This window comes from Carassius auratus, chromosome 31 (assembly GCF_003368295.1).
Source record: "Carassius auratus strain Wakin chromosome 31, ASM336829v1, whole genome shotgun sequence".
NCBI lineage: Eukaryota > Metazoa > Chordata > Actinopteri > Cypriniformes > Cyprinidae > Carassius > Carassius auratus.
In genome coordinates this window covers 22052769-22120106 of record NC_039273.1, presented here as the reverse complement: position 1 = coordinate 22120106, position 67338 = coordinate 22052769, and the positions used below count along the sequence as shown (strand labels likewise).

Sequence of the window (67338 nt, the reverse complement as noted above, 5' to 3'; positions counted from 1 at the left end):
TGAAAAATGGGGACATGGGTTATGTTCTCATAAGTCACCCTCTCCTTGTAATACCTGTGTCATACCCATGTCATTATACAGAGTTGTGTCCTGATATGTCACAAAAACAAGAACACACAGACACACATACACACACACACACACACACTGTGTTCTTTCAAAAGTTGCTTTGGATCATAGCATCTGCTAAATGCATAAATGTTATGACAATTACCATAATTGTTGTGTGTGTGTGTATGTGTATGTGTGTGCATATGTGATTCCCTTGTGAGGCTTACCTACATAACATGTACTATAAAACATCTTCCTTAGTTGTGCAAGCCGTTAATATAATTCAGACAGATTTTAATGTGATTGAGGGCTTGTATCTGAATACACATGGGTTGTGCTAATTGGTTGCCATGAAGTATTTATCAGCTAAATGAAAGCCAACAGTCTCCCCAGCTGGTGCAGGCCTTGTCGACTGTGGGATCGCCTGAGAAATGTGTGTTTGTTAAATCACACTGTTTTTGTGGGAAGTAACGGAGTCAGCAGAGACTCATGAGTAATAGCAATGTTTGCAATTAGAATGTGCTTAATATTGTTACACGTGTAGAATGTGCATATGTGTATGTAAAGCCACAGTCTTCATTGCTGTAAAATAATATTGTGATCATACCTCAAAAAAAGAGAACATTCTAGTTTTCCCCCCATGTTTTTGTTTTTATTTAATGAACTTTTACTTTTTTAATGACCAATAAGTAAAAAAAAAAAAGAGGAAAACCCAGCTGTTCATTATGCATTGTTGTTATAATCTTATTTCATATGCAAATTTCTAAGCCCTCCTTCTAAGAATCCTACTTTTTCACCATATAAATATCAGCAACTACAACAAAATGGCATATTTTTTGCTCAGTTTGGGCCTATGAATACAACTGAGGTGTGTACGAGGCATTGAGCTCCATGTTCTCCATATTCAAAACATATATGTCAAAAAAGCCTCATGTATCATGTTACATAAAGATGATACATTAATATGATACATAAAAAACATGTAGTGTTAATACACCTTTTCGAAAAGTGTTACCAGATAATCTCTGATCATTTTAAACTCACTCCTGTGTCTGCTGTTTTGTCCTTTGTCCTTTATTTGCCACAAGCACTAGCTGTGCACATCTAGGAATCTGCATCAAATGGATCACCTTCAGCATGAAATCCTTTGTGTGTGTGTGTGTGTGTGTGTGTGTGATTTTTTTACTTTTCATTTGGGCACTAAACAGTACAGTACAGCTTTGGTTTAGTGCTGTTAAACGTATCATGTTCTCCAGGCCTGGTGAGTTTTGGAACGTTGATGAGGTTCATAATCACAGCATTGTGTGCAGAACAGAGTCTGACACCTGAACTGCATCTCACTCTCCTTGTCTCCTACTGCTCCCAGGTGAGCAATTACAGGACAGCCAGGGGCCTCTCGACGCACACACACACACACACACACACACACATTCTTGATCCAGCTTCGTCTTATGCTCACACACACTCCTTCCTTCCATTACCGAGGAGTGAGTGAAAGAGAATGGTCTATCAGTCTGTCTGCCGTTTGAGCGATCCATCATTTATATGGATGGAGACAGACAAGGTGGAGTTTTTCCCCTGTTCTGTCCTCTGCAGTTTGATCACTTCACTTCTGCTACTGTACATCTGTTTGCCCTCTCTGGCCTGTCCTTCACTTTGCCTTTTTTCATCGCAAACCTTGGAGAATTAGCAGGACCGAAGTTGTATGGATTTTCTGCCTTGTCTTACCTTGTAATTTTTTTTTTCTCACTCAGTGTTTGCCCAGCTTTTACTTTTTCTCTGCCCTGCATTATTTTTTATTCTTCTTCCCTTTCTGTATCTATTTCTACCCCCTCTCCAATTTTTACCTCTATCCATCTCTCCCAATTTTGCCTCGAGGAAGAGGTATCATTTCCCCCCCATTTTTAATAAAAGTGAGGATGTATTCTTGGAAAATATTAAATATTAATTCATGATGTGTATTAATAATGCATTATTAATATCCTGTGATGGCAGAGGTCTTCTGTGGAAATTTATCAATTTACCAGGATTATTTCAGGTTGTATCCTGCAGGAGGAATGGGGATCAGTGGAACACCTTTCGCAGGATGACATACATCATGTTCTTTTGATAAATATTTGCTTAATTAATGATTTTGTAATAAGTCTCCTGTTTTCATTGTAAATGCATGGTCCCAAATCTGTGTGATGTGAAAGGCAGCAAATAAAACTATAAAAGTCATGCTTTTAAGAACCTACTAAAAGACACTGGCCATTATTTTATAACATCTAAAATATAACAGATTTTTTGAAGAATGCTGGGATTCAAACAACATTGGCCCCGATGACTTTCAAAAATCAGAGACTCTTTTTTTTTTTTTTTTTTTTTTACATAAATGCACACAGATTTAGAACAACATGAGGGTACATTATATATACACATATAAATGATAACTGATGGTCTAAATGCCATCCACAGTAAAAAAAAATCTGTTGCATCTCTTGTTTAACTAGCAACTTGTGGAGAACACCACCTGGTTAACACCACCGTAATAACCTGATTTATTCTAAATGAGGCTTTATATTTGTAGTGTTTGCTGTTTTTCCTGGATATACAATACAAGTTTACTAGGTAAAATGGGACATTCCTTCAGATCCCCCTTCAGTTTCCAGCCTTGAGGTACTTATTTGAATATCTGTATAAATGTGTGTTCATATGTCTTTGTTGCAGCTGAAAAACACCAAAGGTGCCACTCAAAGGCAAGACTTTCTGATGGGAGCTCAAGCAGTCAAGCAGCTACAGTTACAGCTGGAGAGAACTATCTGCAAAGAGAGAGAGAGAGAGAGAGAGAGGGAGGGAGCGAGGGAGGGAGGGAGGGAGGGAGGGAGATAAGAGACCAAAGTACTGAAAGGAGAAGAGAAAGGATGAATGGAACAGGACCACATGTTGGGTTGATGAGAGAGGCATGCATCATCACTGGCTCATTCTCCAGCTCTGGTGTTCGAGGTGGCTGGAAACAGGAAAACTCTTCCAGATTAAGCGGTAATGTATATAAACACAACATAAACAGAGTTTGATGTCTTACGTTGGTGAATGAGTCTAGCTGCTGGAGCCACCAGTATGAACATTTTGGCTGCATGCAATTTGCGTTCATAGGGGAATGATGCAATGCATAAGATTGCTTGTTTTGTGTGTTTATGTCATGTTTTGTTTAAACCAGGACAGCTGTAAGCATGCAAGGATGAAACATCAGTGCGTTCCAGTCTCTCATGTGCCCTCATTCTTTCTTTCTCTCACACTGTAAATGCGGCTGTAAAGTTGCCTCCTCTATTCTGAATCACAATCCATCTGGATTGTGGAGCTCTAAACATCCGTGTACAACAACCATCAACCGGGCTGTGGAAAACAGGAGGCTCTTGAAGGTGACTGTGAACATGTTGTCACTCTCAACCTGGAACATTTTTGGTTGCGCAGACTTGGAGTGCAATGCTTCATATGGACTATGGGTTCCACAAATTAATCGATGTCACGCTTGAAAAAATTGTCCGTTGATGGCACTGAATGGGACGACTGCTTAACTCAGGTCCTCCGGGATACCAGCTAAGATTTCAAAAGACAAAGGCACCGAACACTGGCTCATGGAGCAGAAGGTGTCTCTGGGTAATGCAGTTCTCAATAACTCAATGGATTGCAATGGTAGTGAAGACAGGAACAGGTCAGACCATTTGTCCTCTGAGTATGTCCAGAAGAACTGGGTGGCACTTTTGATTTCTCTGGTCATAATCATCACGGTGACAGGTAACATCCTGGTCATCATGGCGGTGAGCTTGGAGAAGAAGTTACAGAACGCCACTAATTACTTCTTGAGGTCTTTAGCCATTACAGACATGCTTCTGGGTATCCTTGTAATGCCAGTAGCCATGGTGACGATCCTCTATGGTGAGTTTCTCTCCATTTTTACATGTGTATTCATCATACATGTATTAAATTTACAGTAATACACAATGGAAGTCTATCGGGCAAATCATTTCACCAAAATAGTTGTTAAAATAAGTTATGGCCTCAAGACATGAACATTGAAGATGCTAATGTGATAAAACTGATTATTAGCCTTGCTATGCAAAGTCATACAGTCTTTAATTTCTCATCTTGCCATTTTAAGCCAGTACAAATCATGTAAAGTACACATGAAATGCACAAGGATACCAGGAGGGTTTATAATGAGAATCATCAATAGGAAACTGGGGTCCTTTGACCCCCAGGGGGCCACAAGGTGGTGCTGAGGGGGTTACTGTTTTTAGGGATGTCAAAGTTCTTTGTAACCTTTGTTTTTTTTTGTTTTTTAATTAACATTTATGTTTATAAAAGTAATTAAATAATAAAAAAATAATAATAATAAATTCTATAATATTTAAGCAATTAAATATTTAACACAATATAATTTTTTATATTTATAATATTTACAGTGGCATGCAAAAGTTTGAGAACCCCTTGCAGAATCTGTGAAAATGTGAATTATTTGAACAAAATAACAGTGATTATACTAAATGCATGTTTTGTTTTTATTTGCAGTACTGTCCTGAGTAAGATATTTTACATAAAATATAGTATTTGAACCCTTTCCAGCAGTGACTGTATGATTTTGAGATCCATCTTTTCACAATGAGGACAATTGAGGGGAACCATACACAGTATTAAGAACCAACGGTTCCCAAACTTTTCAATGGGGTTATTTTAATAATTAATAATAATTAATAATTAATTAATTTAATTTCAGCAATTTTTGTCTTTTGGATTAAATAAAAACATATTTCATGTATTATATATTATTCAGGACAGTATTATACAAAAAATAACATGCATTTTGTATGATATCTCTTATTTTGTTAAAATTATTCATATTTTCACAGATTCTTCAAGGGGTTCCCAAACCTTTGCATGCCACTGTATATATAATAATATTTTTCATATTTTATATTTTTACATTTTGCTTTGAGATAAATCATAACTATTCTAAAGAAATAAAAGCCATATAACCATATGAATAAATCATAATAGTAAGTAGGAAAAATATGCACTGTCAAATTAGTATTGTTATATATTGAAATATATACAACTGTCTTTACATTTTTAGATTTTATACAAAATGTATTTGGGGTCCTTGGTATCAAAAAGTAAAAAAATAAAATAAAATAAAAAACTGATTTCAACAACTTTAATTCAAATACACATTGATTGATCATCTGCCTTAAACTTTTGACTTCCATTTAAGTATCTGAAATCCACATTTTCTTTGTTTTTACAAGACAAGTCATGATCTGCCATAATCAGAGTCTGTGACATGCTGTTTACTACTACAGATAATTCTTATGTTATTGTCTGTGGTTGTTGTCAATGTGCCACAGATGCTGTTTATAGACTTGAAATTGTTTATAAGAGCATTCCCTTAAAAGTTATGTCTGGGGTTGTGCACAGGATTTTTTTATTTCAGCTATTTTACTGAATCAGCACTCATCAGATGCCTCCGGTGAATTTCTTTCAAAGGTGTAAACTGCAAACTTTCTTGTGTTGTAACATTTGTATCTCTGGAAAACGATGCATTTCTTTAAATAATTAGGCCTCCATATATTTTGCTGAAAGGTGATTTATCTCAGCGTGTAATGAGTGTGTTTTGGGCCGTCTGGTATGTCCTAAATTAGCCTGCTTGTATTCACGCATGGGGAGAGAAATCCCTCTTCCTACTCCTTCCAGCGCTTTGATGAGGAATTAATTATGCAGTAACCATGCAGCACTTTGGTGTGTTTGTGCAGAAAAAACGGTTATGCTTCCTATTTGACGTCCTGAATAGTTTGACCAAGGAGAATAAAACATGCCACTTCCTGGTTCTATCAGATGTATGTGGCTTTGGTGTTATGACAGCTGGCTTTCAATAAATGAAGTACGGACAGATTCATGATAATAGAGCTGAATTATTTAGTCTCCTTCTTTCTTCATCTTCTTTTGTTGGTGAAGTTTGTCATTTAGAGATCTGAACTGTCAATGAAAACCTAGACAAAACAAAGTCTGCCTAAAGCATAACACATTGTTTTTAGATCAAACATGCAAAGCAGAGCTCATTTGAGTGACCACAACTAATCCACAGCTGGTATCATATTTTGCTATCTGAAATATGTTATTTTCACATCTGTAATGTTATTTGTAATTTTATTTTATAACTATTACAGTTTTTACTTTTGGTTTTGACAGTGTGAAAACCTTGTACAAAAAGTAAAAATAAAAATTCACTTAGCTCCAAGAATTCTTTCATGTTACGACCCTGGAAATATTTGATATTATTGAACTGTATTTTAAATGTATACATATATTTATATAAATATTTAATACAGTCTATTTCTTTAACTGAAGACACACAAGTACATGCTTTTTGTGTCTCTGATTTGTTAGGTTACACCTGGCCTCTTCATTGGGCCTTATGTCCGATCTGGATCTTCCTGGACGTTCTTTTCTCCACTGCCTCCATCATGCACCTATGCGCCATTTCTTTGGACCGATACATTGCCATCCGTAACCCCATCCACCACAGCCGCTCGAACTCTCTAACAAGAGCTCGTGTCAAAATTATAGCAGCCTGGACAATCTCTATGGGTAAGTTCTAGATCGCAGGAAAGGCAGGCAGAATTTGCTTTCCAGCTCAATTCTGTAACGCTTAACAACTGAGATTGCATCTATTAGCACTGGTATGCCAAACCATAGCTCCAAGCTGTCTTCTCACTCTCATTTTTTCTCCATCTGTCTCAAGTTATCTCCATGCCTGTCCCAGTCCTCGGCCTGCACGATCACACCAAAGTCTTCCATAATGAAAGCTGCCAACTGATGGACAACAATTTCATTCTGATTGGCTCCTTTGTGGCGTTCTTCATCCCGCTCATCATCATGATCGTCACCTACATTCTCACCATCAGTGCTCTGCAAAGTGAAGCGACTTTGTGTCTGGACCGACTCATAGTGCGGCCAAATTTGTCGTCCAATATTGGATTCGTCCCAGGAGGCTCATTCTCTTCTGAGCCTCTCTTCTCACGTTCATCTCTCTGCCGCAATGGTGCTTCCAGAGGATCTAGCCGTCGCTCCATGCAGTCCATCAGTAACGAGCAGAAGGCATCTAAAGTGCTTGGCGTGGTCTTCCTTCTCTTTGTGATCATGTGGTGTCCATTTTTTGTGACAAACGTAATGGCGGTGGTGTGCGGTTCAGCATGTGATGAAGATTTGGTGGGGGGACTGATGAATGTGTTTGTTTGGGTGGGTTATCTGTCATCGGCGGTCAACCCTTTCATCTACACGCTCTTCAATAAGACTTACCGTGCCGCTTTCGCCCGGTACATGCGTTGCCACTACCGTGAGGTGAGGAGGCCTCTGCAGATGATACTGGTCAACACCATCCCTCCTCTGGTGTGTAGCTCCTCTGGGATTCACTTAAAGGTGGAGAACTCATTAAAGAGGAGGGCAGAGGGGAGCCGGTCTGGGAGCTTCTCCAACACAGACAGGTTAAACTCTGGAAAAACATCAAACCAGCAGGAAAGGGAAGAGGATGTGAGTCATTTGTGAGACTCCAGAGGGTTTTTAATTATGGTTCACATCAACAGACCTTAGAGATCGTCTCTTTGTAGGTGTAAAAACTTGAATATTTTATTTTAATATGTGATCAACTGTGCAGTAAAGCACAGTCTGCAGATGATACTACCTATGGCTCACAGCCAAAAGAGGTGACAGATGCTTAAATTAATTTAAATTGAAAAATAATTTGTCTTTCTGAGTCCTCTGAGACCATATAGTGCAGGTAGATAGGTCCTTCAATGTTGGCCCCCTAAAGATCATGCAAAAAACTAACATGATGCTTAGTTCAAACAAACTCAGTTGATGAATCAGTAATTAAAACTTTCCATTAGACTTGCTGTGGTAGGGTTAGGGTTAGGTTTTTCAGTGCGAGCAACAAAAATCACTAAGAAATGGATAAAATATTTGGTTTTCAAGCAAAGTGTAAAAACAGAACAAAAGACCGCTTCTTAAAGGGGTCATATGACGTTGCTAAAAATAATATTATTTTTTATATTTGGTGTAACGAAATGGGTTTATGTAGTTTAAGGTTAAAAAACACATTATTTTCCGCATAATGTACAATATTGTTTCTTCTCTATGTCCTGCCTTTCTGAAATCTCATCATTCTGAAAAAATCTAAGTTTGTTTCTGATCGGCCAGCTATCCAGTGCATTGTGATTGGCTGAATGCCTCAAATGTGTGACAGAAATGTTACACCCCTTAACACTGCTGTCTCCCAGCAGGAAGAGACTCAGTCCAGGTGCTCTACTCGTGAACATCCCATCATCGGTTCTCTTTACACAGTTGAATAAATGTACTATTATTGGTTTATTTCGCATCAGAAAGAGTGTCAGGCATGTCTATAAGCCTAATAACTTGAGTAATTTGGGCATTCATGTGCACTAAGAAGATCCGTTTGAACGATAAAACGATTTGTTCACGATCTGGACATTACTAAACGAGACAAAACCAATAAAACCCATTACAAACGAGGCATGTGTTGCATCCAGGGGGGACATAATTACTGAATATAATGACTTATACTGTGTTTTTACACGTTGTGTAAACCTAAAACAATGTCTGCATTTGGTGATTTGGAGAAACGACAAACAACAAGCACTACTCTACACTGCTCAAAACTTGCGTTTTAATCATCAGTGAAAATTGGTTGATTGGAATGTTGTTATAGGATCAACAGGGATGTTGATCCAGGAACATGTTGTACTTGGTGAAATCACGCTTGCCTACCGGGGATACTGGTTTTGTCACAACTTTGTACTGGTGTGAATGTTTCCTCACCACCATATCCCTATTTTCTTTTTGCATTATATGGACTCACAGCAATTGATTATTTTTCAAAAAATATTTGTGTTCATCTGATAAAGTATAATCATACATCTGGGACGGTATGATGGTGAGTAAATTTTTTGAAAGTATCCCTTTGAAGATGCCATCATTTATTATTATTATTATTTATTTATTTGTATTCTTCTATAGTTTAATGTCCATTAGCCTAATTTATTAATATTATAGATTGTATTGTGAAGACGTGTATGATGTGGGTAGATTAAAATAACTGTACAAGGAAGATTTTGTCGCTTTCTTTAAAGACAGATTTATTAGGGGTGTTCGATTCCATTTAACCTATTTACTTTAGGCCTACATCAAAACAGGGTCAGGAATAACAAATGATTGGAATCGTTAATACACAGTTTATTTTTCCCTGACACAATGCCTTCAGTTTCCCTTATTAAAACAACACACATAGTGTGACTGTGATTAAACGAGCTATCAGCTACGGAGCCCGGCACATGACATGCAAGAAAAAAATAAATAAACTGGGCGTACGATTTACTAATTTGTTCCCTCAATTCACTAAAACGTGCACACGATTGATATTGCGTCACCTTGATTTACTATTGCGTTCGCTCGATTTGCTAAATTGTGCACACAATTTAGCAAATCGAGGAAACGAATTAGTAAATTGTGCGCACAATTTATAAATCGAGTGTCCTGGTCTCAGATGTCTAGAAGATACTAGAAGCAACACCTCCTCCTTTACCCTCAGACATGGCTCATATTCATAACAGTAATCTTGGGGGGTAGACTCATTTAAAATAATGTAATCATCAGGTTTTAGCCAGGTTTCTGTCAAAGAGAGCACATATAGATTATGATCAGTGATCATATTTTTTACAAAAAGAGCTTTTTGTAGAAAGGGACCTGATATTCAATAAACCAAGCTTTGTCATTTGTTTATCCATATTGCATCTGTTTTTTATTTGTTTAACTACAATTAAATTGTTACTCTTAAATTGGTTTGCATGTTTTTTGTATTTTCTAGTTTGGGGGAACATATATAGTGTGATATCTAGGTGAAAGAGTCTCTATGTGCTGACAATTAACTGACTTCTATGAATGAGGCGGCTAGCAGATGGTTGGTGTCTGACAATGTGCTTGCAAGTTCACACACCTCTTTAATGTTATTTTAATGATCTCCGACTGGTGAAGTTGAACATCATTAGCGCCAGTGTGAATAACAATCTTACTGTATTTACGTTTAGCATTAGCCAGCACTTTTAAATTTGCCAAGATGTCAGGCGCTCTGGCTCCCGGTAAACATTTGACTATGGTGGCTGGTGTCTCTATATTCATGTTGCATACAATAGAATAGCCAATAACTAGAGAACTTTCATCAAGTTTCTCAGTGTGTGCATCACTGAGTGGGGAGAACCTGTTTAATGTTTTGATCATAACATAAGAGTGGTGTTTTGACCCGCGACTATGCTGCCTCACTGTCACCCAGTTACCCTGCTGCAGAACTGAACAATCTACAGGACTCCCTGCGCTAGACATATCCAAAGCCGTATCTAGAGCCCTAACATTCTTACTGCCCTCAATTAAAGTTTGGATGCGTGCCTCTAATTCTGAAACCTTCTCTGTCATCCTAACTATTTCTCTGCATTTATCACATGAGAATCCCTCATCACTGACAGAGATAGATAAACTATACATGTGGCAAGCACTGCACATAACAATAGCAGGAGAAGCCATTACTCCCCGTGCTTGATGAAACATTCTTACCACAGTTGTTTGATGAACTTGTGAAAAAGTTGTGAAAAATCGCTGCTACAGCCAGCAGCGAACGGACTCAGCACTGCCGCATTATGTGTAGGAATATGGTTAATTTGATCCTACAATAATTTACTGGCAATGTCAGAACCCATTAACTGTGAATGCGCGTTAACAGGCACAAATTGTCGGTATGATAGCGTGGTAAAGTTAGATTTAGGTTCGATTTTCACTGGACATTTCCACTGTTCAAAGATATCCCTAACACAATTGATTTTAACAATATGCAACCACTTTATATAGACACAGCTCTCAAACTCAATTTCCGAAGGGCCACAGCTCTGTACAGTTTAGCTCAAACACTAATCAAACACACCTGATCCAGCTAATAAAGGTCTTCAGGATCACTAGAAACTTCCAAGCAGGTGTGATTTTGGAGCTGGTTGGAGCTAAACTGTGCAGAGCTGTGGCCCTCCAGGAATACAAATATTTTCATGAAAGAATTACTGTAATTCACCAGAAGGTTTTTTTTTTATGTTCTAAAGGTTGTAGTGAATTTCTAATCACAAGACTTACTACAGGTTACATTTTGCCATTAGCTCCTTTATTGTGTGTACAGTACACAACATTTTTTAGAAGAAGAAAATGCCATAATTTACATTTAGGGTTTTATCATGTTCCAAAGATAGTATGTTTCTATTTACATGACTGACCTACTACAGATGAGATTTTGCTGATCTCTCTCTTACTTTACAATCATTTTTATTTTTAATTTTCCAGAGCTTGTATGTTTATAGATATAAGATAGATATAAGACTTACTACAGGTGTGATTTCACCAATACCTCCTTTACTGTACATACAGCACACAATATTCTTAGAGAAAAAAAACTGCAATTTACCGAAAGAGTTTGTTCATGTTCCAAAGCTTGTAGTACATTTACAACAGACTTACTACGGTGCGATTATGCCAATACAGTCTGGTCACTAGGAATGTGCTAAAGCCCTCTTTTTTTCTAAAAATACTTTGCGTGAAAATCTCAGTAACTGAGCAGATTGTGAAATACTCAAACCAGCCCGTCTGGCACCAACTACCATGCCACACTCAAAATTTATTAAATCACCTTTCTTTCCCATTCTGACACTCAGTTTGGAGTTCAGGAGATTGTCTTGACCAGGACCACACCCCTAAATGCATTGAAGCAACTGCCATGTGATTGGTTGATTAGATAATTGCATTAATGAGAAATTGAACAGGAGTTCCTAATAATTCTTTAGGTGAGTGTAGGCTGAGGCCCCGTCCGCACGGAGACGGAGCTTACCCCAATCCGGTCTTTTTTTTCCTCGTCTCAAGAAATATCCGCGTCCACACGAAACCGCATGATGATGTAGTATGCATGCCAGACCAGTATGTGGCGCTGTAATTCTGCCACAGAGATACACTAAAAACAGAGAAGAAGACTTGGACTATGCTCAGAAACCTTGCGCGTGGTACACAAACGAACATGGAACAATACATTTATTAATCAGTGTTATTATTAGTTAATAAAAAGACAATCGTTCAATGTTTGTTCATGTTTTTGTTGCTGTTACGTGACGTAGAGGTGTCTGACTAGGGGGAGACGTGGGCTGATGACGTCATCGTTTCAGAAAATATACGGATTAGCCGTCCAGACGAAAACGCAAAGCCTATCCGATAAAAACGCAACGCCTATCCGATAAAAAATTTGTGCGTATTCACAGAAACGCGTCTCAGTGTGGACGGGGCCTAAATAAAGGTGATACACAGGGCGCATGCCATTACATGTTCTACTTTTATACAGACCATTTAATGTTACATACAAATGATATTTAATTTACACAGAACACAACCTAAAATTAGATTTTCCGTAAGTCTAAAAGTGTGCAACTGACATTGTGCATTAACTTCAATTCCAATAAATATAAAAATAAATTCCAACAAATGTCTTTCATGCAGTGTGTTTCTTCATTTACTATGTGTGTTCTGTTGTATCCTTTGTTGTTATTGTCTTGTGTAATGTGTTGACCCGTGTTCTCAGGAAAATCTGTTTTGAAGTATGAATAATTGTTTACGTTCCTCATTCCTCTCCAACGCTGCAAGAAGACAGTAACGCTGTTCACAGAGACCCAGAGCATCTTACAAAAGTATTACAAAATTATTCAATATTTACATTATTTCTGAAAGTAATAGTAAAATGCAACTTTCCAGAAAATACCACCTAAATTGTGCTCTATTATTAAACAGTACATATAAAATGGGTAACATCTGCACTGTCAAAAAGAACTTTGATACTTAATAAAATTAAGTTCACCCACATTACTTTTACACATTACTTATCCGTGTACTTGGGTTATAGAGGAATAATGAATGTAAACATTGATTCATACTTCAAAACAGACTTTCCAGAGAACACTGGTGTAGAACAACACACAACACAGACAATAACCGCAGGAACTAAACTGAAACAGCTGGACAGGGATTAAATAATTAGAACCATTAAATACATTAGACTATATAAATCACCTTATATAAACAATAGCACGTTCCAAAAGATGAAAAAACGTGACCTAAATATGGAATAGCAAATTATCAAAATTATTTCCGGACCCCTGGCTTTGGGTCATGGACCCCAGTTTGAAAACCCCTGCTTTATACAAAACTGTTTGTGTCAAAGCAGCATTACGGTGTCAAACAGGAAAATAATTGGTCAATAATGCAAGAGGACAATAACAGAGAGTCATTTTTCCAGCCAGAGTCAGTCCATTGATGATTCAGGTCATCATCCAGTTCAGCCCTTTTCTAGTAGTGTCTGTGCAGTCAAGTGTCCCCGACTAAGTAAGCCAAATGCAACAGTGGCAAGAAACCAGAATTCCATTGTTGACAGTAATGGAGAAAAAACCTAAGAGAAATCAGGATCACTTGGGGGACAAGTTCTCCTCTGGACATACGAAACCAGCATGGCATGGTTTAATTCCAGACTGCAAAACAGTGCATTATATAGTCTGCAGAAGACTTGTCTGGTTCCTGTGGTCTTGTGCCGATGGTCTTCACAGGAAATCTGTCTCTGAGGCTCATCTAGTTTACATTGTATGGGAATGTACAGTTAAAACCCAAGGAACAGGTGTTGAAATGAAGACCAGGAGTCAGACATACGATCAATTAATAATAACATTTACTGAAGAAAATTTTTGCAGTTTCATCAGCAGAAGTCAGCTTTAACACTCTTGATGGAGTTGGCTGCACTGTGTACAACTCAAAATCCCCAACAATTATACTCTTGACAGAAGATACTAATTGTGTCAATGCGTAGATCAGCAAAATTCTGATTAGTTCCAAAACCTTGTATAAACTTAGACAGTTTCAACATATGGATGCAAGCTTGAAGCATATATTCCGATGACTATTTTGATGACAAGCGATCAGAGTTCAGATGCAATATGTCTCTACAAAAGCTGGACATCGCCAGTTGAATGTTTGGACTGTCTGAGTTTCTCCCTGAAAACTTATCAGAACCCCAAGGCCATCTAACCCCAGCTAGAATTTTATCAGTATGGTTCGTTACACACACACACACACACACACACACACACACACACACACACACACACACACACACACACACACTATGAAGTCATCATCTTAGAGAGTAGAAGTACAGCATAAAACAGGATTCTTTAATCTCACAAGAGCACATAGGTTACACATTTCACTCTTGCCATAACTTCACTCTTGCCATCCACTCCTTCAACATTGTTTCCGCTGAGTGTCAACTGACACATTTAGTGTCCTAACTGACTCACTCTTTTTCATTTACTCCTTTAAGTGAACTGTATTAATGACCTAATGAAGGGAATAGTGAATGGAGGGTGTAGGGGGCATTTTTGGATTCAGCCTTAGGATTTATGATCTGTTCAGATGGATGGGATTTTCAAATGAACTTGCAAAAAATTCACTCTGAATCATTACATGCCGTCTAAATGAAAAAAAAAATGTAGTCAAAGTAAAGTGGGTGGCCAATAACAGACCCACTGGGGACACTGAGGAGTGTTACATTTATGTGTCTTATCACCATTCGACTTTTAGTCCTGCCAGAAATGCAAAATATTTTGTTCTCAACAGATTTGCTAGGACATAGCAAGTAGCTTTTGCGGGGTGAGTGCTTTGTGTCACCAAACTTGCCTGCTTAAATTCAGAGCTGTATATCACCAAATCATTTAATTAAGTCAGGCCAGACTAATTTTAAATGACTGCATAATTATATTCCTTTCCATTATGCTAAAAACCAATGTGTGCACACTGGTTGCATTTGCTTTTTTGTAAGAGGTTTTCTGTGGATGCTGATGTCATTGGTAATTAAAGACAATTGAAAGTTCATGACAGTCATGTGACTGTGATCTCTGAGAAGTCCGATTATTTGCTGTTCATCTAAACAAAGCAACAACGTGAACGTGTGCTTCTCTGAAGGCAATGTGTATGAAGATCCTCCTGGTTTACAATATGGCTAAGGTAAGAATAGTCAAAATACCGAATCTCTTTAAATACTGATTTTAAAATACCAACATCTATCATAAGACTGAAGATACTGTTGGTTTATATGTTGGTTTCTTTGTGTCCGTTGGTATTAAATTCTTGTTTAAACATAACAGACACTGTTGGAACATTTTCAAAAAGTACAGTGGTGGTATTATCACCATGGTATCAACTTATAATGTGATATTCATGGTATTAAGATTATAATACCATGATTATATGATATACAATAGTTTACAATATTGTAGAATACCATATTCATATAGTCTACCATGTGGTATGTCTACTTTACATAGTACTACGCAGAATTACTTGATGAATTACATACAGACTTTTATTGACCTTATGCTGTGCAACTCTTAATTCAGTGTAAAGCTTTGCACGCATGCGCCCTAGTGGGAAACACAAATACTACATCTGTATCCGCTCGCCACTGGTAGGCGCTTTGTTATTCTCAGTATTTCAGTAGCCTAAGTTGTTGCACTCGTTGCTATTAATTCAACATTATAGGCCTACAACATGATCTTATTTTTTTTTTCTTAAAAGAAAACTAAATAGGAACGAAATCCACCACAGCACTTATCAAACAGTTTATACAGTATGCACTATTTCTAAAGGATATGCAGATTTGTGTAACAAATGGGAGTCCCTCACATATTAGTACATTTATTTGCAAACACTTTATAATAAGGTTCCATTAGTGATTGTATTAACTTGAATGAACAATGATCAATACATTTATTACAGTATTTATTCATCTTTGTTCAAATACTGTTCACTGTTAGCTTGTTAATTTACAGTGCATTTAGTAATGTTAACAAGCACAGCTTTCGATTTTAATGATGCATTAGTAAATGTTTAAAATAAGATTAATGCTGTAGACGTATTCTTCATTCTTCATGTTAACTACAGTAGATATCTAATGTTAAACAACGAACCTTATTTGAAAGTGTTACTATTTATTTTGTTACATGCAATAGCATCAACTGTTGTAGTTATAAGTGACAATTATAAATCACTCATTCATAGCGAAAGGATAATAAGCCCTTTTTGTTGTCAGAAAAGCCAAGACTAAGGCCCAGAACACTCTTAAATTGGCAAAAGAGCTCCAATTTATTTCTATAATTTTGTAGGGAATAGATTGGTTGGGAATGATACTAACATAACACACTAACTAATTTACTCACAACGCATTTGTGAAATATGTCTGTACTTTTTGCATCTCCAAAATTTAATAACTTATTAGGGCTATTAAATATCATCACGATTACCCCGTTCTACATAGGTCTATGCTATCTGGGTTGTGCTCCAGGGCATTTGTTGGGAAATGAGAAAGAAAGAAGTTGACTTTTCATGTTATTTTTAATAATAAGGTAAACCCTGATCCCACCCTTTACAGAAATCTTGATTTTTGTTTGTCTTCGTTTGGCGCGTTGGGAGGTCCCAGCAGTGCATGTCGGTTTTTTTTCTTCTTCCAGTGTTTGCTGTAGAAGCCTGAAAGATGAATTAACGCTGGAAAGACAGAGTCATATAGCTGTATGCTTTGCTCGGAACTGATTTACAACCTTTATTTGTTTAAGTTTTGCGCTCGGTAACATCATTAGTTTAATCATTGACAGAAAACGTGACGCGAAAAAGTTTCCCCGGCGGTGACGAGTGCAAAATCCACAGCGGCAGATGAGCGAAGACACGCGGAGCGCAAAACCTGCAGAGATTTAAATGCGCGAGGACTGTCACGCCCCGGGACAATCCTTTTATTTAACAGCAGCGGTATGACACAAACCAGCGATTTTTGAGTGTTGGTTAAGAAAGGGTAAACTAAACTGCAGACTTGTGTCTACGGGATACCGGTACAATGAGTAAACTCGGTCCTCTCAGTAATCTTGCCAAGTTTATCTCAAAGTCGTCTGACAATGGGCCAGTCAGCGGGGAGCAGCTCTGCATGGAAGACTGCAAACCTCTGTGCCGCTGCGGGCCGGACCCATGCGTTTGTCCTTGCTCACAAAATAGTAAAGATGGACTCGAGGAATATAAGGTTTGTTTCATTCCTACCAATTTGAAAAGAATGTAGCCTAACGTTTCAATAAAAAAAAAAGTTCACCATAAGATTTCAGAAGTTTCATAAAATAAAATAAAAATAAAAAAAATCTTGTGTTGCTTTTCTACAGATACTCGGCTTATTGCTATTTCATTAGTTAAAATTATCAAAGTGCTGGAACTTTTCTCAGAAGTAACTTCTTTTGGGCCATTACTACTTGTTCTCACAATGGTTTTGTGGTTGTATGAAGTCAGTTGTCCTGAAGTTCAGGTATTCAAAACAGATGGAGACGTGTTATGCACTTGTGCTCAAAGTGACAATTCTTTTCTTTCTTTTCTTTCTTTTTCAACCATGTTTTTGTTGATTTTTAGAAACATTTAAAATGAAAAAGAAAATGGACATATATATGTACATATACATACGATACATATACATGTTAAAATAATGGTACATTAATATCATGAGGTGATGCATGTTAAGCAAAGTTACACAGAAAATAGGTTTTGGATCAGCTTCTTTAAAAAATCCTATTAGGGTGATTCTCCAATATATGGTACTTTTTGGACCTGGACATTTTTCAGAAAAATGTATTATTAAAATAATACTGCCATAATTTGTTTCCCCAGTATGCCTAGATACCTGCCCTGAAGTTGCTGTGCTGATTTTTATGAAATAATATATATTTTCCAATTTACAAAGTTAACACCAAAAAACGCTTAACACTAAGCCACTGAAACCTCATTTATATTTCTGACATTTAGAAATCTGATATTTTTCAACTGATATACATATACTTTACCCTTAACTGCTAAATAATCAACACTTTTTAAGGTAAGGTGTGGAAATGACATTGAACCCAAGGGACAAGTGTTCAACATGTTTAAAATATGTCAAATTGAAAAGAAATATACAAACAATATCAGATTTGAATGAATTTGGGTTATAATACATATTTTCTGTTTAAATTTATATATATAAATTTATATATCTGTTTTAAATTTTTATATAAAACAACATAATTGAACAATTATTATATATAATAATTATAGGTTCCCCTATACATGTAGTAAGTGTGGAAAAAAAAGTGGAAATATTTTTTAGTTTTTTAAATATCTGTCAAGGACAGAAAAGTACCATATTAGAGAATCACCCATAAAGGGATTCCATATTTTGAAAAACTTTTCAGGCTTTCCCTTAACAATATATGCAAGTTTTTCCAAAGCCAAGCAATGAGACAATTGTTTAAATTGAGGGCTTTCTATGTTTTTCCAATGACAAGCTACTATAAGTTTTGCTCGTAATAAACAGAATATCAACATTTTCTTATCAGAGCTTAAAGTGCAGCTTACAGGGATAATATTTAGTATGGATAATTTGGGAACATTTTGTTTCAACAGCAGAGATAAAAAGTCTAAAAATGTTTCCCAAAAATTGAATTGGGCATCACTTCCATAAACAATGATCCTATCTCTACATTGCATTTCATACATTAATCATGAATGTTGGGATTAAACTTGTGTGGTAATTCCGGAGTTATGTATACTCTCATTATCCACTTATACTGCAGAAGTTTGAACCTCATATTAAATGTCTGTGTTTGAGCATTTGGGCAGATACTCTGCCATTCATCTTCTGTTATATTCTCAATTTTAGTTAATCTTGTCACCATTATCTTCCGTATTTTCCCTAGTGTTAGTGGAGATTAGTTTATAAAATAAAGAAAATTTCCTATCTCCATTAAGGTGGTTTAAAGTATTTATTTTTTCTAAAGGGGACAGGTCTGGCAAAAGAGAGGAGAATGATGCTGTGTCTTATTAATAAAAATCCTAATTTGAAGATATTTTTAAAAAAAATTTAAATCAGTCTTTTGCCTTAATTCCTGAAAACTGAGCATAGTTTGATTATGAAAAAAATAGACCTGCCTACAGATTCATTTTTTTAATTTATAAAACAGAAAGGTTATGAAATTGTGAACATGAGTAAGTAAAATTGCATATTTAATTTAGTATATAAATGTTACTTTATATATATATATATATATATATATATATATATATATATATATATATATATATATATATATATATATATATATATATATATATATATATGTCAAGTATAATGAATGACAACAATCATTGTCCCTTTAAAATGTTGTTTCAGTCTTTGATATTCTGGCCACAGAGAAACTTTAGCTCTTTTAATCAAAGCCTAATGCATAGGAGTAAATAAGTGTCTAAACACTAATGTAAAGTTAAGCACAAATAAAAATGGCACGTTGGATCCAATGTGATCAACACTTAGTAAAATAGTAAATTCCAAGTCATGTGATTGTTCAGTCGGACCACCTTTACTAATCTGATTTGTGATGCTGTATAATGGGAAAATTTGTGCTAATACTTCTGTGTGTGATTAGCGAGTGCTTTGTAGTGCCTCAGATTCAAAGCAAATTTATTGGGTTCAGTTGAGTGCATATGTTCCTGAATGTTTACAATGCCTTGCAGGATAGCGTCAATAATACAAAGTTGAACTACATTAAGTTTCACAACATGTAAGCAATATGTTTATGCATTTTTTTCCCCCCCTATTTGATTAGGAAAACGGAAGTGCACAGGAAAGCTGGACGTCTGAAAAACATGCTTTTGATAATCTTGCCTATGAGCCAGAGGGCCACAAACTAGTGGTCAAGGAGAGCGAGGTGAAGGTCCGGGTGCAGGGAATGACCTGTCAATCATGTGTCAGATCTATTGAAGAGCGGATTGGAAGTCTTGAAGGTGTTGTTGGTGTCAAGGTGTCTTTGAGCGATAAAGAAGCCTCTTTGAGGTTTAACCCTGCAACAGTAACACCAGAAATTTTAAGAAAACATATTGAGGATATGGGGTTTGATGCTTCACTTCCAGCCTTGCCAAGTCAACTGCAGCCGTCGGTGACTGATTGGTCTGATGTAACCCTAGGTGTAGAAGGGATGCATTGCGGGTCATGTGTGAAGGACATAACAGAGACCTTGTCGGGGGTAATAGGTGTCAACGCTGTATTCGTTTCATTGGAAAAAGAAACTGTGGACCTTAGATTCGACCCATCGCTGCTAACCGTGGAGACAGTTAAAGGGCTCTTAGAGGAGATTCCACCTGGGAATTTTAGGGTTTCCATTCCTGGTTGGAATTCTAGATTGAATTCTGCCAGTATTCCACCCCAGACTGTGACCTTCAGAATAGAAGGAATGACATGCAGCTCTTGTGTTCAAGCCATAGAGGGAATGGTGTCCCAAAGAGCCGGAGTTTATGCCATAAACGTTTACTTACAGGAAAAGAAGGGAATTGTAACATTTGACTCCAGTGTGACTTGTCCAGAAGAACTGCGGGCGGCAATTGAGGACATGGGATTTGAAGCGTGGCTGGATCAAGGTTGTGAATACATATCAGAATACACATCTTACACAGTGAAGATCATCTATCTTACAGGGACTGGAAATCGATACTCTCTCTCTATATATATATACCTGTTAAGTGAACTCACAAAGCTTACTGTTTACTAAATAGCATCTTGCTAATTTAAGCATTTTTTGAAACATTGCCATATATGTATACTAAATGTTTAGAGATGCCCTACTTTAAAACTAGGCATCTAATATTTAGTGACTGTAAAACCAAGTAGATATCACAAAATGGCAAAATCTTAATCTTTTCTATACAGTGGCTTCAACTCTGCCAGCAAAACCTATCCAGAACAATGGTTTCCTTGGTTACCACACTGGTTGCCATTCTAGAATAACATGAAGTGCTCTTGAACGACTCAAAACCCAGACATGGCAAACTTTAAAAGGCAAAGAGGGAGAGTTAATCGGATTAAAGAGGCTTTAGGCAGACTGTTCTCTCACTCACTTTCGAAATGTTCAGAACTTTTTAACTGTGATCCTAACTAAACGTGAAGCCAAAATATATAGACTGTAGAAATATCACAATTATTATAACAAGCTATAAATATGTACAGTATTAAAAATAATAATATAAGCATTGCAAGTCTTTCATAATTGTTTCTCTTTTACACTTTTTTTTCTCCCTTTCAAAGATTCTGGAATTTATGAAGTTTCATCAAGTAGTCAGATGTCAAGGGCTCTGAAACCAAGCCGCACATCCAAATCTTCAGCAAGTGAAATCACCAATGACAAGCCCTCTGGTTCAGAGGACAGAGAGATATGCAAATGTTTTGTTCATGTGACAGGGATGACCTGTGCATCTTGTGTGACCAACATTGAGAAAAATCTGTTGAAACACAAAGGTAAAAATGGCATTCAGGATTAAGTACTTTTTAAAACTATATTTAAGTTGCTATTTTAATCAAATTTCATATATATAGAAGTAGATCCAGGGTCAGATTTGTTTGAGTGTTGATGTTTTTCTAGGTATTAAATCAGTATTAGTCGCTCTGATGGCTGGGAAGGCAGAGGTGAAGTATGATCCAGGACTTCTAGACCCACCACAGATCGTCCAGCTCATCTCTCGTTTAGGGTTTGGTGCCTCAGTGATGGAAGAAACTACAGTCCAGGACGGGGTCTTGGAGCTTTCTGTGAGTGTCTAGGTGCATTTGTGGGTGATTCTCTAACTACAACCAAAAAAAATCATACTGTATGTTCTAGCCATTTTATTAGGTGATATTTTCATGACTGATATTGGTCATTGTTTTGTAATTAATATTAATGTTTTCTCAAAAATGTACCAACAAATTAGTAGTAATTTATTATATTGTATTTATTTTTAAATATTACTTTTAATATTATTTTAAAAATATTACATTATTTTGAGATTTATTAAATTAGATTTTATTTAGAATTTATTCTCTTTCCCCAGTAACTGTGTTAAACAATATGTTATTTATATGTTATTTAAGTAAAAATATTCACTGCTTGGACTGAAAAGTGCTTGTTTTTAGGGGATACTGTATTTTCCGCACTATAAGGCGCACTTAAAAGCCTTTAATTTTCTCAAAAAACGACAGTGCGTCTTACAATCCGGAGCGCTTTATATATGGATCAAGGCGCTCTGTCGAAATGTTGACATTCCCTTTAGCACAGCTAAATCTAGTGGATGCATAACGCAAACCCAGTCAAACGCTTGACTGCAGTATCTTATATTCTACGCGCTTTATAATCCGGTGCGCCCTACATGAAAACAGTTCTAAAATAGGCCATTCATTGAAGGTGCACCTTATAATCTGGTGCGCCTTATAGTGCGGAAAATACGGTACATGATCTTTACATAATGCAATACATTTTTATATATCGTAAAAAAAAAACAACGGGAAGAGAGATGAGATGGAAATCCTTAAAAAGGTCTAATGTAGAATTCAATAAAAGAATGGTTTGATGGGAGCAATTTATAAGTTCTGAGTTCGTATCGTCTTATGGATTTCAGTCTTGGCACCTATATTTTATCAGGTCACAGGTATGACATGTGCTTCCTGTGTCCATAACATCGAAAGCAAACTTCTGAGGACAAAAGGAATACTGGAAGCCTCTGTTGCATTGGCGACAAACAAAGCTCATGTGAAATTCAACTCGGATTTGGTAGGCTCTAGAGATATCGTCCGAATTATTGAGGTACAATTAAATTTAGATTATTTCGAAGGATTAGGTTAAAGTTATTTCATTGTTGTATTGTTATTATTCCTAATCTCTCATTTCATTTGTCTATTTATTGTATCTCTATTCTCTAGGGTTTGGGTTTTGGTGTGTCTTTAATAAAAAATGAGGGATTGAACAACACACTGGACCACCAAGAGGAAATTCAGCAGCAAGTATCTTTTTCAAATTTAAGCTCACTTACTTCTGTGTGTATCAGAGCGAGTGTAAGTTTATGCATTGCTATCTATCTATCTATCTATCTATCTATCTATCTATCTATCTATCTATCTATCTATCTATCTATCTGTCTGTCTGTCTGTCTGTCTGTCTGTCTGTCTGTCTGTCTGTCTGTCTGTCTGTCTGTCTGTCTGTCTGTCTGTCTATCTATCTATCTATCTATCTATCTATCTATCTATCTATCTATCTAAACTGCTCTAGATGGAAGCATTCGTTTCTGTTTAGCCTGGTGTTTGGGATCCCAGTGATGGGTCTGATGATCTACATGATGGTAATGGACAGTCAACACAAGGAGCATGGTGGTTCCATGCCTGTGGACCAGAACATCCTACCTGGTCTCTCCATAATTAACTTGGCCTTCTTCTTGCTCTGCACACCTGTTCAGGTATTTCCACTGCAGGTTATAAGAACAAACGGTCCCATTCATTAAAGCAGCGCTATGTAACTTGTTCTGTGTTCAAAATTGGCAAAATGTTTATAATGAGCGAGTACACCATGAATTCATCTTCCAAACCGCATTTGTCTTATCTCGAATCACTACTGTACACTCATAATAAATGCTTATATTTAGACTATTGTAGCCTGGTCGGGTCGTCACCGCTGTGGAGTAACACTTACCTGCGTGTATTGCCATAGACATAAACTCTGGTTAAAATATTCTTCCGCGGGATGCGTGCAGTTCTGTTTATTAACCGCTAATGCGCCTAAAGTTACATAGTGCTGCTTTAATAGTTGACTATTTTTATGTGATCATAGAAGGATCTCATGCTTAATTTTCAACAGAGTTTCTTCTTGACAAAAGCGCACGTTTAGTATTCCAGTATTTATTTTTTCATGTTTTTTATTCTGGTAGTTTTTGTTACTCTGAAGAAGGATTTAGTGTAGTGTCACTTAAAGTAGTTAAGTTAAAATAATGATTAAGAAGAATATAAATATATAAGAATTGTATGTAATGTATTCCTGTGATGACAAAGCTGAATTTTCCGCATCATTACTCCAGTCTTCAGTGTTACATGATCCCTCAGAAGTCATTCTGATATGATTATTTGGTGCTCAAGAAACATTTCTCATTATTATCAATGCTAAAAAAACAGTTGTGTTTTTCAGGATTCTTTGATGAATAGAAAGTTCAAAAGAACAGCATTTATTTTAAATAAAATTATAAATGTGCTTTAATACAGCAGTTAAATAAACAATAAACACAATATTGCCAGTTTCTTTTTTTTGCCCCTTTGCCAATAAAAATGATTCCATCCAAAGTTTTGAAGCATATTGGTTGAGTAAATGAGTTAATGACTCATTAGTTTAATTCCAGAATGAATCTGCAATTAATTCAGGTTTAATAGCCATTACTGATTTCAATATTTACTTATATTACTGTGTCACGTTGAGATCATGCATAATGGTTTGATTGAAAACCAACAAAAAAACAATAATATAGTAATTCTCTCTTTCTCTGATTCTCCTTTATTCCCATTCAGTTTCTAGGTGGCCGTTACTTCTACATACAGGCGTTCCGTTCACTAAGACATGGTGTAGCCAACATGGATGTGCTCATCATCATGGCGACCACCATTGCATACGTGTATTCATTCATAGTGCTGATCGTAGCCATGATTGAAGGAGCCAAACAGAGTCCCCTGACATTTTTTGACACTCCTCCAATGCTTTTTGTGTTCATTGCTCTAGGACGCTGGTTGGAGCATGTTGCTAAGGTAAAGAAACATCAAAAACTCTCAAATATACAGGACTTATGGCTCAGTTGGCATCTGTCTCTCTCTCTATTATTAGCTTATCCAGACAGTGACAAAATGCTGTTTCTGACCATGTGTTATAATAAATTGAGGGTCAGCTTGGGTAATGTTTGATGTTTTTTTTTTTATTAGTTTACATAAAATTAGGAAACATCATGCTGTATGAGCCTATATATTATAATAGTAAATGTGTATTTTGAGATATTAACCAGCAGTTAGATTACCTAATCTGTTATATTATATATGTAATCTGTTATAGATTGGTAATTGTAACATATTTTGCATCAGTCATATTAAATAAAGTGATTAGAATAAAGCCAGTTAATTTAGATGTTACCTTAAGAATGAACCATATCCATATTTAACATCCATTTATCTTGAAATTTCTCATATAGTCTTATTTATAGCAAGCTGATAAGGTCATGTATCACCGCACTAGTTAAATCAACACAGGTGAACAAAATGAACTAATAAAGGGAGCATGGGGAACTAGGTCAAAGAGGAAACACAGGAACAGGAAAACAAACTAAAATTCTGTTAAAACAGCAAAAATCAGTGAATTCAAATAATGATGCAGCAGTCTTTGTAAGCAAAATTATGTGGTCATAAGACTGGACTGTGTCTGTGCGCTTGCCATTTGAGCATTGGTCTTGCCTGGATGAGTAAAACTTGATTAATAAATGATTTTTTTTGTCCTTGCAGAGTAAAACATCTGAAGCTCTGGCTAAGCTCATGTCACTTCAGGCCACAGATGCCACTATAGTGTCCCTGGGCAGAAACAACACCATCATCAGGTTCTCTTCACTCTATACAGAAGTCATTATGTGAACTGTTAGCTAGAAACTAGCAGTTTGAATATTTTTCAGGGATGCTCAAACTCATGAGTGAACTAATATTAGACACTTTTTGACATGATGTTCCATTTCTAACTTCATGATACAATATTTTGATATTACCCTTCTTATTTATATGTATCAAATGTAGTGTTACTGTATCAGAATGAACACATTGACTCCTCCTGAGATAAGTTTCTCTCTCCAAAACCATATCCTCCAAGAACATGGAAGCAAACCCGAGCACACACAATGACTGACAGGCAGAGAGCATTTCTGACAAAAATAAGTACTGCTTCTACTACTCCTTTTTTTTATTTAACAGATGGCTGTCACAGAGACAGTTATGATTTCCCAGGACACTTATTTCAATGTCATATGCCAGGCATTAGGGACATTGCACCTTTAATTATTATCAAACAATATTAAGCATTTTAAAACAGATTCAAAATGTATTTTATTTGTAATATAAACATTTACATTTATAAAATAAATGAATTCAAGCAAAATTGATTATTTACACTAGTATAACACAAAGTTAACCTTTAAAAATATTTTTGAAAGAAGTCTCTTTTCACCCTGGCTAGAAATAGTACAAAAATTAAAAAAATAAAATAAAATAAAAATAATGCAATTACAATACCTCATGCTAATATGATGATGTTGGGCTAGAGAAACATTAATTTGAATTATTTATCAATGCTTTTTACTGTCACTTTAAATCAATTAAATGTGTCTTTGCAATAAAAAAAAAAAAAAAAAAAATATATATATATATATATATATATACAATAATAATCAAATACTACACTAAAATTACTTCATAATTTACAAATAATTATTAATAGGGCAAAGGTAAAAATATAAAAAATGGAATAAACTGATTTATTGCAACAGCACCGCTGTTGATGGTTCATTTGAATATAGCAGTACGTATGGATGCCTACTTCAGTAGTTGACCTCTGGAATAGAGTTTGACTCTCAAAAGAGCAGGATTGAGCACCCTTGGCATAAATGACTTTCATTAGATCTAGTAGAACCTCAGAATACTGAATGGTGTTGATTGATGTGTGTGTTGTGTTGGATGAAACTTATCTAAAGACTAAACTGTCAATTTGCTGTCATGTGTCAGAGAAGAGCAGGTTTCTGTGGAGCTGGTGCAGAGAGGCGACGTAGTAAAGGTGGCACCAGGGGGAAAGTTCCCTGTTGACGGGAAGGTCATTGAAGGCACGTCTATGGCAGATGAGTCCCTTATCACTGGTAAGACTCAGTCAGCGGGGGTTTGTGTGGTTTAGGATGATATATTTGCCTACATTTGTAAACAGTGTCATAGTACATGCTTTGTGGGTTTTCCCAGTGATTTGCTTTGAAAAGGAGAGCATCATGTTGGTTTTCATTTAAAGGTGCAGTGCGCATATTAAGCTGGAATAGCAGAAAGGAGTAAAAATTACACAATCACTTTTGTTGAAAAGTTTATTTTTCATATAGAGTTATTACTGTGTCTGCTCCATTTCAAAGTATGATTTTTTGGTTTCTGGCTTCACCTTCTCTTTTTGTTGTTCTGCTTTTTCCTAGTGATCTATCATGTTCATTAGTTACACTTGCATTATACTGGCCCAAAGGTCCAAAGCTGCCTGATCGATACGAATCTGAAATCCTGAAACTGAAAGTCTATTTGTCATTCCAGGGGAGCCAATGCCGGTCATTAAGAAACCAGGCAGTTGTGTGATTGCAGGCTCTATTAACGCTCATGGAGCTCTGCTGGTGGAAGCCACACATGTAGGGGCAGAGACCACGCTCAGCCAGATAGTCAAACTAGTGGAAGAGGCCCAGACATCAAAGGTAACTCGTGCACAAACATAAAACACACACATATGAACAAACAAACCATTTAGAGCAGGGTCTCCCAAACGGGGGTTAGTGAGGGAAATGAGGGGGTTCGTGGGTTGATTAAAAGCTAATCAATTATATTGAATGTAACATAAAAAAGGGTCTTCTTTTCAAAATGTGATTGTCAAATCAAAGGCTAAGATTTAATTAAAGAAGCATATAGTCAGTTGTGCTGAGGGCTTCAGAGTGAAGAGCTGTACTGTGTTCATTTACACACATGCAGCTTATAATAGCATTTTTCAGAATGCCTCAATTCACAGTAAACATTGCTTCTCATGAACTCCCTCTCTACTTTACAGTAGATGAGAATTTGACGTTAACCCTTTCGAGTCAATTAACGTGTACCTGCGTTATGAGTCATTTTCTCCTGATAATCCCGAAAAGAACTTAAATTACACTTTCAGTTTTGATCGTACAGATAAGCGCAATACATCAATCGAATCTGCAAAGGCGTTTTTTTGTATACAGACATAATAACAACAAAACCTTTGTGCATTTATAAAATAAATATAACAAACAAGGTGTGTTGTCTGCAGCCTTGGTCTGCAGTGATCTTTATTTAGAAATGCGTCTTTAAAATGAACTTTAACACGGTGAATACTCAACGAAGAGACATGAGAGATATATCTACGCCCATACAACATAAGACAAAGCAGCGAGACTGTTCTTTAAGGTTTTTTTTTATTTTTACTCTTTGCTTCGCGATGAGAGGAATAAGACATAATTCACCCCAAAAAGATGTGATGTGGATTAGCTCAGGATTAGAGATTTGGATTTCCTCAGAAAAAAAGAATGAAGTGCTTTATTCAGCAGAGATCATAAACACGAGTAAGTCTCTTTTTATTTATGTATGTACTTGTACTAGTTTTCACATAACGTGTAAACATATTACTGGTTAGACTTTTTCCAAACTATAATTCCTGACTAAATGTATAATCAGGTGAAACATTATGAACTTTCAATAACAATATACAGTACTATACCATTCAAAAGCTTGATGTAAATAATATAAATGTAACAAATAAATGTAAATGTAACAAATGTAACAAACAATGCTGTTCTTTCAATTTTTTCCCACCAAAAAAGTGAAAAAATATTCTCAGCTCTTTTCAATATTAAGATTAATAATAAAATATTCAATTATGTTGTGGGATAATTAAATCTATTCTAAATAAACTACAAACATAAAATGATATAGATTTATTTTGTCCTTACATTCTTTCTTGTAACTCCTCCCTCTCAGTGACACACAGCTGACTGAAAGGCTCATTATGCAGCTCATTATGCAGGCGTTTGTCTTCTCAGGTGTAAATCACAATGATATTCATGATAGTTGACGCCTACTCACATATGACTTTTAAAAACAAAAAGTGTCTTAGAAAATTAACAAGATGATTTTAACAATTTAGAAAGAAAAATTCTAGGCTACAAGCAGTTCTCAAAAGTCCCGGGAATCAATGTTCTCTATGTGTTTTATGGCCTTATTCAAGTGATTTAACATTTTTAGTTTTTCACTAACCATGCATAACATTTTTTCCCTCAAAAACACAATCATGTACATACATGCTGCTCACATATTATTATAGCCCAGTTTGTGCTGATTACAGTGAGATTAGACTTTAGCCATTAGATGTTTATACAGTAACTGATAAAAGCACAAATGTCAGGACATGACAAAACTTCTCCAGGCCCCAAAAATATCCTTAGACCTCAGAGGGTTAACCACCTGGAGCCGAGTTGGGCACTTTATATGATGGATGGACACACTTTTTTGGGGCTTAAAATCTGGACCACCATTCACTGCCATTATAAAGCTTGGAAGAGCCAGTACATTTTTTATATAACTGCAAAATTATTCGTCTGAAAGAAGAAAGTCATATACACCTAGAATGCATTCATGGGTGGACTATCCCTTAAAGAATTAGGACATAAATATTTGTACTGTAACTTAGTGATAGTTGGTTCTCACCTTCAGGCCATCCAAGATGGAGATGAGGTTGATTATTCATTGGATTAGAGTTGGAGAAATTTAGCATTACATCATTTGCTCACCAACAGATCTTCTGCAGTGAATGGGTGCCATCAGATTGAGAGTCCAAACAGCTGATAAAACCTCACAATAATCCACAAAAGCAATCAACACACCTCAATTCCATTTTTCATTCCATCTTGTGAAGTGAAAATCTATGTATATGTAATGAATCCATTGTTAAGTAACTTTATATCTACCAAAATACGAGTCCATACAAACAAACATGCAGACATTAAATAATGGACAGGAGCCGTGAGGAAGACTTGTGGAATATTGATAGTGATGTGAATAGTGATGTTTTTATCAGCTATTTGAACCCTAATTTCCTCAGCAAATGGTCATTTTTGGGAAAAAAAAAAAAAGTATTTCCATTAGCAATAGAGTCTTTGTTCGTTTTGCCTTATGAAATAAATGTCACATTGCAGTTTAAACTGTATATATGAAAAAATGATTACAGTATATTTTTTTGGACATGCATGTATGCTATAATTATTTGTTATGGGTGCCCGTTTACATAGCTTAAACAATATGCATAGCTATGGGCTTATGTATAATTATTAGTTTTGGAAATTTGTGAGGATAGAAAAAAATGAAACATGTAATCAATAACATCTGGCCACATGTGGACTTTGACAACACTAATTTTGTACATATTTGTGTTTCTCCTTTAGTTTTTGATTAAAAATCATGTTATAATTGTGATGTTGCTGTCCCTTTCTCTTGGTAGGCACCGATTCAACAGTTAGCTGACAAACTGAGTGGCTATTTTGTTCCCTTCATAGTGGTGATCTCCGTGCTGACAGTGATCGCATGGCTTATCATTGGCTTTCTGGACTTTGATGTCGTGGCAAAGTATTTCCCCGTGAGTTACAGTAATTCATGAACTGTGTGTAAACGCAGTCTTCATCACAAACAGATCTGTGTGTGAGGAAAAATACAAAAAAAAAATCTCTAACCTGAGGTTGATCTTCACAGGGTTTCAACCAAAACATTCCCCGAACAGAAGTGATCGTTCGCTTTGCCTTCCAGGCCTCCATCACGGTTCTGTCCATTGCGTGCCCCTGCTCTCTGGGTCTGGCGACCCCTACCGCTGTTATGGTGGGCACAGGGGTGGGCGCTCAGAATGGCATTCTCATAAAGGGAGGAGAACCTCTGGAGATGGCCCACAAGGCAATGCTCTTTCTTTTAAGTCTGTATTTATTAGGCTGACATCCCAGTTGCAGTGGTATCTGTAGGAATTATTCTGAGTATTTATTTATTGTTTATCTACTGTATATACACTACCTGCCAAAGTAAAAGAAAAACACTTTTATTCAACAAGGATGCATTACATTGATAAAAATTACAGTAAACATTTTTACATTGTTATTAAAAAATATATATTTCCAAATAAATGCTGTTCTTTTGAATATTCTGTTTTCCACAAATTGAGTAGCTTTTAAAGTGGATAGTAAGAAAACCTTTTTCTTTGATATTGGCATTCTATAATGATTTCTAAAGGATCATTTGGCAATGCAGACTGAAGTAATGATGCTGTAAAGCTTTGTCATTACATAAATAAATTACTTGTTAAAATATATTACATTAAAAAAAAAGTAGTTCTCTTTTAAATTTCTATAAATTTCACAATATAGTTTTTTTTTTTTTTTTTACTGTTTTGATCATATCGTAGCCTTGATGAGCATAGAAGACTTTTGTTCTTCTTTCAAGAAACTGAAACATAAAAAATCCTACTTCCTACTAAACTACAAACTATTTCAGTCAACAAAGTAACAGAAATGTTATTTATATAAAAATATAGCATTATGTATTATGTCTAAACTGATCATTTATAGTATTGTGTGTTTGTGTGAGAAAATCTCTCTCTCTCTCTCTCTCTCTCTCTCTCTCTCTCTCTCTCTATATATATATATATATATATATATATAAATATACAGGATATATACATACAGTATATAAATATATTAATATTGCCCAAAACTGTATTATCTGTATTCCTATACAGAGTGATAGGCTGTGGTCATAAATACAGCTCAGAAATGCTCAAAAATGTTCAGATTCTTTTAGGATTTACTGTATAGTCTGTTGTAATTTGACTCTCTTCCCTGCTGTTTCTGCAGGTTGGGGCTGTTATGTTTGATAAGACGGGCACCATCACTAATGGTGTGCCGCAGGTGACCCGAGTACTGGTCCTGTGGGACCGAGCAAGGCTTCCTCTTCGGAAGGTTCTGGCTGTGGTGGGCACCGCTGAGGCCAGCAGTGAACACCCGCTAGGCTTGGCCGTCGCCAAACACTGCAAAGAGGTTTGGGAAAAGTAGCAGACACAACAAACGTCAGTACAGTTTTGTATGATGCAGCGTCTAGGCATTACGTGCCATACATACAAATGTCCTTGAGATTCCCATCCACTTCTGATTAAACCATCTGTTATTATAAATAAAACTAATCTTAGGTGTTAAAGGAGGTTTCTAAGTCTGGTTGTCTGCTTCTAAACCTGTCTCGCTGTAGGAGTTGGGAGCAGAAACTCTGGGCTACTGCCATGACTTCCAGGCTGTTCCCGGCTGTGGAATCAGCTGTAAAGTCTCCAGCATTGAGGATCTGCTGCAGAACAGCCCAGAGACACAAGAAACAAACACATCCGCAGCAAAGCAAACACCACTTCTTGTCACCCTCCAAGGAGCCACCACAGATGAGAGCAGCCTGGTGGCAGACACAGAGACTAATTCAGGGTCAGGTAAGGAAAATCTGGGTTTTTGCTGCCTCCTAGTGTGAGTTTTGAGTATTACTCTATGTATTTTCAGAGCCTTTTCTAATCTTTGGTTGCATTTTATTTTTTCATATATTATTAAATTAAGAATTCCATAAATTGATATTGCTTTATACGCTACCAGTACTGTATTTATTTGATAAAATACAATAAAATGATATTCAGAAATATTATTTCAATTTAAAATATTAAAATATTAGTTTTCTATTTTAATATATTTAAAAATGTAAATTATTCCTGTGATGATAAAACTGAATTTTCAGCAGCCATTATTTCGGTCTTCAGTGTCACACAGTCCTTCAGAAACCAGATTAGAGCAATGATGCTGGAAATTTAGCTTTGCACTACAGGAATAAATTACATTTCAAAATACATTAAAACAAAACATTTATTTTAAATTGTAATAATATTTCACAATATTACAATTTATAATTTAAACAATATATACAGTTATATATATATAATATTAAAATAACAGAGTTTATGTAGTTTTACAGCATAAAGCTTTATGTTGTGAATGCTAGAGAAGATCTACTTGCATGTTTTCTTAATTTATTTCAAAAGAGCAAGGAAAATTGCGCTTTATGTTATATATCCCCTTTATTTATTTACGTATGTTTGTTGCTTAAATTTCCTTGAATAAATTAAACTCTGTATGTATGAAGACAGATTTACAGTACAGATATATGTATATGGGTTTTTCCAGATAGCCCTTCATACTCCGTTTTGATCGGGAACAGACAGTGGATGATGAGGAACGGTTTGGAGGTCACAGATGATGTGGATGATGCCATGAGCAGCCATGAGACTAAAGGACAAACGGCCATACTTGTGGCCATCGACGGTACATTATGTTTTGTCTAAAAAGGCAATATTATTACGTTTTTATATATAGCAAAAGAACTTGACAGTGTATCTAACATTAAAAGAGTAGTATCATTTGTCCCCTGAGGTCGACATACATTATAATGTTAGTATGATGTCATATTTTAGTTTTGTTATTATTAGTTAAACTATTGATTTTTTTAAGCCTTTTATTTCAAAAGATCAAGAGCACTTTTTATCTTCCCAGTTCTCTGTCTCCGTTTCTTAGGTGTGCTGTGTGCTATGTTAGCTGTAGCAGACACAGTGAAGGAAGAGTCGGCTCTAGCTATTCACACCCTGAGCAGTATGGGAATAGAGGTCTTCATGATCACTGGAGACAACAGACGCACAGCCCGGGCCATCGCCACACAGGTGCATATGCATACATGCACATTTGCATTTTTCCTAGTACCAAAATGCACTTTGCCAAGTACCATTTAAATCATATCATATAATAACACAAAATAATGTCAGATATCACAAGCTGGATTTAAAATAAGCAGCACAGTGCAGAATATTAAAATATGTTTGTTAAGGTGCAGTCATTTTAAAGATTTAGTTCTTGGGCGGAATCTAGTCATTCTAGTAGGAATCTGTGCTTTTGGAAGTTTCACATGAAGGCTAAAAAATTCCCAACATTCTAAAAAATTCACAACCTCTCTACAAGCAGTGATTCATACATCTCCTTTGATTTTTTCCCATGCAAAATTTTGCTTAAATTTCACTAGTGTTACCACACATTTACTATTGTTTGCCAGTGATTTGTGTTTGGTCACGTTGATATGCCGCGTTGACCAATAGAAATCTGTGTGGTTTGAAAGCTTCATACATCGTTACACTATTGACAGTGGACAAAATTTTCCGAAAACGGAAAAGCCATATTTCTGACATCCAATTTACATTTTGTGCTTTTGTATTTGTATTTAAATCTGAGTACACTGATTTTTATACAGGTGGGCATCAAAAAGGTGTTTGCGGAAGTCTTGCCCTCCCATAAAGTGGCAAAAGTCCAGGAATTGCAGGAAAAAGGTCTGAAAGTTGCAATGGTGGGTGATGGGGTCAATGATTCGCCCGCTCTTGCCCATGCTGATCTGGGCATAGCCATAGGAACGGGCACAGATGTTGCCATTGAAGCAGCAGATATTGTTCTTATACGGGTGAGTCAATTTATTTACCAGGAAACAAAGGTGAGATTCTATAAAATAACAGAAATTAAAAAGTTCAGCTCTTCATTATGTGTTTTTGTCGATGCAGAATGATTTGATGGATGTGGTGGCCAGTATCGAGCTCTCTAAAAAGACAGTGCAGAGAATCCGGATAAATTTTGTGTTTGCTCTCATTTATAACTTGGTTGGCATCCCAATTGCAGCAGGTAAACAGAACCAATCATACAGTTTATATATATATATATATATATATATATATATATATATATATATATATATATATATATATATATATATATATATTAGCAAGTACTGTGGGTTTACAGGTTTGAGTCTGATTGTTAGGTGTGTTCATGCCGGTTGGGCTGGTTCTGCAGCCGTGGATGGGCTCTGCTGCGATGGCAGCTTCATCTGTCTCTGTTGTGTGCTCCTCGCTGCTGCTGCGACTGTGAGTGTCCACTACACTATACTGTGATGAAGTCTTTGCATTCTACCCACATGCATCACTTTATAGCCCTGTTTCAAAACCAGAGAATGGCCCATTTAGGCCTTTTCGACATCATAGATGTCCTTACACAATGTCTGTTTTAAACAGTGGGAAGGAGATAATACTTACTTACAAAATGAACTGAATATAAATGTTTAGGTGTTAGATCACCCAAAATGTGCTTAATGTAATAACATCTAAATTAACATCTGTTTTTTTTTCAAATGTATTATTTACTATGATTTTTTTTTAAGAGTTGTGATGTTTTTTGGCACAAGTTGTTAGCTCAGCAGCATGCTAACACCAGTCTTTTTTCCACCTTAGCCTATATTTAATATGAAAGTGAGAACAGCCATTTTAAACTTGTATGCGTAACACCATTGTAATAGTAGATAGTTAATCTGCAGTACATGATTAATATATAGTAATGGACACACAATCAGTAAAGATGGATTACATGAGTTGTTAGCTTAGCAGCATGCTAACACACTGACGTTTTTCACCTTATTTTGAATGTAAAAGTGAGTGCAGCCATGTTCAAGACTTCAAGTATCCACTGCTTAGTTATGTAAGCTTGTTGTGCTGTTTGATGTTGCAAATTTGTATTTAGTATTCACACAAAGTTTTATTGTTTACTACGCGTCACTATTCTTCTAGTTATATACTTATAGTGGCTAATGAATCATAAGTCTTCCACATTCACAGAAAATAGCTTACCAATTGAAAAAAAAGTGGATTGTAAACAACTGTGCACTTCACATGATTAAACCTAATTCAAATGCTGTAGCTTATGATGCTCCATTTTGGTTAGGAATGGAGTATCATAAGGTATGGTTAGGTATTGGAGGGTTGTTGCCCATGTTGTGCTTAGAGGGTTTTGAAACAGAGTTCTTCATCTTTCTTAGTCTTTCCTTGACACTCTAAAAATGTATTTCTTTGTTTCTCTCTTAGCTACAAGAAGACATCAGTAGAAGAATATGAGTCCAGAGCTCAGAGTCATAGGCTCAGTCTGAGTCCGTCTCAGGTCAGCACCCATGTAGGACTGGAAACCCGCCGCTGCAGCCCTCGTTCATTCAACCGGGGCTTGGACAGACACAGACGGAGTGGCTCAGGCCCAGGCTCCTCCTTCCTGAAATTAAACTCCTCCCACCCCACCACCACACAACCATACAGCACCTCAGGAAGGAACATTGTGTAAAGCAACCTAGCTATGAGCAGACTTGATGACAGTTGGCTGGAAATGTTTTTATCATGGAACAACGACTCTGAGGAAGTGTATAATTTTTTTTATATCATTTTACAATTTTAGATTTTAGCTGTTGCTGTTATAATAGGAAATCATGGCAACAAGAATTTATCTTGAAGGTTAAATATTTCCTAATGCAGATTCAAGGAAAAGGTTTAAGATGGCTCATGTTGATTCACTGTGATTTTCGCTACTACCAATTTTACCATATGTTGTCTGCTGTATTTTAATCAGGGCAACATAAACATTCTTTGTTTATTGCAACGGAGGATGGCAAAGTACATGATGATCATGCATTTAAAACCAGGTTAATTTTGTACTAAAAGGGTCATGACATTTTACTTATTGCTTGTTTTCTTTAAGAGAAGCTTACCCTTTTTTTTCTAATAGCAGAATCTAGAAGAATCAGTGTCCAATAATGAATTCAGTAAGAACCCAAATATTGGTAAAACTGTGGCAACAATCTCTAACAGAAGAGTATTACTGCATCAGATCATTTGACATTGCTCTCTTGTGGTTTGGAAAATGAAGGGATCTCTTTGTACAGTTCAAGGTTGATTTGGCGTGTCTTGGCCAACAGGTGTCAGTAATGCTGAACAGTTTTGACTGGATAGTAACTAATGCCACTGGTAAAACAATAAGATAGGGAAAGTCTGTAGAAATGAATTGATTTGACTTTGATCTGACATTAGCTTCATAGTGGACCCATAAAATTATCTTAAAGTTTGCTTCCACATTACATGTTTAAGGATAAAAGAAGTGTCAGAATGAATGCAGAGGCACCTTCACAGGGACACATTTATTTTAGAAAAAGTATATATGTTTATTAAATATACAGTTAGCAGTGTAAATGAGCCTGTCCATGAGTTTTCAGATAAAAAAAAAAATAATAAAGTGCAAGGTCCCAACATGGCCTTATCATATCTGCTGTATGTCATTTGTGTAATATCATTACAATATATAACAGATTGAATCCCCGTCCTGTTTCATTCATCCATTAGCAGTACAAATAGAACGGCTAAATATACAGTAATAATACAGCACACAATCACTCAAAATGGTTGTCAAAAGTGCAAAGTACCTACTACTCGTAAAAGTGAAAGTTAACATTTTTGTCCCAGTGATATTACGGGGTTACAGTATGCTTGGGTATAAGCATGTTTCTCAAATTTAGCCAGATTGCTTGGAGTATTATGCTTAGCTCCCTGTGTTAAAGAGATCATCATGAGCAATTCAATATTCTTTTTTTTAATTTTTTGTATAAAATGTTAATTGTACTATGAAAACATTGTAACTAAGAATATTTTTAATTTAAGGTTAAAAGAGAGCCTTGAAAATAGTCACAAACTAAATTTTGGAGAAAAACCTCCAGGGAAAAAAATGGGTAAATATTTACAAAAATATTATATAAAAATAATATAATAAAATATACAATTTAAATAAAAAAATGTGAGTACTGCATGCATAATTAAAGTGTGTGTCTGTGTATCTGTATACCATCTATTTTTGCATTCATTATTTAATTGTAACCTAAAAAAAGCACAATCATTTCATTTTCCGACCCACAGTTATAAAGTGGAGCTCTACTGCTTTGCAAAGGCTTGAAATACACATAAATATGCATCGTGATGGGTGATCTAGATATCATTCATTTTAAGAGCAATATACAGAATAAATTTACGTTCATGGCAGACATTTGGGATAGTAAATACTGCACAGCTATTTCTCATATAATACGGTGTTCTTTTGATAGTTGGTATTATTTATATAAAGCAATTCACAGCGGCCTGGTATATGAATAATGTTAAGTATGTAAGGCCAAAAACACCAGTTTAAACCCTTATAACCATTTGCAGATACCTTGTGAATCCAGTTTGTCCCTCTGCATATTGCTCTACAGACTGACATCGACTTCATGAGTGTGGTCTGTGTTGCAAGTATACAAACTGTATTGCCGTATCCCAGACCTGGAGGGTCACAAACAGTCCTGTAGTAGATTTTCAATATCACATTATTCCGCAACCATCACGCATGTGCTAGCATTTGAGATGTTTCTTATTGGACATATCGTTCCATATTCTCAGGATCTCCTCTGGTGAGATCTGATGTACAGTTAACACTTTTCGGTAGCGGCAGAGACTGTAGGACATTTTCCAGTGATTGAATCCACCGTTCTGAAAAGGGCGGATGCCAAGTTTCCGCAGGCACAGTCCCACGTACACATCCTCCAGATGTAGGAGTCGTGTATGGAGGGAGGTCTTATAAATCAGCTCAGCAATGTCTCCAGAGAAGACGTATCCAGTGCCAGAGCAAAAGGGTGGGTACCTGCTATCAGGGTAGAGATCTCTGGACATGAACCACTTGCTGCGAACGTCTCGTATGGGTCCTCCGTTTATCACGTGACCAGTGAAAAAGCGTCGCCTTGGTTTGGCGTTGGGTCTCAGAAGGTTAAACACTAAATTGTCCATGTTGACAAATATATCACTGTCTGTTTTCATGACGTATTGTGCATTTGGGCAGAATGAGGTCACCCATCGCATGCCCATGAGAGTCTTTAGGGTCAAATTGTGGTAGGAATCCACAAAGTCCTCGACTAGGATGTCATGGAAGATCTGGCTCTCTTGTTCCACCATCTGGTTGAGGACCGGTTCAGTGTTGTACCCAAGAAGAAACAGCGTCAAAATTTTAATGTCGCCGAACGTGTTCTCATCTCCCCACGTCTCGCGGATCGCCTGGCGGGCGTCAAACTCCTTGTGGTTGGTGCTTATGAGGAGGACAAGAAAGGGCGTTGTGCTTTTGCATTTGTTGGGCTCGTTTATGAGGAACTTGAAATCGTGTGGGTTCAGAGTACGTGTGCGGATATTGCTGAACGTGTCGTTCTTTGAGAGCCTTGGAAGCGGTTTGCGAGGAGTGAAGTTCATCTGACCCACATAGGCGGTTGAGGGCCGAGAGCCACTGAGATACCACAGTGCACTGGCCCAGCAAACCACAGTCAGCAAATACAAGCATGACACCTTGGATGGCATGTCGTCAGTGGCTGGATCACCTGTCAATCACACGCATTCAGCCCACGGGGCCAATCACGTGTAGTTATTTGGAATACATTGTTCAATTGAGCATAACCCTTCCATCTTTTGATGTCAGTGCTGGTTTAGTTTAGTGTAGTAGCATTCTTTAAACAAAAACATTACTGAGCATATCCCTCATGGACCAAATGCCACCAATCATTTCTATTTAAATAGTAATATCCTCTTTCGCATGCAGTTACAGAAAAAGGACTGTTTCTCTTTAATCATATTCGCATTCTAGATCAGTAGTTCTCAAACAGGGCATGAGACCCACTAGGGCCCTCAGAAAACTTCTGAGAAAAAAAGAAAAGAGGCCGCAGGATGACTTAAAATAATTCAGTTTAATATATGATTATTTATTTAACTGATATTAATCATATTATTAATGAATTCAAACTTTATTAAAATGCTTGAAATACATAAAATGAGGAAATCATATTTATTTGTACTATTTCTGCTACTTTCCCAATTTAGGTTTATAAAAGATTAAAAACAAGCAATCTTTTTCATAATTATAGCAGAAATACTAGCCAAAATATCCTAGCTTAGGCACCTTTGGGCTTTTGAGTAAAAATAGCTGAGAACCTCCGTTCTAGATGTTTCTGGAAGCTTCTACACTCTTCTGATTGTGCTGAGATTTGCATCCACTTTCCAGTGATTGACATATTGCTATCGCTGTGGGTCATCACTGCATTGCGTCTGATCTGACATCATTAAAAAAATATATAGGGTGGAGTGGACAGAGATGCTCCTCGGTTCAGGTTCTGCAGAATGTCTTTGTCTGTAGGTCACAGAAAGCCGAGATGTGCTCTTTGCATATGAGGGGTGTTTGTTTTCTTCCCAGATCTCACTTTTAGGCTGTATGCGAACCTAAAATAGAAAAACACAGATGTGAATGTTTCTAAATGTTGTGTGTACTCTAAAACACACATATGCTCTACTGATATCACATGATCATCCTTCTATATTTATCCCTCTCAGTGTGTTGGGTTCTCCAGTTACCTTATTGCATCAGAATGATTAGATTATGATTACGGGTGGGAATGTAAACTAAAGGCAGACCTGGTGAAAATATCTAAATGTCTCTATTATAAAATAGCACTTCAGCAGAATATTTGCACCTGAAGACAAAAGATGACAAACAAATATCAGCAGCAATTGTCTGGGAAGTATTCCAACACCGGAGCCAGAGGCGATTTTTGACGACCTCGGCTCCCTCAGAACTTCACGTGGGAGAGAAAAGTGACTCACTCCTTTTTTCTGGCCTGTTGATTTTGTTTCTATGAACCTCTATTAACCTTAGATCCAAGAGTAAGTCAGTATAAAGCATCTTCAACACATAACAGACCAGGCATAATTTTCCACACCAATGTTATTTGAACATGATTTATTTATTTATTTATTTTTATATTTAATATTTTCAGGTTTTATAGAGTGGGACACAATTGGTTATTAGGTGCAATTAGCAGTGAAAAAGTACTCAATGCAGTGCTTGCACTGACTGACACAGCCGAAACACGCGCACTGAAAGCCCCTATCTCGACAGCACACGATCGAGAGAACAGATCTCTTTCGTGTTTCATTGTGCTTGAATGGTCAAATACGCACACAGTTATGTCATAATACCCATAACGTGGAGTATTCAAGTAAGCACAGTTCTATTTTAAATAAATGTAAAACATTTAGGTGAAAACCAGATGAGTTTCAGTATATTTTGGATTCCGTGCAGTTAGTCTTAAAGGGACAGGAGCCTTAATTACCTCCTGCTGTCTGTCATTATTAATGTTAATCATGTTTGATTGATACAGTGAAGTCTATGCAGTATTTTTTAATACACTTTATTAAATCTGTCTAATATTTCTTACTACATTTAAAATAAACCAAAACTACTGTAGCTAAATAAAGTAAAATTGTATTTAATACTTATTTGTTAGGTTGAGCTTGTAATTAATTAATTTTATTAACAATAAAATAAAAATAGCTATATCACCGTACATATCGTTATAGTGAAATAACATTTCTCATACCGTGAAATAAGATTTTGGTCATATTGCCATCCCTAGGTGTATCAAATGTAAATAGCAAAATAGCAGAGGACCTTAGGGGAGAGAGAGGGAGGAGAGAGATTGGTTAAGACAAAGAATGATGGGGTTTTGTCCCTAAAAAAAATAAAGCTAATCAAGAGTCTCTACTAAACAAACATAATCTATTATCTATCTTGATTCCCCCTTCTTTGCATCAGATCAACACCAGCCTCCTTTTCCTTTCCTTTCCTTTAAAAAGCTCAGATACATGCAAATACTGCAAATGTCACAGTATGGAAGCTAAATAACAACCTCTGGAGTGATAAAGCTGATTTAGTTAGCCTGTATTTTTGTTCCCCGTGGAATAAAGGTTTGTGTGTGTGTGTGTTTAATAGAAGATCACACATGTGACATGCACACCTTTAAACTTTCACTCTTTTCAGTTTTGTCAGTCACAATTATATGCAACCTCCATCTTGATGTTCCAGTCTTTTGTTGGGCGATTATGTTTCCAAGGGATGGCACCATTTTCTTTTTTTGAAATACAGCATCTGGCTTCAGATGCTATGGGATACTCTGCTGTTGCCGTGGGGCACGCAGTCAAACAGTTCTGAGTGCAGTGATTAACCTTCAGCATTTTACTTAGCCAAAACGAAGTAGAGCATCACCTCTATTAATGTGTGCATGTGTGTGTCTCTTTGCATATGCAAAAAAAAAAAAAAAAAACTATCCATAGCATTTTCATAGCTTAATACCACAATATGTGTGCGTATATATATATATATATATATATATATATATATATATATATGGGTGTGTTTATATGTGTGTATATACACACACACACACACACACAAACACACACAATGTATATGAGTGTATATATATATATATATATATAGTGTATATATAAGTGAAATACAGTATAAACATTAAAACAACTCAGTCATAGTCAATATCATCTAGCTCTCCTCTCTGTCTCTGACTCAATCTGTAATGAATAAAGTAAATAATGTCTACCAGAGTCTAAACCATATTTCTTGGTTCAATGGCTGCATATTTGTCAAGTGCATGATTGTGTTTTCTAACGCAAGTCTTTCTGTGATTTACTGATCAATATTCAGATGGCTGGAACGGCTTCTTTCACTAATGATAAATCTTGCGGCAGTGTGTGCATGCATGATCCTTCCTAGCACTGGATTTAAAATACCAAACAGTAAAATAAGTAAAATTATATAATGACATAAATGAAACCCTTAAAAGTCTAAACCCTTTCAAATTCAGCTGTTTCAAATCAACAAGATGTTCTTTCCAGGATTATTCAATTAAGTTATTCATTCCTATGTGCCACAGGATGTTTAATAGTAATGGAGGTGTACAGTCATGGCATCTGTTTGTAGTCCAAACCTGGAAGGCTAATATTCCATGGAATTTCCAGTGGGATTTTGGAATGACTGTTGTCCATTACAGTACGTATAGACGCAGTCATCCTTAAAAATGTGAATCTGAATGCAGCTAACAAGCTGTCATATAAGGACTGCTACATAAGTTTCAGAAACTTTTAAGACTCCTTCAAATTGTTTTACAAAAAGTTTAATGACACGTACACAAATTAAATACCAAAGATAACCTTTATGTATATGTGGTATTGCAAACAATATTGATTATTAACATTATTTAATGTTTCTGGAAACAATTATGTCTGTACAATGACATATTTTGGGGTAATTCATAATGAAAAATGAATTGTAGTAACTACACTTAAAGCAGCTAAATTAATTATTCTGAATTGTATTGTCTTTTTAATACTATTGCCATAAACTGTGAATTACTAATTTGCATCCTGTTCTCCACATAATTTTAAATTCAGCCTAAATTCTAACTTATTTATATTTAAAAGGAACTCAGTTCAGTTTCCAAATTATCTGGTTCTTGCACGACAAATAAAGCTACAGTATACCAAAATAACAATCAGTTATGAATATGAATAAACTCTATCAATAACTGCTGACACATGTATGTGTTTATATATAGTTATCATGTTTTTAAAAGGACTTCTCATAAAACAGGAGTCAAATACAAAGTGTTTACTGGGGGTTTTGAACCCTGTATGTTTAGCATATTAGATAATACACAATGACCTCAGAGAATATAGAATGGAAATGAATCCATTAGCCCCAAAGTCAATTAGTTTGAATGCCACATTCACATTTCCAGAAAGCTCAAGTTTATCAAAGATATAATAGGTATAACAAAGACAAACGTTTTAAGGTCAGAAACGGTTTCATTCTGTCTCAATAATATTTAAATGTCTTCTACATTTATGGTAGACTGGTTGGATTCTGTCTAATAAACGCTTTATATATAAACCAGATACTATTTAAATATTTATGTGAATAAGAAATGCTTAAACAAGAAAATGTGATTGGTATGCAAGTGGGTTTGTTCTTCCTCAGCTCTGAGAGAAGCTGCTTACACAGAAATCACACACACACACACACACACACACACACACACACACACTAATAAAATGACATTATATTACCAGCGCTGCGGTAAACTCATTCAGGGCAAAGAAATATGCATATGTGGTGCTGTAATTTTAAAGTACCACTCTCAATAATGCATGAATCACACTGTTCTATAAACATGCAGTCATACAAGACATACAATTTATATCAGGGTCTCAGGGTGAGGCCCATGCGCTATTAAAGGTCATAACTATTTAATGGAAAAGTCAACATTAAGGCATGATCTTGCATACCTTCTGAAATGTCATATCATGTGTTGGATCACATGGACAAGAGAGCTGAAAACACAATACAACTTTAAAGTACCCTCAAAAGTTTCCTGATTATGCAGGATGGTGTAATTGCTAGCTCAGCAGAATTAATTTACAAAAGAACATAATCAAAAGCACGTCAATCATCCAAATCATGGCCAAAAATATAGCTGACAGAGGGAGCCAATAGCCTCTTGAAAAAATAATCTCTCTCCACAAGACAAAAAGTAGCAGACTGACAGAGGTCAGATCCATAGGAGTCTTCTTTCAAAATGCATTACACATAGCAGTAATAGTACTGATATCAAAAAGCTCAAAATCAAGTACTTTGCATCAAATTTGTCTTTACGATTACAATGACAATGTGTTGCCAGTGGGGCCTGATTTTATTGTCAAAACACCGGAAACATTCTTTCTGGTTTGGATTGAAATTAAGGTAAATGATGGAGTTTCCCATTTTGAGTGAACTATCCCTTTCATCAAAAACCAAAACTTTTTTTTTACAAGGTTAAATCATATGTTCATGTAGATGGAATCTGAAGCAAGACAATGATTTTTAAGGTTTAAAACAATGTTTAGAGAACATGAAGATGAAGAATGTGATACACTGGATTTAAACAAGTCAAATGTGGCCTATAGTTGTCATTCATGAGAAGGTGTTGCCATTTCCATTTAACAAGTCAACAAAGATCCAGTCTAACCAAAAATTTAGAAATAACTAAAACTGAAATAGGTACCCACAACAACTGCTTGTTACTACCAGTGACAATTGAATAAATACTTTCTGCTATAGAGACAGTGACTTGCAAAGGAATAAGTGGGCTCGTATTTAATTAATTACTACCAGTAACTAATGAATAAAGCTACCAGTATAAAAGAAATACTAGTCTCTTGAAACTGAATGCCAACGATTTACATAACAATTACGTTTTTCAAAGAAACAAATGTAAAAAACGCCCTGGTTGAACTTCATATTATAATATTTATTGGCTATAACAGTGTTTATTTTTTACAATATTTACGGATGAAAGCGGATGTATACTCGTCTCCTGGTAATAGATCCAAAATATACGCAAAGAATGCTATAAGCATCGCTCCTTTTACCCCAAAACCCGAACATAGCATCACATGACTCTTTGTGGCGCTGCTCGTGTCGCCTCAAATAACAGGACGCTCAACAAACGCAGATGGTCGACATACGCGGCAAACGAGAACGAGGCAAAGCCTTGTGAACATACCTTTTCGGTCAGATTATCTGCACTGGTGAAATCCTGCCAGTTTTCTTCAGAGCACAGTGCGAAAGGACGTCGTCGTAGTGAACGAGCGGTTGCGAGGTGGTGCGCTTACTGCGCTGCAGCGGGTTATAGAGCGCTGTCCAATCAGCAGCCCGCCCGCAGAAGGCGAATCAGTGCTAGCCTACCCCTTAAACCAACCTAACCTTCTCTCTCCACTTTCGTACTGCAACCTCTTTCTGCAAAGCACAGGTCAAGATTACGACTGCTTTTGATAAGGCAAGGTTGATAACTGCATTCATTTCACTGTAAACTGTAAAATAGGCTACCTATAACAAATAAAAATATCGAGATAGGCTACTTTATATAAAATATATACGTTTTATAACTGTTCTAACTATTAGATTGTAGCTTATATAAATGCATTCTAAAAACTATCCTTATCTATATTAAGAAGGCTTGTGATATTGTTCGTAACTGGCCATTCACTAAGGCCCCTTTAAAATCAATTCTGACTTATTCTACGCTTGCAGCCCGATCGATATTTGTTTTATAATGTTCCCAGAGAGGATACAAGCTTTATTTTTTTCTACTGAAGAAGTACATGCTGTTGATTAAACTTGATGTCTCCACACATTCCCAAATTACCATAGCAGACACAGGTAAATAGCTAATTTCAGCGTAGTTGTGTCGATAGTAGCCTACAGGGTTCACAATAGCATAGTGGCTATTGCTGTATGTTCAATGAATTGTGATTGATTGATTGGTCTTGATTCTGATCTGCATCATCTGCCATTTTTACAACGTTAGTGTGAGGGAGTAATCCCATTACTCATCACAAATGTATTAGAGTACATATACTTATTCAAAAACAAAGTAGCCAAAAAGATATTCAAGTACAATGACTAATTACATTTACTCAAACACTTTAAACCACCGAAACCTTGCAACAGTAACTAATGATGACTAATTATAAAGTGTTATCTGAAAAAATTCGCTTCAGCATTTTTTATTTAGTTGACCACTGAATTATGGGTTAGCTTTCAACTCATTTACAAATTAATTTTACATAATGTTTTTTTGGCTATACATGGATCGTATATTTATAAATACAGAACATGATGCTGATGAAACACAAAAGATAATACTCATTATTCCAGAAATATGTTTTTATTAATTGTCAATGCAGTAGCAGTATAATAGAAACAATTCATTCTAACCAACTTAAGACAGTCAATCTGTCGAAAATTCTATCAAACAAAAACAGAAATCATAACCCCCTATGCATGATCAATAAAGAAATTAAAAGAATATCTGCAAACAGGCATTGGAAAACAGACACAGGCAAAGATACATAAATTCTGAATTAAATGTTTACAGCAAAAAAGAAAAAACACAATTTTCGTATTTCCCCAATTTATCTTGCACGCCAGGTGCTTTAAATAAAGCTTTTTAAAAGGTTCAGGTTGTGGTTAAATGTGCTGTCTGCAGCAAGCTGAGTATAAAATACAATATGAGCATGCTAACATTCATCTCTCCATGAACAGAGCTTTGATACTGCTCTAAAGGATGTTAACAGAAGCTTTGATTGTGTATAAATTAGTCTATGGCAGATTAAATTGTGTTAATTATCATTTTTTTCTTCAATCATCATCATAATATCGGTTCTGTTTAATTTGATCCTCTGCGGACAAGAAGTCATTTTCATGCTGCCAGAGGCTGCTGGCTTCACTCAGCAGTCCAGCATCTTTGGTGTCATTTTTATCGAGTGGATTCTTCCTCATTTCTGCCTCAGTGTTTTGGCCCATCTCCCCTGTTGATTCTATTCCAAAATCCAAAAGCTCATCCAACTGAGATGAAGCTGATTCTTTGCTATAAATGTCATCCTTAAATTCAGGAAACAAATTCGAATTGTCATCAAAACCTGCACATGTGTCATCTAGGAAACATGAGGCACTAATATTTGGGTTGTCATCTGTCTCAGTACAAACCAATGTTTTGGTAGTGGGCTGTTCTTTTTCTGACTCTTTAATGTCATGTGAGTTTTTGGCACGTGATAAGACAGAGCTGTCTCCTTGAAGTTGTTGGAAAATGTCAGAATCTCTCATCACACTGTTGATTTCTTTTTTAAATGGATCCTGAGCAGTAAGTGGCCCTGAAGAGAAGTCCAGCAGCTTTGGTTCTTCTTTAATTTCATTCATTCCTGTCAAACTAGCCTTGTTGTGCAATATTAGGTTACTGTTGTTATTATTGTTGTTTGCCCTACCATTGGCTGTTTGGCCATTTGGTATTTCACCATCTATCACTGTTTCCTCTTCTCCCTCATTTACTTCACTTTGCAGTTTTTCACTTTCCTTAGTACCATTTTCATCCGTATTATTTGCATTGACACTCTCCTCATCAATCTTAGATCCTTCTACAGCTGCATTCTCTAACTCATCCTCTTTTTGACAATATATCTCACTTCCTTCTTTTGTCTCGGTTGCTTGAGTTGTCTCATTATTTCTCTGCTCTGTGGTCTGCTGGCTTTTGCTGGAGGGCTCAATGGCTTTGCCTACTTCACTGGCGTCCTGTCCCTCCTCAGCTGTTTCAGGTTCTGGTGCTGGTTGCTCTGTCTCTTGAGTTATTTTAGCATCTGTAGATGATTTTTCTGGCATATTTATGGGTGACATAAGCCCTCCACCATTTTCTATGGGGACGTTTTCTGCTGAGTTTCCACTTGTAATTGCAGTTTGCCTCTTATTTACCGCTGGTTCATTATTTTCTTTACCCGAGAGTTCTGATTCAACTTGAGGGGGCCAGGCAGGTTTGACTACCTTTATTTCATCCTCCAAATTAAACAACTTTTTTGGAGAATCGCTGAGGGGTGGCCATACCACTGCCATTTTATTTGCTGGCTTCTTAATTTCATCATTCATCTTTCCTTGAATCATCCTCTCTATGGTCTTGGGGTAATTTTCTTGTGGGCTCTGAGTTACTTTGACATTAAAATCAACAAGAGGGTTGTTTTTTGTGTAAGTTGTCTCTGACGAGTTGTTCAGATTCTTTGTACTCCAAAGTTCTTTGTGGGGCCTTTCTCCAAATCCTTCATCATAGTTGCCTTTAGACTTGAAAAGTTGTTTGTAGTGTGGCTTGCAGTACATTCGTCCATGGAGAGAAGCATAATTTCCAAGACTGAAGCAGAGATACACACAAGTGTGAGAAATCAGTCATGCACAAATATCAGTTTTGAATCTGATAAAAACTAGATTGTTCTGTAGTGTATTCTGTCATTACAGCAAAAACAGCTCACATACTCATAACTCCCCAATCAAATAAGCTTCTGAACCTGCATGGAATCATGTTGCATATCAACTTTTTTCCTTCTTGTTCCTTGCATTTACACATTAAAATGTTGAAAACATCTTGGATTAGTGTAAAAAGAAGCACTTACCTTAGCTGGTTGCTGCAGTGGGCACATCTAAAACAGCTTTTATGGAAGTTTTGCTTGTCTGCTATGAGCGACTCCATGGGATACACCCTCTTCCGACATACCCGACACAGTTCGGACTCTGGCACCCGTATTTTCTGTCAGAGAAAGAGACTAGCATCAGAAAATGCTTTTAAATCAGTCAGCACAGACCCTCATGGACAGGCACCAGACAGTTCCATTATACTTTTATGAGCAGAGATTGGAGTTTTTAAAATTTGTTAGTATACTGCAGTTGTTAGAATTAAAACATTTAAGCACCACATGCATTTAGGGAGGTGCAATACAAATGCAAAATCTGGACCTCAGCACAGTCTCATTACATATAAATGCCATTATGTCAAATATTCAGTCAATAATCACAAAATAATATCAATATTCACTTTGACTGTGATATCTGGTTTAGCAGCAATCAATTATGAACACAAAACGATCAAAATAAAAATACAGACAGAAGGAATTCCTAAAGCATCACTATTTGTCAAATGCAAACACACCATCACTGTTTTAGTCATCACTCTGCACTCTTGTTAACCTTTCCATGCTCATCAGATAGTTTTACCGGTGACAACAGTCTGGTGCTGGTGGGAAACAGTCTGTGATCTGTGCTGCTCAGACACAGTGAAGCCCAGATTTTTGAAGACATTTTCACTCTCTGCCCATGTCTGCTGGAAGTTCTTTAGTAACTCCTCTGCTGAGGCCTCCGGTGGAACATCCAGGACAGGAACATTCCCTCTTACTACATCTGCATAAGTTGGTGGATCACCACGGGTTGTCACACTCCGAGACTGGGAGGTTGTTTCAGACTTTGAACCTATTACAGTGTTTCCAAACTCATCTACAGTGGAGAAGTGTTCTTTCACAGATTTAGTTTGAGAGAATCCTTCAGGTGCTTCCTCTTGTTTCTCAAGATTCTTTCTCTCTTCCCTTAGGTACTGATGGGCTTGCTCACCCATTTCAAAGACAGTTTTGAGGGCTTTAACATCAAAACTGGGTATGTCCTCCACCAAATATGTCTTCTTCTCAGGTTCAACATCTTCTGTGTCACTTCCAAGTCTTTCAGTAATCACAACAGGCTCCTTCCGAACATAAACTTTAGTCTGGGGTGTCTCAAATTTGTTAACAAGCCTTGACAGGTCAACCCTGGGCAAGTCCTCTAACATTTTCTCATGGGAATCAGTCGTTTTTGGGATCTCTGGCTCATTACCTTCTGTGTCTGGTTCAAGACGGTCTGGGATGTCAATAGGATCTTTGCGTACATATGTACGACTGACCTCTGCTTTCTGAGCCTCTTCAAAGAACTCACGCTTGTCTTTTACAGTCATCGTGGAGTCTCCATGGACATCTGTGACATCTATCAGGGATGATTCCATTTTATGAGTCTCAACCGTAATCTCTGAACAGCTGGATGAGCGAGACCCTTCCAAATCTGTTTGGGCCTTTATCATGTACTCTGGTAAAGGCATGGGTGGTGGAGTCATGCCTTGTGATAATTTGGCTGTGGTATCTCTTAGTTTAGCTAGCTTCTCAGAGCGACTCATTGTAGGGGAAGGTGTGGATTGGTTCGGACGTGTTGGTGTTTCAGACCAGCGAGATGGAGGTGTTGGTGTGGTGCCCGACCTGTAAGAGGGAGGGGGTGATGGTGTCACTCTCAAGGGAGAGTCTGTCCTCTTGGCGGACTCAATACAGATGAATGTAGGGGACGGTGTCCGCATTCTTAGCTCAGGTGGCATTTTAAGCTCTGATATCTTTGATTCACTCTGGCACTCTGTCTTCTTCTCCTCCACTACTTTCTTTCGAGTCTCTATTTTTGCTGAGCCAATAGTAATCTTAGATATTTTCTGTGTGGCTCCACCTACTATTTTTTTCTCCTGTGATGACTCACTTTTTGCCATCTCTGAAACAGACAAATTTCCCTCTAAAAAATTTAGTTTAGCCAGGGCAAGGTTCTGCACATAGATTATGACCTCTCTCATTTTTTGCTTGTTGTTCTGAGTACGACTTAAATCAGCCTTCTCTTCAGAACCAACTAGCCAATCAGGAATGACACTCAGCATTGTCTGTAATGACTTTGGATTCAGTTTTGCAGGAGCTCCTTCGCACTCCTTAATATAACTCAACAATTTTTGAAGCTCTTCACATTTTTGTGCATAACTTTCAGTTGTCATTGGTGCACTCTTTTCAGATTCTGCTGCTTTTGTAATCACTGTTTTGTTCTGCTCCTCTTTCTGCATTGACTGTTTTATGGCCTCCTCTCTGCTTGGAGGCCGCAGTGGAGGCTTTACCTGCTTCTTGATCTGGAATTTACTTTTTTGTTGAGTGCTCTGTTGTTGAACTGTGCTCTGAATGACCATCTTCTCTTCATGAATCTGGACATGTTCCTCTCTCACTGCTTGATGGGACTGAATGACAGATGTCTGCCCTTGTCCTTTATGTACCTCTGTTGATATTGCTGGTTGTATTTGATGTATCTCAACTGATGGTCTTGGTGCCACAGGTGGCGGCTGCTTAACTGATGTTTCTCTTTGCTTCTTTAACTGAACCTCCATTTTGATGTCTTGCTTGGTTTGTCTCATTTCCTCCTTTTTCTCAACTTTCACTTCAGCACTGGTGGATTTTTGGATGCCCTCCTGACCCATGCATATTTGAGATACATATTTTTTTCCTGTTTCTGTGACTGCTTGCTCAGTGCTGGTTGTTTGTTTGTCCTTTCCCTCTTCTTGGTTCTCTGGCTTCTCTACCTTAGGCACCTTAAATGTTTTCACCTTAAAGCTAGGGGTCACTTTTGGGATCTTTGTGGTCTGTGAAGGAACCTTCTTGACTTCTTGAGTCACACAAGTCTCTATGATCTTGATCTCTTCTGCTTTAGCAGATGCAGTTATCTGATTTTGAGTATTTTGTGTGGCCTGGAGGCTCTCTTGTTTTACAGATTGAGCTTTTGTTTTCTCAACTTGCTCTGCAACAGAGAGTGGATGAACTGCATGGGCTGGATGGCTTTTAATTTCTAAGGCAGCAGTGGTAGATGCTTGCTTTTTATCTAATACACTGCTAGATAATTCTGTGGTTGTTTTCTTACCAACTTTTTGAAATGATGGTTTACTTATCTGCAAATTTGCAGCTGGCTTTTGCTTTGGTGGAGTCTGTGGACTTTTTGGAGGGGCACGTTTTTCTGCTGTTTCTTTTGGAATCATGGCTGGCTTCTCTTTAGCCTCTGGTTCTTTAGATATTTCTTGCTGTGTCTTAACAGTAATTTGAGGCTGTTCAGCTTTCTGTGTGCTCAACTCTGCTTCAACCTTCATTTCACTGACATTAAATGGTTTAGTAGATGGGGGTGAGGTTGGAGTAGTTTCTTCCTTGTTCTCTTCAGCCTCCTCTCTTTGTTTGCGATATCTCTCCTCTGCAAGCATGAGTGGTGTTTTGAATTTACTTGCGGGTCTTGGTTTTTGAGCAGAAAGTTCAGGGGGAGGTGGAAGTTTCATTGTGGGAACAACTACCTTTTTAGGGCGTGGTGGTTCCTCAGTTGCTGGTTGTAGCACAGGCATTGCTGATGACATTTTGGTAATATTTGGAGCTGGAGGTTCAATCGTTTGAACCAATCCCTTTTGCTTGTTGATGTTCTCTTCTATATCTGTAACCGTGGTTATGTTTGATGCAATAGTTTCACTTTGCTTTGCAATTGATGGGGGAGGTGGAGTTGGTGGAATAGGTGCCGTTTGTTTTTTCTGCCATTTAAATGTTTTGGGCTGTGGTTGCTTTGGAGGCTCAGGTTTGGGCACCTTAAATAAAGTTCGGCCTTTTGGCTTTTCAGGTTGGGCAACAGAGCTGAGTTCCTGTTGAGATGGAGGTGGAGGGAGGAAGTCTTGGGGTGGAGGAGGTGGTGGAAAGAATTCTGTGTCTGACTCCATTAAAGGGGGTGGAGGTGGTGGAGGAGGAAGGTCACTGTCCTGTCTCATGACCAGAGGAGGGTGTGGTAAAAGGGCTGGCTGGACATCACTTTCTGCCACAGGTGAGGGAGGAGGCGGCAGAGAGAGCTCTGATTCAGAGGGGGGTGGAGGAGAACTTGGAGGTGGTGGAAAGTGAATCTCTGGCTGTGGTTTCACTTTTTTTATCATTCCTTTGGGATTGAGATTGCGGTTCAGGCTCTTAACATTTTTTTCTGATTTAACATTTTTGATGTTCTGGTTCTGGATTACAGTGGTTTGTTCTGTTGTCACAGTCATCTGAACCTGTGTGGCTGACTTTGTCTCCTCAGTTTGCTTCATGCTAATATTAGTTTGTGATGCCTCCATTGATGCACTTGTTGCTGAACACACAGCGTCAATTTCAGATTTCTTCACACTAGTTTGACCTCCAACATTCTTTTTCTTTATTAGCACTGTACTAGGTGTGTTCTGTTTTTGTTTGATATGTTGTTCCTTGACATTTATCTTTTGAGAGCTTTGAGAGGACTCTTGTGAACGAACAGCTGTTGTCATTTGTTTAGTAGTAGAATGATGTTCCTCAGAAGAAGTCTGAGTTTCTGAAGATTTGATCTGATCAGATGTTATTTGTGTGCTGCCCTGCTGCATGTTTCTCACTGGAGGTGGATTTGTTGGCTTTTCCTCAGTTTTAGCTCCAGCTGGGCATTCACGGGCTGCTTGCTGAGGGGGAACTGGATTCTTAATGAGAGCTTTAGCTTTCTTGTGAGGATTCATTTTTGATTTGTGTCTTGATTGCTCCTTCTTGTTCATCAGGGATTTAATTGTGCCCTGAACATCTCCCTTAATCACCTCTTCTTTCTCAATTTGCCCGTGCTCCTGCTCATAAAGTGATTTGATAGAGGATTTTATGTTGCCCTCTGTGCTTGGCCTCCTCTGCATATGTGGGGATGAGGTTGGCTCCATGAAAAGCTGAATTGTACCTTTCACATCACCCTGTTCACTTACTTGGTGCTGGAACACCCTCTTTTCAGTTGAAGCCTCTTGAAGACTAAGGAGAGCAGTCTGAATGTCACCTTTAACAATCTCCTCTTTCTCAACCTCTTTCACCACCTGCTTTGCCTCCTCCAGGGATTTCAAGGTACCTCTAATATCCCCTGGGACCACATCTTCAATTATTACCTCAGTCTTTGCAGATGATGATTTTTCAAGAGATTCTAATGCACCCTTGATGTTTCCAGGGACAATTTCAGGCTTGTCTATTTCTTTCAGTTGGTTTTGAGCCTCCTCAAGGGACCTAAGTGTTGTGCAGATATCTCCTTTGACTATCTCTTCTTTTTCTATGACAACACTTTGGTTTACAGCTTGTGCGAGAGAGTCAAGAGCTGCTCTCAAGTCTCCCTTTACTATTTCAACTTTCTGCATATTATGTAGGGATAATACAGGTTCCATCATAAACACCTGTACTGTGTTATTTACATCACCAGGTACAATGTCATCTTCAGTAACAGTTCGTCCTATAGTTTGCTGGCTGTTTCTTAAAATCTGTTTAGTTTGTTCTACATCACCTCCAATAATCTTTTCTTTCACTATTTCGTCAACAATTTCATCAGTCTCCACCTGAAGTTGCCTGAGGTAGTCCATTGCCCCAGACTCAATACACGTAGAATAAAAACTGACATTTCCTCTCTCTGCTTCTCCAACAGTTATCTTAGATGACAAGTCCTTTGCATCAGCACTACCCAGTAGCCGATGTAGTGTTCCACGAATATTTCCTCTAACTATATCCTCTTTCTCAACATTGCTCTCACTTTCTTTATTGAGGAGTGAGTATATGGTCATTTTCACATCTCCTTTCTCATCTTCTTGAATCAGAATTCCACGTTTGGAAGATCCTTCTTGCTTCAGCAAGTTATTAATTGCCTCTTGGATATCTCCTCTGATAATTTGCTCTTTCTCAACATTATCACTCTTATTCTGATTAAAGAGCTGTTGGACAGTTGAGTTTATATTTCCTCTTTCCTCCCTGTCTATGGTGATTGCCCTCTCTTTTGTCTCACGTCTGTTAAGAAGGTTCATCATAATGTTGTTCAGGTCTCCATGTATTACCTCTTCTCTCTGGATCTCTGGAGTGTCCTGGTTTAGAAGTTTGTATTTAGCCATTCTGACATCTCCAATCTCATCTGCCTCAATTAGAATACCTTGTGATTCAACCATTTTCTGAGTATACAGCTCTTCTAGGGTTGCCTTGATGCTCTTACCAACAATCTCTTTTCTCTCCACACTGCTCTCATTGAAATCGGTTAGGGGGGTGGTTTCAAACAACCATGTCGTTGTTTTAACATCGGCTTTTGGAATTTCTTCATGAGAAATTACAGTATCTGTTTCATCAACTTCCTTAATGCGATCAAGTGGTTCCTTTTCAAAGAGCCACACGGACTGCTTAACATCACCTTTTACCACTTCTTCGCGTGTCACCTTTTCCATCTCATCATACTCCGAACCTTCACCACGGATCTTGTCAATAGTACGTGTTTCAAACATCCATGTGGAGCTCCTCACGTTACCTCTTTGAATCTCACTGACACTAACGGTTTTCACATATTTCTTTGATAGGTCATCCATTTCAAAATGCTGTTTGTTTGTTTTCACATCCCCCCCTTGGATGTCAGCTACTGTTTTAACAGCAACTTTCATATCCTCTGCAATCTCATCTAGAGGCTGAGTTTCAAACCTCCACCTGGCCGTGCTGACATCTCCTTTTTGGATGTCTTCTTCTGTAACAGCTTTGATGACATACACCTCTTCTGTGTCTCTTATTGAGTCAAGGGGCTTTGTCTCAAACAACCATCTTGCCCCAACCACATCTCCTCGCAGAATCTCTTCTTTTGTGACTGTAGTAACCTCATGATAGTGTCCTTCTTTGTCCCTGATAGCATACAGTGGTTGGGTCTCAAACATCATGGTGTAGTTTTTTACATCCCCTTTCTCAATCTCCTTGTGTATGATGCTTTGAAGTTTGCTGATCTCAGTATCAGATGCCTCCTCCTGAATCGTATCTAATGAGTATGTCTCAAAAATGAAACGACCTTTATCAACATTACCTCCCTGAATATCTGTTACTGTGCGTGTCTCCTTCAATTCTTCAGAATTTTCCCTGATGGAATCAATTGGTTGGTTTTCAAACATCCAGGTACAGTTCACCACATTTCCTTTCTGAATTTCCTCTGCTTGACAGCATTTAAGTTTCTGCATGGTCTCCTCAGATGTAGAAGTCATGATATCAGATGACTGATTCTCAAAGATGTACTTCATTCGTGATACATCTCCAGAGTGAATGTCAATCTCAGTGACTCGCTTAAAGCTACCGTGATCCTTGTCGTCAGTGATGTTTTCTAGGTTTTCAGTCTCAAATAGGAAACGCACTAGACGTACATCTTTACCTTTTACATCATTTTGCTTTACTGTGCAAGTTTTCAGGATTGTCTCGGACTCATCCTTGATGCTGTCAAGAGTCTGAGTCTCAAAAAGCCATGTACAGGTTTTAACATCTCCTTTCTGGATGTCAGTGGTGTCCTCAGTCTTTGTCTCTACTTTCTCATACAAGACATCCATTGGCTGGGTTTCAAACAACCATCTGCATGTTTTAACATCACCTCTTTGGATCTCAATGCTCTCATTTTTCTTGTTGTCCTCTTCTTCTAAGTTGAAGTATTTAATGCCGTCAAGAGGCTGAGTTTCAAAAAGCCATTTAGCAGTTTTGACATCACCTGATTGGATTTCTTCTTTAGATATTCCTTTGATTATCTGGAACTTAGTGATGCTCTCATCAAACTGATCAATGGGACAAGTTTCAAACATCCACTTGCAGCTTCTCACATCTCCTTTTACAACTTCCTCTCTGCGCACGGTTTTAACTTCATGGTAGTGTCCTGAGCTGTCTTGTACAGCATACAAGGGTGTTGACTCAAATAATACTTTATTTGTTTTTACTGAGCCACTGGTGACACCCTCCACTTGTATTTTTTGTGCATCTGTACATTTGCTCAGGTCCATGGTCTCAAATATTTCCTTGTAATTTGTGACATCACCCTTTTCAAGGTCCTCTAAATTAATAGTGCGTGTGATCTCTTTCTTCTCCTCTCTGATCTGCTCAAGAGGTTTGCTTTCAAACAACCACCTCTGGTGTCTCACATCGCCTTTCTCTTCTTCTGATGCTAGCACCTTTTGTAGCTTGCCAACTTCTGGAAACTCTTTCAGATTCTCCATGGGCACTGTTTCAAACAAATGCCTAGCAGAAGTAACATCACCACCTATAATGTCTTCTGGCTCCGTTGGTCTTGCATTGGTATTATCTTTAAGGTTATCCATTGGCTGTGTTTCAAAGATCTTGCAGTGTCTCCTCACATCGGCACCTAAGATCTCCTCCTTCTGAATCTTTGTGCTATCCCATTCTTCCTCTTTGATTTGATCGAGTGTCTTTGTCTCAAACAGCCATCTTCCTCTGTTCACCTCACCCTGGTAATTTTCCTCCATGGAGACTCCACAGATTAATTTTACTTTGCTTGGATCCTTGCTGATCAGGTCCAGAGGCTGAGTTTCAAAGAGCCATCGTGATGTCCTGACATCACCTTTCTCGGTTTCTTCGCGTCGCACCTTGGTAATCTCCAGCATCTCTCCAGAGTCACCGCGGATGACACACATGGGTTGTGTTTCGAACATCTTGGTTGTTTTCTTAACTTCACCCTTGACTTCTTCTAGCTCTGATTTCAGCTGCAGGAAGTGACTTTCATCGATAGTCTCAGTGTGTCCAAGTGTGTCCAGGTGCTGTGTTTCAAACAAGTACCTAGCAGTTTTCACATCACCCCCAGCAATGTCTTTAGTATACATCACCTGTGTCTCTTGCTCATCCTCTTGGTAAATTCTGTTGAGTGAGTCCAGCGGTTGTGTCTCAAACAGCCATGTTGCAGTCTGGACATCTCCCCTGGCTAGATCTCGTTTTCCACTGTGCTCTGCTGAGTCCGTTTTTTCTGTACCTAGAGCATCCATGGGCTGTGTTTCAAACACCCATGCAGTGTACTTCACATCTTTTCCAGCGATGATTTCTTGTTGGGCTATGTTCTTTCCCTCATCCTCATCTGGTGTGCCATCTTTAATGGAATCTAGGGGCTTGTTCTCAAACATCCAGCGCATTGACTGCACCTCGCCTCTCAGGATCTCATCCCACTCCAAATACTCTCTCTCCGGACTTATGCACTTGCCAGGACTGGTACTTCCACTGTTTTCAAAAACATAGCGTGCTTGCTGAATGTCTCTGCTCACCTCCTCATCACTGTCCACATAAGTTTGCTCGGTGTCGGTTACTTCAGTTAAGAAGTCACACTCCAGGTTTTTACGCACTTCCGGGTGAATGTGCTTGTAGAGACGCTTAAGTTCATAGAGGTTCCTCTGCTTTGAGTACTGCTCTTTATTGACAGCATATTTGGCTGAAGTAGGTGCATCTGTTGGCTTCGGGGAAGGACAACGTTCTGGGACTTGGGAATTAATTTGAAACTGATGTGTGCCAGATACTGGTGTTGAGAAATGCTCCACGGCCTCATATTGTGAGGAAGCCACAGAGGAGGTAGAGGCCTCTTGCATTGTTTTAGTGACGGACGTGGTCTCATAGCTACCTGTGGCAGTAGTCTTTGAAGAAACATTTACTGGGGCCCAAGGAAACTGGTTGTAATCAAGATCAATCTTTGTTGGTATAGATGAAAAAACAAGCATAATCTTTTATCAATACATCATCTTGTGCATAAAATATATTGTACTTTTATTTTTATGTATAAGCAGGGAAAATGATTGATAGAAAGAAATATGCTTGAATGGGATAATCAGTGTAGAAAAGTTGATTTATGCTCAATTACATACAGGTGTTTTATACAGGTTACATTTTGGTGTTTCTTCAAATATGGGCACTTTTGGCCCTGTGGACTTAAAAAACATTTTTTACACTCTTATTCAAATTTATTTTTTATTCATGTGCGAACAGTGGAGATATGCATCGCAGAAGAGTTCTGTTATTTATTTGTGTCATTTCCACCACATCTCAAATTATTTATTGTTTAACATGATTCTGAAAATAACGTTTTAAACATTTGTTTCATATCTTGCATTATGTCTTGTGCATTTTTTACATGCTTTTTACATAATTTTTAGCTTAATTTTTCACTTTATGATATATATTATGAGATATATTTCTTATATTAAATTTCATAGTTGAGCACCTAGATATGGATGGTAGGTAATTTTAAATAAATCAATTCAATTATAAAAATGAAAAACAGATACAAATTTAATTATAGAAAACGGCACGCAAAATATGTCAAAATTAAAAATGGAATGATTTTATTTTCTCTTTGACAATGCATTGTGCATGTCAAATTGGAAAAGAAAAATGCAGTTAGTGATTTGATATTTAATTTTCACTGCAATCTCGGGGCAAGACAAAATTCCAGCCAAATTTCCTGGTTTTCATAGACATCCCTGCTAGCATGGAAATTGGTATAAAAGCAATTTTCACCTCAAAGTTATTTACCAAACTTTATATTTTAATTTGAACTTTTTCACTATTATTGAGTGTGCATTAATAAAAAGTTTTGTAAAAACTGTATTTGCATTTTTTTTCTTTCACGTTAAACTTTTCATTTTAATATTGGAAGTCTTGCCTCGAGATTGCAGTTAAAATGAAATATCAAATAACCAACTGCATTTTATTTTTCAATTTCCCATGGATGATGCATTGTCACAGTAAAAAAAAAATTATATGAAAATTAAATCGTTTCATTTTAAATTTTGGCAAATATTTTGCATGCCGTATTCTATAATGAAATTGTTGATCTGTTTTTCATTTTTATAATTAAATTGATTAAATTTGAATCTTTTTTTTAAACTGCAGATAAAACATATTACTGTCTTGGTCAGTATACATCATTTTTTACCTTGATATGTTTGGGTGGAGTGGCCTCCTCAATACTTTTTTCATGCTGCTGTTTCAGGACTTGAGTAGAAATTTTTGGCAAATTCTGTTCTCCAATTACCAGCACTTTAACAGGTAAAAATATGGAATGAAAGTGAGAACAAAAATAAATTATGAGGTAATTTGTTATAAAAAAAAAAAAGAAAAAAAAGAAAGCTGCTTTTGACCAGTACCTTTCTCATCATAATGATCCCCAAAACTTGAGGCAACACTCTGATGAACATTCTGGTCCAGGAAAACCTAACATGAAATAACACTTTATAAAAAAGAATGTCTTCCAACAAAATAGGTTTTAGTAATCTTTATTGAGTAAATTACGACAGATTTTTTTACTGGGCATCGCAGATCTTATGTGGGTATACCTGGGCATTTGAGGTACTGCTTTCTTTAACACTGCTTCGTACCGTCACCTCTGATGAACTCACTACCTGCTATCAAGACAGAGAACACCTGTTGTCAGACAAACATACACAATATGCAACTTACAGTAGTATGTTAGTATGATATAATTCAAAGTGTAGCACTGCTCAGTGCCTTGTGGTATGATAGTTTGTCATGTTTATTGCATTAACAAATAGTGGATTCCGCAGCATTGCAAACTGTACTGTATTAAGTTTTTGTGGAATCGAGTTAGTATTGTGGGTCGCTTTTGTATTCAGCTGCAGTACCTGTCTCTGTTGTTGGTGGTATTGTGTAACAGTGCTTTGGGATGCAGAAGAGGAACTGAACTCTTGGCTTTCAAACTGTTTCTTGACACTGGCCAGTCCCCCTGGCAGAGAGCACGGCTCAGAGCTGTCCATGACCTTAAAATACAAAATAAAATGGTAATGCACATTCATAAATATACATACGGTATACATGAGACATGGGATTCTCCTCTAGGGGGCACTACACGGTTAAAAAAACCAAACAAAGTCTTTGATTTGCTCTTTTACTCAGAACCAAATACACAGTATCTTTTGATAAGTCATATCAGTATTCATTATTTTTAATCCTTTAGTATTAATATTCTAAATTTCCCAATAGAAAATAAAAAAATATGCAAGTCTGAGAACCTTCAAGTCTACAAATTGGCGTCATTACGGAAGGATGATTATCATTACTATAACCAGAAATATAAAACAACTTCAACTTATTTCAGTTGCCAAGGCAATATTTTGACATTACAAAACAACAAAAATATAATGAAAATGACAACAACACACAATAATATTTCTAAAACTTATATCAATGTATATCATTAACAATGAAAAAGCCCTATAAAAACTAAGCATCCGACAAAATGTACTTCCATGGTTGTAACTTGTTGATATACAAGCACAAATTGTTTAGAACACTGTGTAATCCTCATTCAGTAACTGCCATCTCAAATTATTTAATGCACCCAAAATGTCCACATGGGATCACTAAAGTGCAAATCGATTTAATGTGTAATTTAAGCATCTATTATGCATTACACAGTCATTAAGTACTGCATGCTTATATGGGCTGAAATGTTTTTTTTTTTAATTTAGCAAATATTAAATAGGAGGTGGAAGGCCTTAGACAAGAAGTAAGAAATATGTGCCTCTTTTTGCTTCACTACAGGTAATATGATAGTGTGGGCTAGCGTATGTTCATGCATGTCCGTGCTGGTAAATACCACAGATGGGCTTCTCTCTTCCTTGGTAGTGGCAGCTTGGTATAAGGCCAGTCTCTGCTTGAGAGGCACAGTCTCAACCTCACCGTCAGCTGGTCTCTCTTTAGACGATGAAACACCTGCACTGCCCGCAGCTGAAATCCACACAGAGACACAGTCAGGTCGCAGGGTGTGCATCATTAAACCTGAAACTGTTCCATAAATAAATGCATTTCTTCAACCTGACTCAGGTCTCTTTATTGGTTCATGGGAAATTAATGTTAGATTAGAGATCACATCATCTGTCATATTTTCAAGAGTAAATTTAGCCAGACAAAGTCAAACTGACAACAGGGATAGATTGTGACAGCTAATGCTGACTCTCTCTCTGTGTCTCCCAGTCTATAGATGGCTCTAAAGACAAGATGACAAATGATGTCATAAAGCATGCACGTCGTTTTCATCAATCACTATTTTCAAAGTTGGATCACCCAAGCCAACACCACTACCAGCTCTGGTAAGGGTTGAACACATATAAGGTAATTTACATACATTACATGGGCGTTATGAGGATGCAACATATAATTTTACCATATCTGTCAGTAACAATATAAGAGTTTCTTTTTTAATGTATTAGTATTATCAATAATAAAATGATTGTGATAATATATTTACATTTAAAACACTTTTTATAACGTCAAGAATTTAATAACACTGTTACATATCATTATTAGCAAAAAATTTAGCTTAAAACTTTTTTTTAACATCATCTTATTGGTCACTGGCGGATTATCAGCCATAACATGTATAATTATAATGGCTTATCAAATAATTATTGGCTTATCAGTATTAGCCAGAAATGAAGTGGCTGATGTAAAAAGTTGTTTTATAATGACAATGTAATTATTGTACTATGATTAATACTATAATAATTATCTAGGTAATACTATGGAAACTTGTTTTGACTAAGGAATAAAAAAATAATTTTAGATATTAATTTTAATCTATCAACTGAATTTTTTCTTGCAATTCAGAGTTTATATCTCACAGTTCACAACTAACCTCAGAATTGTGAGGGCAAAATTGCAGTTGCCTTTTTTATTTTTTATTCAGTGGTGAAAAAAAATAAAATAATATATATATATATATATATATATATATATATATATATATATATATATATATATATATATATATATATATATATATATATATATATGTAAACTCAAAATTTAGAAATTTTTACTACATGGCTGAAACGAGCTTCAGTAGCATGAATTCCAAGTGCTTTAGTATTAAATGTTTGTTAAATAACTTTAAAGACATTACTATGAAAACAAAATAAACATAAAACTATATGATTCAAAATAAAATAGCAAAACATTATTGTCAGACGCATGCTACAGTAGCTTTTTGAATAATTGCACATTTAAAATTCTTCATTGATTAAACATTTGAATTCGGTCCATCACTCACAAAGATAAGAGCCTATGGAGGATGCACTGCAATGCTATTCACTGATGATTTCAAGCCAGATCTCTGTACTGTGTCATACACCCACATTGCTTTTCTTGCATCAGTAAAGCATGACCATATCACCATGTGACCAAGATATGTTCCCTGAACCGTTAATTTTAGCAGAGCAGTTATTCAGAGCATGCCAGTGTAAAACTAGCCCAGCTATGAGAGGGATAGAGATGATTCACATCCAGAATAAGCAGGCTTTAGTAGCTGTTGAACAGAAACTATATACCTGAGGGCATCTGACACTTTTCAAACACACAGACAAGGGAATGTGGAGACAGAGGGATCACACACTCGTTTGTCATGATGAGAAGAGAAAGACATCAGCAGGCAAGAGGGATGATGAACATTCCAGAAAACCTCCAAGTATCTAGAACCGCAGGGGTTTGGCGGCTTTCTAGACTATTGTCCAATACCATGACGTGAAGTAACCACAGCAATTAAAGAAGACTTATTTAAATCAAGGCAGTTAGATTCATATTTCAGAGGGAGAAAGAGTATGAGGTGCCCAGGAAGAGTGATGTGCTAAAATACAAAACCATAGCAATCTTTAAACCAGTCACTTGCCTATCATTCAGATTTCTGCTTCTCTAATAACATTATCTGCCACAGTTCTGACGTTTTATGTCACTAATGACTAACAAAAATAGGAAGTAGTGTATATTGATTGTTTTATTTCATTTATTTGTTATTTGGATAAATTACTGCTCTGGTTTTGGTTTACTTTGTCAGTATTAGCAGTATTAGACATCTGCTAAATGTGTGATTAATCTGTGTAAGCATTATGTCAGCAGGCCTGTAATATTCTAGACTAGTCTATGGAATGCAGCAGTAGCTTACAGGCTAAATGCAGAAAGCCCGGTCTTTGGGACTCTATTCTAAGACACTCATGGACCTAACCAACATTTATTACACTCACTGCCACACAGCAACCACAATGCACATTAGATGAGTTCACATGTCTGTCTGACTCATCTCATTTTCAAGTTTTCTTCACATTGTCCTTATAATCGTTCATACAACTTTTAATTCTTGGAACCAACTGCTACTACTCACTTCAACTGTAGCGCATTGTCATTGTTAAATGAAAAGCATAATACGTTTTGAATAACTAAAACCTAAAACTTGAGAGTTATTGTCTGGCTGAAATAGCCAAGTAAACAACTGGTGTTGGAAAATCTGAAAGTCTTTGGTTTAACAAAAGAACTCTTTCTGTTTATATAAATAATACTCATCAATATTCATTTTGCTTAACTCCATTAGGAAGTAACAATATGCCATGTGTCCCCTTCATGCAATCTTAATGAGCACTCCTGAACACGTGCGCATAGACCACTGGCCTTTTGCACTTTAATACTGCAAATGTATAAAGTTAACCTATTTTATAATTTTAATAAAAAAAGGCTCAGAATCAATGTTTTATGAGATTATTATTAAATAATGAGTTAATGAGTAGCACTGATTACTATAATTCTTCATCAAACTGGTTAAATTATAAGCCACGCATTTTCCAAATAAAACTTCCTCTCCAGTGATATAGTAAAGAAGAACAACAGACATCTGAAACATCAGAAACCACTTCCATTGAAGCGCACTCACCTACAGAGGTCTGAAGTTTCCTCTATATTCTTCAATGTTGCTATAGTGTCACCTGGACAATCAAGATCCCACCTGGAGATCCCTATCCCACCCAGCGTCCTTGTGTAAAAGTGTGAGTGTATGTTTGGAGACCAGCTCCAGTCTACTGTCCGGTTCACCTCTGAGTCATGGAAGGCAGGGACAGCTGGTTGTATTTCAGAGGTCCCAACATTACCCTCCTCCTCTTTAAAAGACTGCCAGTCTGCTAGGCCTTTTTTTAGATAAGCTGCTCAGCATGCCCTTAACCTGAAGTCACAGACAGACAGAATGACAGACAGACACTGAGGGGGCGAGGCACCCTTCTGTCTGAGAGATTTTAGGGTCATTCATCCTTGGCTTTAATAAATTTTAAAAAAGTTAGCATCTTTTTAAATAATTAAAAGAATAGTTACCCAAAAAAGAAGATTCAGTCATTACCCTCATGGAGTAATATTTGGTAAAATCACCACGTAAGTCTTTTTCATACAGTGACAGTTTATAGTGACCACAGCTCCACAAATCACACAAAAATACATAAATGTATCATAAAAATAGTCCATACATTGCGTTTGCTATATTCCAAGTCTTTGAAGTAATCAGCTTTGTGTGAGGAACAGCTCTAAAACGTGACTATTAATCTCAATAAATACTGATTTATAAATAAATAATATAAATAATGGATTATATTCCAGTCTGTTCATTATAGAAAGCTATGGTGTAGCTTTAGAAGACTTGTAGCACAGAAGTCATATGGTCTACCTCGGTGGTGCCTATTATGTTTTTGTAACTAAACAGACATGGAAACTGCTTGTCTGGAAAATTCTTCAAAATGTTTTCCTTTTGTGTTGCATGGAAAAAACAACATACAGACCTGGAACAATACGAGGGTGAATAAATAAGGATAAACACAATTTTCAACAGAAATTTCTCCATTTAAAGAGGAGGTGACAGCTACTACAAAGCTCTAATTAATATAAAGCACTTCCAGAAAGATCTTACATTTGTTTGTATGTGTTGGCGTAAGAGTCAGAAATAAGTCAGGACTTCAGTTTTATTTATTAGTTTGAGTTATTTAGTCAAATTAAACTAAATAAAAATAAGAAAGGTTTTTTTTTTTATATATATATATTTTACTTTATTTACATGTTTATCTTATCATAAGTGACAAATTAACCATATTTATTATAAGCAACACATTTTTATGTTTTAATTTTATTTTTATAATTGTTTTTTATAGTTTAATTTTATTAATTTATTTTTGTTTATGCTTATTTTTTGTTTCAGTAAACTCATAACCCTGATATGATGTCCCTTTCATTTTAACAGCCATAATTCTTTAGATGAAATTGAATGCTTTTTTTGTTGTAAAAAATATTCTCTTATAAAATGTCAAAATTTAGGTAGCTAGCTTTGGCCCTTAAAAAAGTAAATACTAAAAGTTAAGAGAAAAAAAAAGTGAGGAGACATATCAAATTTCCTCTAATTCTCCTGGACGGCATTAAAGCCATGCATCACATGATGTCAGACACAAACACTCAAGAGAATGCAACACACTTGAGCGATGAACATCAACATATCCAGTGAAGGAGGATATGCATGTGTGAATGTATGTTTATTTGTGTGGACTGGTCGTATACAAGGTTGTCTATTTAAAAGACGAGCTGATAGCCCGATTTAAAGAATGAAAGAGGGATATCCAAAGACAGACACACACAGACACTGACCATACACAAATCAACTCACCTGTCAAAACACACCTATTAAATTACACAGGCCCCCCACTAGCATACGATTGCCACTGCATATATTTAAAAACGGGTTAAAGCATTGTAAAGTCAGGTTTGGGTCTAATAGGGGTACTTTTAAGACTATATCTGATTAAACTCAAAAAGTCAGAAACAAGTGCATGCCTTACGAACAAGTTTGCAGCAGAAACCTCATGTACATACAGTACACATATACACACACATGCACGAACACTAAAGCTGAAGTCTGTCATCACAGTTGTCATCATGCTAGACAGCAATGTGTGGAGTCTTTAATCATGTCACCTTTACACACACACACACACACTGACTTTCCACAAACGTGTAAATCATGTGAAAAAATGAAGAGATTGCAAACAGTACAGTTTCAAATTTCCTGAATCAGTCTTTAAATAGCCCAACATAAACATCTTTATGGTGAATAACAAACTTACGGTGTTTTCAATTGAATCGAAACTGTTACTGTATTAGAAGTATTATAAGCCAAAAGATACTCACATCCACCAAAGTTTGAGTCCTGATTCGACATCTTTTCTCCTACACCGCTATATTTCTCTGCAACTCTCCCACTTGATGAAAATGAACTATTCGCTTCCTAGAGAGATAGAAAAAAAGGTAAGAGAAAGAGAGAGAGAGAGAGAGAGAGAGAGAGAGAGAGAGAGAGAGAGTGGTTAGAGAACACTTTCTAGTCTGTTTCATTTGCATTCGGCAGTTCCACGAGACCTCGAACCAAAGTTTGGAAATAGAGACTGTATTACATTAACCACACGTGCGTGTTTGTTTTGTCTATTTATCATTACCAGTATATCAACAAGACCCAGTTTTGTGTTATATAAGCTAAAGTTCACCTGAAGCTTGAAAGCTGTCAACAAGTCTAAAGTAATCCCCTTGAAAGAGAAACATAAAGGGGGAGGATGCTGAAAACACTGAAATAAACGGCCAACAATTTACATACAAAAAAATGAATGTATTTATAAAATTTAAGTTTATTTTCAGTATGGATGTATTTTGAATATTACTTTCATTAGACATGCGACAAAAGCAAACATATTCTGCCATAACACATTAAACACATAAAAAAATACAATCAACATAAAATACAATCAACAGTGCATAAGTT

The 67338-nt window shown here is 36.8% G+C and overlaps 4 protein-coding genes across 6 annotated transcripts in view; 2 read left to right on the top strand and 2 right to left on the bottom strand.

The window, feature by feature from the left end:
• The first annotated feature begins 2935 nt into the window (after nt 1–2935).
• On the top strand, nt 2936–8111 carry LOC113050852 (5-hydroxytryptamine receptor 2A-like). Its single transcript, XM_026214239.1, has 4 exons — nt 2936–3072; nt 3251–3969; nt 6475–6675; nt 6830–8111. Exons 2-4 carry the CDS (start codon nt 3669–3671, stop codon nt 7630–7632), a joined length of 1305 nt encoding a protein of 434 aa, XP_026070024.1. The 5' UTR covers nt 2936–3072; nt 3251–3668; the 3' UTR covers nt 7633–8111.
• Nucleotides 8112–17101: 8990 nt separating this feature from the next.
• Nucleotides 17102–37103, top strand: LOC113050849 (copper-transporting ATPase 2-like). The gene is made up of 21 exons (XM_026214237.1): nt 17102–17281; nt 19881–20688; nt 21353–21562; nt 21687–21850; nt 22719–22880; nt 22997–23073; nt 23343–23526; nt 24623–24856; nt 25598–25689; nt 26861–26988; nt 27416–27570; nt 30378–30512; nt 30626–30820; nt 31771–31953; nt 32159–32384; nt 33124–33261; nt 33511–33653; nt 34235–34438; nt 34536–34653; nt 34793–34895; nt 35886–37103. The coding sequence occupies exons 1-21, from the start codon at nt 17102–17104 to the stop codon at nt 36130–36132; spliced, it is 4086 nt and encodes a 1361-aa protein (XP_026070022.1). The 3' UTR covers nt 36133–37103.
• A 192-nt stretch (nt 37104–37295) lies between these two features.
• b3galt1a (UDP-Gal:betaGlcNAc beta 1,3-galactosyltransferase, polypeptide 1a) lies at nt 37296–45540 on the bottom strand. Its single transcript, XM_026214238.1, has 2 exons — nt 45293–45540; nt 37296–40118 (listed from the first exon to the last, which is right to left on the bottom strand). The coding sequence occupies exon 2, from the start codon at nt 39204–39206 to the stop codon at nt 38217–38219; it is 990 nt and encodes a 329-aa protein (XP_026070023.1). The 5' UTR covers nt 39207–40118; nt 45293–45540; the 3' UTR covers nt 37296–38216.
• A 2639-nt stretch (nt 45541–48179) lies between these two features.
• Nucleotides 48180–67338, bottom strand: part of xirp2a (xin actin binding repeat containing 2a) — a 48827-nt gene continuing 29668 nt past the window's right edge. The window contains exons 2-10 of one of the 3 annotated variants that reach the window (XM_026214235.1): nt 66717–66813; nt 61336–61466; nt 60362–60496; nt 60056–60121; nt 59867–59933; nt 59656–59759; nt 49318–58411; nt 48720–48853; nt 48180–48460 (exon numbers count right to left, since the gene is read on the bottom strand). In XM_026214235.1, the coding sequence (XP_026070020.1) occupies nt 48759–48853; nt 49318–58411; nt 59656–59759; nt 59867–59933; nt 60056–60121; nt 60362–60496; nt 61336–61466; nt 66717–66813 (9789 nt within the window). In that variant the 3' untranslated portion in view covers nt 48180–48460; nt 48720–48758. Of the gene's footprint in view, nt 48461–48719; nt 48854–49317; nt 58412–59655; nt 59760–59866; nt 59934–60055; nt 60125–60361; nt 60497–61335; nt 61467–64434; nt 64588–66716; nt 66814–67338 lie in introns of those variants that run through there. The other 2 variants (XM_026214234.1, XM_026214236.1) reach the window with 2 other exon arrangements.

Excerpts from the sequence above, each read along its gene's own strand:
- LOC113050849 (XM_026214237.1), top strand. The coding sequence starts at position 17,102 with ATGAGTAAACTCGGTCCTCTCAGTAATCTTGCCAAGTTTATCTCAAAG. Across the intron at positions 25,690-26,860 it reads AGAAACAACACCATCATCAG|AGAAGAGCAGGTTTCTGTGG; the intron begins GTTCTCTTCACT and ends GTCATGTGTCAG. Across the intron at positions 33,654-34,234 it reads CCCGGGCCATCGCCACACAG|GTGGGCATCAAAAAGGTGTT; the intron begins GTGCATATGCAT and ends ATTTTTATACAG.
- LOC113050852 (XM_026214239.1), top strand. The coding sequence starts at position 3,669 with ATGGAGCAGAAGGTGTCTCTGGGTAATGCAGTTCTCAATAACTCAATG. Across the intron at positions 3,970-6,474 it reads CATGGTGACGATCCTCTATG|GTTACACCTGGCCTCTTCAT; the intron begins GTGAGTTTCTCT and ends CTGATTTGTTAG. Across the intron at positions 6,676-6,829 it reads AGCCTGGACAATCTCTATGG|TTATCTCCATGCCTGTCCCA; the intron begins GTAAGTTCTAGA and ends ATCTGTCTCAAG.
- b3galt1a (XM_026214238.1), bottom strand. The coding sequence starts at position 39,206 with ATGCCATCCAAGGTGTCATGCTTGTATTTGCTGACTGTGGTTTGCTGG.